A 72,089-nucleotide genomic window follows, 5' to 3' on the forward strand; every position below is an offset into this window, starting at 1 on the left:
TTTGCTTCTTATCGACAGACCACATGCAGAATAAAGCACTATGAACAAGCTTCCTCTTTAAACAGGGAAGTTGGTGTGTTTCATTCACATGTTTATCCTTTAGTTCCTGTAAAATGACATCACAAACTGTACAAGAAAAAACATTGACGAAAAAACTTTCTCTAGTTCCATTTCTTTTTCTTTATTTTCCCTTCCTTCTGCAGTTTATATTACTTCTTGTTCTATTCTTTCTTTTCCTTTTTCTCTTTCAGCCTACGTTGATCCTTACTGACTTGTCTTGGTGTCATAAATTTCTATTTCTTTTGATCTCCCTAATGCCTCAAATAATGGGGAACGTTCATCAAGATGGGGTGTTTTAAAACGAAGCCATGCCCATCCTAAAAGAAGATGACAAGAGTCCACGGGAGCAATATCACATAATACTTCTTTCACACATTGCCATGTACTGAATTTATTGCATGCTTGATCTAGATGAAAGGTTGCTGGTAACTGGAGTTTCTCCACCAATCTTTGGCTCACAACATTGTTTTCGCTTCCGTAATCGAATGCAACTAAACATGGATGGCCTTCGGTTAAACACTTTGTATAATAAACTTCCTTTCCTATTCCAAATCTAGATAGCCAGGCTTTGAATACCAAATGATGTGAATCCACAAGGTTCGATTCGTTTGACTGATCTACCATTGTTGGAATGCTAACAAGCAAGAAATTTTAAAACGAGAAAATGGAAACATAAAAGAAGATGGAACGGAAATTGATAGACATCACACTTCCAAGAATGGAAGATAAGCCTAAGAGTTGAAAAACACAAAGGGATAAAGGACCTTTGATTAAACTCATGGATTCTTGAATCACTCAAGAACTTAGGAGAATCACTCTCACTAAGATTGATGAGATAAAACTCGTTTATTTTCTGAATAAAACTCAGCTTGCCTTCATTGATGAAAATGGTTCAACTTATATAGGAGCTTTAACCATCAGAATTACAAAAGACACATAAATTTCAATATCATCCCGCTTAAAGCTATTAGATAATGATCCACTCAAGCTAATGACGATGCGCTACTTAATGGTTGATTGTAACTGAAATTAAGGCTACCAAAAGTCATCCAAATTGATATGTAACAATAAATAATTCCATGCATTGTGTTTGACCAATTTGCTTCTTATCGACAGACCAAATACATAATAAAGCACTATGAACAAGCTTCATTTTTAAACATGGAAGTTGGTGTGTTTTAATCACATGCTTATCCTTTAGTTCCTGTAAAATGACATCACAAACTGTAGAAGAAAAAACATTGATGAATAAACTTTCTCTAGTTCCATTTCTTTTTCTTTATTTTCCCTTCATTCTGCAGTTTATATTACTTTTTTTTCTTCTCTTTCTTTTTTTGTTTTCTCCTTCAGCCTACGTTGATCCTTACTGACTTGTCTTGGTGTCATAAATTTCTACTTCTTTTGATCTCTCTCATTCCTCAAATAAAGGGAACGTTCATCAAGATGGGGTGTTTTAAAACGAAGCCATGTCCATCCTAAAAGAAGATGACAGGAGTCCACGGGAGCAATATCACATAATACTTCTTTCACACATTGCCATGTACTGAATTTGATGCATGCTTGATCTAGATGAAAGGTTGCTGGTAACTGGAGTTTCTCCACCAATCTTTGGTTCACAACATTATTTTCGCTTCCGTAATCGAATGCAACTAAACATAGATGGCCTTCGGTTAAACACTTTGTATAATAAACTTCCTTTCCTATTCCAAATCTAGATAGCCAGGCTCTGAATACCAAATGATGTGAATCCACAAGGTTCGATTCGTTTGACTGATCTATCATTGTTGGAATGTTAACAAGCAAGAAATTTGAGAAATTATTTAAAACGAGAAAATGGAAACATAAAAGAAGATGGAACGGAAATTGATAGACATCACACTTCCAAGAATGGAAGATAAGCCTAAGAGTTGAAACACACAAAGGGATAAAGGACCTTTGATTAAACTCATGGATTCTTGAATCACTCAAGAACTTAGGAGAATCACTCTCACTAAGATTGATGAGATAAAACTCGTTTATTTTCTGAATAAAACTCAGCTTGCCTTCATTGATGAAAATGGTTCAACTTATATAGGAGCTTTAACCATCAGAATTACAAAAGACACATAAATTTCAATATCATCCCGCTTAAAGCTATTAGATAATGATCCACTCAAGCTAATGACGATGCGCTACTTAATGGTTGATTGTAACTGAAATTAAGGCTACGAAAAGGCATCCACCTTGATATGTAACAATAAATAATTCCATGCATTGTGTTTGATGAATTTGCTTCTTATCGACAGACCAAATACATAATAAAGCACTATGAACAAGCTTCCTTTTTAAACATGGAAGTTGGTGTGTTTTAATCACATGCTTATCCTTTAGTTCCTGTAAAATGACATCACAAACTGTAGAAGAAAAAACATTAACGAATAAACTTTCTCTAGTTCCATTTCTTTTTCTTTATTTTCCCTTCCTTCTGCAGTTTATATTACTTCTTGTTCTATTCTTTCTTTTCCTTTTTCTCCTTCAGCCTACGTTGATCCTTACTGACTTGTCTTGGTGTCATAAATTTCTACTTCTTTTGATCTCCCTCATGTCAAAAGTTGTAAGCGGGATAATATTGAAATTTATGTGTCTTTTTCCATTCTGATGGTTAAAGCTCCTATATAAGTTGAACCATTTTCATCAATGAAGGCAAGCTGAGTTTTATTCAGAAAATAAATGAGTTTTATCTCATCTATCTTAGTGAGAGTGATTCTCCTAAGTTCTTGAGTGATTCAAGAATCCATGAGCTTAATCAAAGGTCCTTTATCCCTTTGTGTGTTTCAACTCTTAGGTTTATCTTCCATTCTTGGAAGTGTGATGTTTATCAATTTCCGTTCTATCTTCTTTTATGTTTCCATTTTCTCATTTTAAATAATTTCTCAAATTTCTTACTTGTTAGCATTCCAATAATAATAGATCAATCAAACGAATCGAACCCTGTGGATTCACATCATTTGGTATTCAGAGCCTAGCTATCTAGATTTGCAATAGGAAAGGAAGTTTATTATACAAAGTGTTTAACCGAAGGCCATCCATGTTTAGTTGCATTCGATTACGGAAGCGAAAACAATGTTGTGAGCCAAAGATTGGTGGAGAAACTCCATATACCAGCAACCTTTCATCTGGATCAAGCATGGGTCAAATTCAGTACATGGCAATGTGTGAAAGAAGTATTATGTGATATTGCTCCCATGCACTCTTGTCATCTTCTTTTGAGATGGGCATGGCTTCGTTTTAAAACACTCCATCTTGATGAATGTTCCCTTTATTTGAGGCATGAGGGACATAAAAAGAAGTAGAAATTTATGACACCAAGACAAGTCAGTAAGGATCAACGTAGGCTGAAGGAGAAAAAGGAAAAGAAAGAATAGAACAAGAAGTAATATAAACTGCAGAAGGAAGGGAAAATAAAGAAAAAGAAATGGAACTAGAGAAAATTTATTTCGTCAATGTTTTTTCTTCTACAGTTTGTGATGTCATTTTACAGGAACTAAAGAATAAGCATGTGAATGAAACACACCAACTTCCATGTTTAAAAAGGAAGCTTGTTCATAGTGCTTTATTATGGATTTGGTTCGTCGATAAGAAGCAAATTCGTCAAACACAATGCATGGAATTATTTATTGTTACATATCAAGGTGGATGACTTTTGGTAGCCTTAATTTCAGTTACAATCAACCATTAAGTAGTGCATCGTCATTAGCTTGAGTGGATCGTTAATTAATAGCTTTAAGCGGGATGATATTGAAATTTATGTGTCTTTTGTAATTCTGATGGTTAAAGCTCCTATATAAGTTGAACCATTTTCATCAATGAAGGCAAGCTGAGTTTTATTCAGAAAATAAACGAGTTTTATCTCATCTATCTTAGTGAGAGTGATTCTCCTAAGTTCTTGAGTGATTCAAGAATCCATGAGTTTAATCAAAGGTCCTTTATCCCTTTGTGTGTTTCAACTCATAGGTTTATCTTCCATTCTTGGAAGTGTGATGTCTATCAATTTTCGTTCTATCTTTTTTTATGTTTCCATTTTCCCGTTTTAAATAATTTCTCAAATTTCTTACTTGTTAGCATTCCAATAATAATAGATCAATCAAACGAATCGAACCCTGTGGATTCACATCATTTGGTATTCAGAGCCTGGCTATCTAGATTTGCAATAGGAAAGGAAGTTTATTATACAAAGTGTTTAACCGAAGGCCATCCATGTTTAGTTGCATTCGATTACGGAAGCGAAAACAATGTTGTGAGCCAAAGATTGGTGGAGAAACTCCATATACCAGCAACCTTTCATCTGGATCAAGCATGGGTCAAATTCAGTACATGGCAATGTGTGAAAGAAGTATTATGTGATATTGCTCCCATGCACTCTTGTCATCTTCTTTTGAGATGGGCATGGCTTCGTTTTAAAACACTCCATCTTGATGAATGTTCCCTTTATTTGAGGCATGAGGGACATAAAAAGAAGTAGAAATTTATGACACCAAGACAAGTCAGTAAGGATCAACGTAGGCTGAAGGAGAAAAAGGAAAAGAAAGAATAGAACAAGAAGTAATATAAACTGCAGAAGGAAGGGAAAATAAAGAAAAAGGAATGGAACTAGAGAAAATTTATTTCGTCAATGTTTTTTCTTCTATAGTTTGTGATGTCATTTTACAGGAACTAAAGAATAAGCATGTGAATGAAACACACCAACTTACATGTTTAAAAAGGAAGCTTGTTCATAGTGCTTTATTATGGATTTGGTTCGTCGATAAGAAGCAAATTCGTCAAACACAATGCATGGAATTATTTATTGTTACATATCAAGGTGGGGTACTATTGCCAAGAAATGTTATCGACGGATTGCAACCATTGGAAAGTAACAAATATCAAGTTGAATTTGATCCTGGAAGAAGAGAATTAGTTTCAACTTGTGAAAAAATAAAAGTCCTTCACAAGATCATAATAAACTTACATTAAAACTGGTGTCTTAAGATTCGGGACAAATCTTCTCGAAGAAGGAGGGTATGATGTGAATTGCATGTGGGTCAAATGGAGGATGACTGATGCGCGGTGTTGATGCAGTTTCTTTTATTTAAATAAGGGCCCAATGCTATGTAAAATTGGCTGACCAAATTGTGTTTGTGCTTAACCAATTAATGGGCTTTAGTTTTGCTTTATCTTCATGTTGAAATAAGGGTCCATATGCCAACTTAAGAACCAACCTTTGGAAGATCAAGAGGACCTTTGCTCAAAGTTTGTGGATGACTTCTGGTGGCCTTAAATTCAGTTACAATCAACCATTAAGTAGCGGATCGTTATTAGCTTGAGTGGATCATTAATTAATAGCTTTAAGCGGGATGATATTGAAATTTATGTGTCTTTTGTAATTCTGATGGTTAAAGCTCCTATATAAGTTGAACCATTTTCATCAATGAAGGCAAGCTGAGTTTTATTCAGAAAATAAACGAGTTTTATTTCATCTATCTTAGTGAGAGTGATTCTCCTAAGTTCTTGAGTGATTCAAGAATCCCCGAGTTTAATCAAAGTTCCTTTATCCTTTTGTGTGTTTCAACTCTTAGGCTTATCTTCCATTCTTGGAAGTGTGATGTCTATCAATTTCCGTTCCATCTTCTTTTATGTTTCCATTTTCTCGTTTTAAATAATTTCTCAATTTTCTTGCTTGTTAGCATTCCAACAATGATAGATCAGTCAAACGAATCGAACCCTGTGGATTCACATCATTTGGTATTCAGAGCCTGGCTATCTGGATTTGGAATGAGAAATGAAGTTTATTATATAAAGTATTTAACCGAAGGCCATCCATGTTTAGTTGCATTCGATTACGGAAGCGAAAACAATGTTGTTAGGCAAAGATTAGTGGAGAAACTCCAGTTACCAACAACCGTCCATGTGGATCAAGCATGGATCAAATTCAGTACATGGCAATGTGTGAAAGAAGTATTATGTGATATTGCTCCCATGTACTCTTGTCATCTTCTTTTGGGATGGGCATGGCTTCATTTTATAACACTCCATCTTGATGAACGTTCCCTTTATTTGAGGCATGAGGGACATCAAAAGAAGTAGAAATTTATGACACCAAGACAAGATAGTAAGGATCAACATAGGCTGGAGGAGAAAACAGAAAAAGAAAGAATAGAAAAAGAAGTAATACAAACTGCAGAAGGGAAAATAAAGAAAAAGAAATGGAACTAGAGAAAGTTTATTCGTCAATGTTTTTTCTTCTACAGTTTGTGATGTCATTTTACAGGAACAAAAGGATAAGCATGTGAATGAAACACACCAACTTCCATGTTTAAAAAGGAAGCTTGTTCATAGTGCTTTATTATGCATTTGGTCCGTCGATAAGAAGCAAATTCGTCAAACACAATGCATGGAATTATTTATTGTTACATATCAAGGTGGTGTACTGTTGCCAAGAAATGTTATTGACGGATTGCGACCGTTGGAAAGTAACACATATGAAGTTGAATTTGATCCTGGAAGAAGAGAATTAGTTTCAACTTGTAAAAAAATAAAAGTCTTTCACAAGATCATAATAAACTTACATTAAAACTAGTGTCTTAAGATTCGGGACAAATCTTCTCGAAGGACGAGGGTATGTTGTGAATTGCATATGGGTCAAATGGAGGATGACTAATGCGCGGTGTTGATGCAGTTTCATTTATTTAAATAAGGGCCCAATGCTTTGTAAAATTGGCTGACCAAATTGTGTTTGTGCTTAACCAATTAATGGGCTTTAGTTTTGCTTTATCTTCAAGTTGAAATAAGGGTCCATATGCCAACTTAAGAACCAGCCTTTGGTCGATCAATAGGGTCTTTGCTCAAAGTTTGTGGATGACTTTTGGTAGCCTTAAATTCAGTTACAATCAACCATTAAGTAGCGGATCGTTATTAGCTTGAGTGGATAATTATTTAATAGCTTTAATAGGGATGATATTGAAATTTATGTGTCTTTTGTAATTCTGATGGTTAAAGCTCCTATATAAGTTGAACCATTTTCATCAATGAAGGCAAGTTGAGTTTTGTTCAAAAAGTAAACGAGTTTTATCTCATCTATCTTAGTGAGAGTGATTCTCCTAAGTTCTTGAGTGATTCAAGAATCCATGAGTTTAATCAAAGGTCCTTGATGCCTTTGTGTGTTTCAACTCTTAGGCTTATCTTCCATTCTTCGAAGTGTGATCTCTATCAATTTCCGTTCCATCTTCTTTTATATTTCCATTTTCTCGTTTTAAATAATTTCAAAATTTTCTTGCTTGTTAGCATTCCAACAATGATAGATCAGTCAAACGAATCGAACCCTGTGGATTCACATCATTTGGTATTCAGAGCCTGGCTATCTAGATTTAGAATAGGAAAGGAAGTTTATTATAGAAAGTGTTTAACCGAAGGCCAACCATGTTTAGTTGCATTCGATTACAGAAGCGAAAACAATGTTGTGAGCCAAAGATTGGTGGAGAAACTCCAGTTACCAGCAACCGTTCATCTGGATCAAGCATGCATCAAATTCAGTACATGGCAATGTGTGAAAGAAGTATTATGTGATATTGCTCCCATGGACTCTTGTCATCTTCTTTTGGGATGGGCATGGTTTCGTTTTAAAACATTCCATCTTGATGAACGTTCCCTTTATATGAGGCATGAGGGATATCAAAAGAAGTAGAAATTTATGACACCAAGACAAGTCAGTAAGGATCAACGTAGGCTGAAGGAGAAAACAGAAAAAGAAAGAATAGAAAAAGAAGTAATATAAACTCCAGAAGGAAGGGAAAATAAAGAAAAAGAAATGGAACTAGAGAAACTTTATTCGTCAATGTTGTTCCTTCTACAGTTTGTGATGTCATTTTACAAGAATAAAAGGATAAGCATGTGAATGAAACACACCAACTTCCATGTTTAAAAAGGAAGCTTGTTCATAGTGCTTTATTATGCATTTGGTCCGTCGATAAGAATCAAGTTCGTCAAACACAATGCATGGAATTATTTATTGTTTCAAATCAAGGTGGGGTACTGTTGCCAAGAAATGTTATCGACGGATTGCAACCTTTGGAAAGTAACAATTATCAAGGTGCATTTGATCCTGGATGAAGAGAATTAGATTCAACATGTGAAAAAATAAAAGTCGTTCACAAGATCATAATAAACTTACACTAAAACTCGTGTCTTGAGAATCAGGAAAAATCTTCTCGAAGAAGGAGGGTATGATGTGAATTGCATATGGGTCAAATGGAGGATGACTAATGCGCCGTGTTGATGCAGTTTCTTTTATTTAAATAAGGGTCCAACGCTTTGTGAAATTGGCTGACCAAATAGTGTTTGTGCTTAACCAATTAATGGGTTTTAGTTTTGCTTTATCTTCAAGTTGAAATAAGGGTCCATATGCCAACTTAAGATCCAACCTTTGGACGATCAATAGGACATTTGCTCAAAGTTTGTGGATGACTTTTGGTAGCGTTAAATTCAGTTACAATCAACCATTACGTAGCGCATCGTCATTAGCTTGAGTGGATCATTAATTAATAGCTTTAAGCGGGATGATATTGAAATTTATGTGCCTTTTGTAATTCTGATGGTAAAGCTCCTATATAAGTTGAACCATTTTTATAAATGAAGGCAAGCTGAGTTTTATTCAGAAAATAAACGAGTTTTATCTCATCTATCTTAGTGAGAGTGATTCTCCTAAGTTCTTGAGTGATTCAAGAATTCATTAGTTTAATCAAAGGTCCTTTATCCCTTTGTGTGTTTCAACTCTTAGGCTTATCTTCCATTCTTGGAAATGTGATATGTATCAATTTCCGTTCCATCTTCTTTTATGTTTCCATTTTCTCATTTTAAATAATTTCTCAAATTTCTTGCTTGTTAGCATTCCAACAATGATAGATCAGTCAAACGAATCGAACCCTGTGGATTCACATCATTTGGTATTCATAGCCTGGCTATCTAGATTTGGAATAGGAAAGGAAGTTTATTATACAAAGTGTTTAACCGAAGGCCATCCATGTTTAGTTGCATTCGATTACGGAAGCGAAAACAATGTTGTGAGCCAAAGATTGGTGGAGAAACTCCAGTTACCAGCAACCTTTCATCTGGATCAAGCATGGATCAAATTCAGTACATGGAAATGTGTGAAAGAAGTATTATGTGATATTGCTCCCATGGACTCTTGTCATCTTCTTTTGGGATGGGCATGTCTTCGTTTTAAAACACTCCATCTTGATGAACGTTTCCTTTATTTGAGGCATGAGGGACATCAAAAGAAGTAGAAATTTATGACACCAAGAAAAGTCAGTAATTATCCACGTAGGCTGAAGGAGAAAACAGAAAAAGAAAGAATAGAAAAAGAAGTAATATAAACTGCAGAAGGAAGGGAAAATAAAGAAAAAGAAATGGAACTAGAGAAAGTTTATTCGTCAATGTTTGTTCTTCTACAGTTTGTGATGTCATTTTACAGGAACAAAAGGATAAGCATGTGAATGAAACACACCAACTTCCATGTTTAAAAAGGAAGCTTGTTCATAGTGCTTTATTACGCATTTCGTCCGTCGATAAGAATCAAATTTGTCAAAAACAATGCATGGAATTATTTATTGTTTCAAATCAAGGTGGGGTACTGTTGCCAAGAAATGTTATCGACGGATTGCAACCTTTGGAAAGTAACAATTATCAAGGTGCATTTGATCCTGGATGAAGAGAATTAGATTCAACATGTGAAAAAATAAAAGTCGTTCACAAGATCATAATAAACTTACACTAAAACTCGTGTCTTGAGAATCAGGAAAAATCTTCTCGAAGAAGGAGGGTATGATGTGAATTGCATATGGGTCAAATGGAGGATGACTAATGCGCCGTGTTGATGCAGTTTCTTTTATTTAAATAAGGGTCCAACGCTTTGTGAAATTGGCTGACCAAATAGTGTTTGTGCTTAACCAATTAATGGGTTTTAGTTTTGCTTTATCTTCAAGTTGAAATAAGGGTCCATATGCCAACTTAAGAACCAACCTTTGGAAGATCAAGAGGACCTTTGCTCAAAGTTTGTGGATGACTTTTGGTGGCCTTAAATTCAGTTACAATCAACCATTAAGTAGCGCATCGTCATTAGGTTGAGTAGATCATTAATTAATAGCTTTATGCGGGATGATATTGAAATTTATGTGTCTTTTGTAATTCTGATGGTTAAAGCTCCTATATAAGTTGAACCATTTTCACCAATGAAGGCAAGCTGAGTTTTATTCAGAAAATAAATGAGTTTTATCTCATCTATCTTAATGAGAGTGATTCTCCTAAGTTCTTGAGTGATTCAAGAATCCATGAGTTTAATCAAAGGTCCTTTATCCCTTTGTGTGTTTCAACTCTTAGGCTTATCTTCCATTCTTGGAAGTGTGATGTCTATCAATTTCCGTTCCATCTTCTTTTATGTTTCCATTTTCTCTTTTTAAATAATTTGTCAAATTTCTTGCTTGTTAGCATTCCAACAATAATAGATCAGTCAAACAAATCTAACCCTGTGGATTAACATCGTTTGGTATTCATAGCCTGGCTATCTAGATTTGGAATAGGAAAGGAAGTTTATTATAGAAAGTGTTTAACCGAAGGCCATCCATGTTTAGTTGCATTCGATTACGAAAGCGAAAACAATGTTGTGAGCCAAAGATTGGTGGAGAAACTCCAGTTACCAACAACCTTTTATCTGGATCAAGCATGCACCAAATTCAGTACATGACAATGTGTGAAAGAAGTATTATGTGATATTGCTCCTATGGACTCTTGTCATCTTCTTTTGGGATGGACATGGCTTCGTTTTAAAACACCCCATCTTGATGAACGCTCACTTTATTTGAAGCATGTGGGACATCAAAAGAAGTCGAAATTTATGACACCAAGAAAAGTTAGTAATTATCAACGTAGGCTGAAGTAGAAAACAGAAGAAGAAAGAATAGAAAAAGAAGTAATATAAACTGCAGAAGGAAGGGAAAATAAGGAAAAAGAAATGGAACTAGAGAAAGTTTATTCGTCAATGTTTTTTCTTCCACAGTTTGTGATGTCATTTTACAGGAACAAAAGGATAAGCATGTGAATGAAACACACCAACTTCCATGTTTAAAAAGGAAGCTTGTTCACAGTGCTTTATTATGCATTTAGTCCGTCGATAAGAAGCAAATTTCCCAAACACAATGCATGGAATTATTTATTGTTACATATCAAGGTGGGTTACTGTTGCCAAGAAATGTTATCGACGGATTGCAACCATTGGAAAGTAACAAGGCGCCAACTAGGGCAAGTTCCCAAAGAACTTGATCCTTCTCAAAGACAAAACCTTTTTCATGGAGGGTGCCTTATCAATGACAAGATATGTCACTTCATCATAGATAGTGGAAGTTGTGTAAATATGGCTAGTCCAAGGGTGGTGGACAAGTTTGGCTTGAAAACAATTCCTCATGTCAAACCCTACAACCTATCATGGCTTAAGGAAGAAGAAATAAAAGTAACTAAACAAGTCCTCATTAACTTTTCAATTGGTAATTTTAAGGATGAGGTATTATGTGGCATTGTGCCTATGGAAGCCAACCATATTTTGCTAGGTAGGCCATGGCAATTTGATAGAAAAGTTGTTTATGATGGCCATGCAAACACTTATGTTTTCTCCTCCGTAGGAAAGAAGTTCACAATCCTACCTCTCCCACCTCCACAAGAAAATGAGGACAAAAATAAAATAAAAGATGAAAAAGAAAAAGAAAAGGGGCAAGCTTTCACCAAGGAGTTACTTGCCTACAAAAAGAGTTTTTCAAAGCAAGAGGTGCAACACCACTCTTCATTCTCTTCCCAAACAAAGAGAGATGAACAAAAACGCAAGCAAGAAAAGGAGAGTGGCATTAAAAAGAAAGAGGGCATCTCCAAGACTAGGGATCAAATCATTAAAGATGAAGAAAGTTCTCATCAACTCAAGTCAAGCTCCATCAACAAAGACTTCAAGAATTTGAGGTCAAATTCTCTCCAACAAGGGGAGAATGATAAAGGATTGATCCCTACCAAGGATGATGGCCCATGGCACATGCTTAGAAGAAAGGGAGTTCCTTGATCCCTTCCTTTACTTTTATTTTCTTTAGTTTAAAATTCCTGTAAGTTGGCTTGGTTGACTATTTTTGAGTTGACTTGTTGACCTTGACTTTGGGTTGACTTGTTGACTTAAAAGATTAGCTTAACCTTAAACCAACATGCTAATAAATTCCTTAATTTGCTTTTGTAGGAATAAGAATGGAAGAGGGCCACATAGGAGACACTTGGCGACCTAAGGAAGAGAGAAAAGGAATAAGACTTTCTAGAAGCATCTAGAAAGAGGAGGCCCACATGCCTTGGACACCACGTCTTCTAGAATGTTCTAGAACCTTCCTTTGGGAGCCTAGGCCATGAAGACTTGCCACCTAGATGGCTTGGACGAAAATTCACCCATGTGCACCCTAGGATGACCTACTATCTAGAACATGCTAGGTTTCTTTTGTAATCCTTTAACTTAGTTGTTTTGCTAAGAGGCCCTTAGACTTGTCTATTTAAGGGGACCTCTAACACTTGTACAAGGGTTGAATATTTTGAAGTAAAAACACTCTTGTGTCTCAACCATTTGTGAGAGTTTCCTCCCTTGGGAGTGAATACTTTTAAGCCTTATCTTGCATAGCAATTGGCGGCACACATCCACTCATCTTCAAGGTTGCCATGGCTTCTAGCCTAGGCTTGTAGTGGCGTGCTTCTCACATTTTTACCATTTCTTTGCTTTCCATTTTATGTTTTCTTCTTCCTTTAATTGTTCTTTGTTTTCTATGGTTTATTTGCTTTCCATTTCCTTTTTGTTTTGAATCAATCCATCATATTCTTCTCTTGAGCTTTGTGAAAAGAACCTTCACATCTAGATAACTTGCTATCTTAATGTCCAGTGGGGATTTCACTTAGCTTTCTTAATCAACTCACACCATATTCAATATTCTTCAAAAAGAACAAGATAATCCTTCATCAAAGGTGCATTTGATCCTGGAAGAAAAGAATTAGTTTCAACATGTGAAAAAATAAAAGTCCTTCACAAGATCATAATAAACTTACACTAAAACTCGTGTCTTAAGAATCAGGACAAATCTTCTCGAAGAAGGAGGGTATGATGTGAATTGCATATGGGTCAAATGGAGGATGACTAATGCGCCGTGTTGATGCAGTTTCTTTTATTTAAATAAGGGCCCAATGCTTTGTAAAATTGGCTGACCAAATTGTGTTTGTGCTTAACCAATTAATGGGCTTTCGTTTTGCTTTATCTTCAAATTGAAATAAGGGTCCATATGCCAACTTAAGAACCAACCTTTGGAAGATCAAGAGGACCTTTGCTCAAAGTTTGTGGATGACTTTTGGTAGCATTAAATTCAGTAACAATCAACATTAAGTAGCGCATCCTCATTAGCTTGAGTGGATCATTAATTAATAGCTTTAAGCGGGATGATATTGAAATTTATGTGTCTTTTGTAATTCTGATGGTTAAAGCTCCTATATAAGTTCAACCATTTTCACCAATGAAGGCAAGCTGAGTTTTATTCAGAAAATAAACGAGTTTTATCTCATCTATCTTAGTGAGAGTGATTCTCCTAAGTTCTTGAGTGATTCAAGAATCCATGAGTTTAATCAAAGGTCCTTTATCCCTTTGTGTGTTTCAACTCTTAGGCTTATCTTCCATTCTCGGAAGTGTGATGTCTATCACTTTCCGTTCCATCTTCTTTTATGTTTCCATTTTCTCGTTTTAAATAATTTCTCAAATTTCTTGCTTGTTAGCATTCCAACAATGATAGATCAGTTAAACGAATCGAACCCTATGGATTCACATCATTTGGTATTCAGAGCCTGGCTATCTAGATTTGGAATAGGAAAGGAAGTTTATTATACAAAGTGTTTAACCGAAGGCCATCCATGTTTAGTTGCATTCGATCACGGAAGCGAAAACAATGTTGTGAGCCAAAGATTGGTGGAGAAACTCCAGTTACCAGCAACCTTTCATCTGGATCAAGCATGGATCGAATTCAGTACATGGCAATGTGTGAAAGAAGTATTATGTGATATTGCTCCTATGGACTCTTGTCATCTTCTTTTGGGATGGGCATGGCTTCGTTTTAAAACACCCCATCTTGATGAACGCTCACTTTATTTGAGGCATGAGGGACATCAAAAGAAGTAGAAATTTATGACACCAAGAAAAGTCAGTAATTATCAACGTAGGCTGAAGTAGAAAACAGAAGAAGAAAGAATAGAAAAAGAAGTAATATAAACTGCAAAAGGAAAGGAAAATAAAGAAAAAGAAATGGAACTAGAGAAAGTTTATTCGTCAATGTTTTTTCTTCTACAGTTTGTGATGTCATTTTACAGGAACAAAAGGATAAGCATGTGAATGAAACACACCAACTTCCATGTTTAAAAAGGAAGCTTGTTCACAGTGCTTTATTACGCATTTGGTCCGTCGATAAGAAGAAAATTCGCCAAACACAATGCATGGAATTATTTATTGTTACATATCAAGGTGGGGTACTGTTGCCAAGAAATGTTATCGACGGATTGCAACCATTGGAAAGTAACCAATATCAGGGTGCATTTGATTCTGGAAGAAGAGAATTAGTTTCAACATGTGAAAAAATAAAAGTCCTTCACAAGATCATAATAAACTTACAGTAAAACTCGTGTCTTGAGAATCAGGACAAATCTTCTCGAAGAAGGAGGGTATGATGTGAATGGCATATGGGTCAAATGGAGGATGACTAATGCGCCGTGTTGATGCAGTTTCTTTTATTTAAATAAGGGTCCAATGCTTTGTAAAATTGGCTGACCAAATTGTGTTTGTGCTTAACCAATTAATGGGCCTTAGTTTTGCTTTATCTTCAAGTTGAAATAAGGGTCCATATGCCAACTTAAGAACCAACCTTTGGAAGATCAAGAGGATGTTTGCTCAAAGTTTGTGGATGACTTTTGGTAGCCTTAATTTCAGTTACAATCAACCATTAAGTAGCGCATCGTCATTAGCTTGAGTGGATCATTAATTAATAGCTTTAATCGGGTTGTAATTGAAATTTATGTGTCTTTTGTAATTTTGATGGTTAAAGCTCCTATATAAGTAGAACCATTTTCATCAATGAAGGCAAGCTGAGTTTTATTCAGAAAATAAACGAGTTTTATCTCATCTATCTTAGTGAGAGTGATTCTCCTAAGTTCTTGAGTGATTCAAGAATCCATGAGTTTAATCAAAGGTCCTTTATCCCTTTATGTGTTTCAACTCTTTGGCTTATCTTCTATTCTTGGAAGTGTGATGTCTATCAATTTTCGTTCCATCTTCTTTTTTTATGTTTCCATTTTCTCGTTTTAAATAATTTCTCAAATTTCTTGCTTCTTAGCATTCCAACAACGATAGATCAGTCAAACGAATCGAACCCTGTGGATTCACATCATTTGGTATTCATGGCCTGGCTATCTAGATTTGGAATAGGAAAGGAAGTTTATTATACAAAGTTTTTAACCGAAGGCCATCCATGTTTAGTTGCTTTCGATTACGGAAGCGAAAACAATGTTGTGAGCCAAAGATTGGTGGAGAAACTCCAGTTACCAGCAACCTTTCATCTGGATCAAGCATGCATCAAATTCAGTACATGGCAATGTGTGAAAGAAGTATTATGTGATATTGCTCCCATGGACTCTTGTCATCTTCTTTTGGGATGGGCATGGCTTCGTTTTAAAACACTTCATCTTGATGAACGTTCCCTTTATTTGAGGAATGAGGGACATCAAAAGAAGTAGAAATTTATGACACCAAGACAAGTCAGTAAGGATCAACGAAGGCTGAAGGAGAAAACAGAAAAAGAAAGAATAGAAAAAAAAGTAATATAAACTGCAGAAGGAAGGGAAAATAAAGAAAAAGAAATGGAACTAGAGAAAGTTTATTCGTCAATGTTTTTTCTTCTACAGTTTGTGATGTCATTTTACAGGAACAAAAGGATAAGCATGTGAATGAAACACACCAACTTCCATGTTTAAAAAGGAAGCTTGTTCATAGTGCTTTATTATGCATTGGGTCCGTCGATGAGAAGCAAATTCGTCAAACAAAATGCATGGAATTATTTATTGTTACATATCAAGGTGGATGACTTTTGGTAGCCTTAATTTCAGTTACAATCAACCATTTAGTAGCGCATCGTCATTAGCTTGAGTGGATCATTAATTAATAGCTTTAATCGGGTTGTAATTGAAATTTATGTGTCTTTTGTAATTTTGATGGTTAAAGCTCCTATATAAGTAGAACCATTTTCATCAATGAAGGCAAGCTGAGTTTTATTCAGAAAATAAACGAGTTTTATCTCATCTATCTTAGTGAGAGTGATTCTCCTAAGTTCTTGAGTGATTCAAGAATCCATGAGTTTAATCAAAGGTCCTTTATCCCTTTATGTGTTTCAACTCTTTGGCTTATCTTCCATTCTTGGAAGTGTGATGTCTATCAATTTCCGTTCCATCTTCTTTTATGTTTCCATTTTCTCGTTTTAAATAATTTCTCAAATTTCTTGCTTGTTAGCATTCCAACAATGATAGATCAGTCAAATGAATCGAACCCTGTGGATTCACATCATTTGGTATTCAGAGCCTGGCTATCTAGGTTTGGAATAGGAAAGGAAGTTTATTATACAAAGTGTTTAACCGAAAGCCATTCATGTTTAGTTACATTCGATTAAGGAAGCGAAAACAATGTTGTGAGCCAAAGATTGGTGGAGAAAGTCCAGTTACCAGCAACCTTTTATCTGGATCAAGCATGGATCAAATTCAGTACATGGAAATGTGTGAAAGAAGTATTATGTGATATTGCTCCCATAGACTCTTGTCATCTTCTTTTGGGATGGGCATGACTTCGTTTTAAAACACTCCATCTTGATGAACGGACCCTTTATTTGAGGCATGAGGGACATCAAAGAAGTAGAAATTTATGACACCAAGACAAGTCAGTAAGGATCAACGTAGGCTGAAGGAGAAAACAAAAAAAGAAAGAATAGAAAAAGAAGTAATATGAACTGCAGAAGGAAGGGAAAATAAAGAAAAAGAAATTGAACTAGAGAAAGTTTATTCGTCAATGTTTTTTCTTCTACAGTTTGTGATGTCATTTTACAAGAACAAAAGGATACGCATGTGAATGAAACACTCCAACTACCATGTTTAAAAAGCAAGCTTGTTCATAGTGCTTTATTATGGATTTGGTCCGTCGATAAGAAGCAAATTCGTCAAACACAATGCATGGAATTATTATTGTTACATATCAAGGTGGGGTACTGTTGCCAAGAAATGTTATCGACGGATTGCAACCATTGGAAAGTAACAAATATCAAGTTGAATTTGATCCTGCAAGAAGAGAATTATTTTCAACCTGTGAAAAATAAAAAGTCCTTCACAAGATCATAATAAACTTACATTAAAACTAGTGTCTTAAGATTCGGGACAAATCTTCTCGAAGAAGGAGGGTATGATGTGAATTGCATATGGGTCAAATGGAGGATGACTGATGCGCCGTGTTGATGCAATTTCTTTTACTCAAATAAGGGACCAATGCTTTGTAAAATTGGCTGACCAAATTGTGTTTGTGCTTAACCAATTAATGGGCTTAAGTTCTGCTTTATCTTCAAGTTGAAATAAGGGTCCATATGCCAACTTAAGAACCAACCTTTGGAAGATCAAGAGGACCTTTGCTCAAAGTTTGTGGATGTCTTTTGGTAGCCTTAAGTTCAGTTACAATCAACCATTAAGTAGCGGATCGTCAGTAGCTTGAGTGGATCATTAATTAATAGCTTTAAGCGGGATGATATTGAAATTTTTGTGTCTTTTGTAATTCTGATGGTTAAAGCTCCTATATAAGTTGAACCATTTTCATCAATGAAGGCAAGCTGTGTTTTATTCAGAAAATAAACGAGTTTTATCTCATCTATCTTAGTGAGAGTGATAGTGCAAAGTTCTTGAGTGATTCAAGAATCTATCAGTTTAATCAAAGGTCCTTTATCCCTTTGTGTGTTTCAATTCTTAGGCTTATCTTCCATTCTTGGAAGTGTGATGTCTATCAATTTCCGTTCCATCTTCTTTTATGTTTCCATTTTATCGTTTTAAATAATTTCTCAAATTTCTTGCTTGTTAGCATTCCAACAATGATAGATTAGTCAAACGAATCGAACCTAGTGGATTCACATCATTTGGTATTCAGAGCCTCGCTATCTAGATTTGTAATAGGAAAGGAAGTTTATTATACAACGTGTTTAACCGAAGGCCATCCATGTTTAGTTGCATTCGATTATGGAAGCGAAAACAATGTTGTGAGCCAAAGATTGGTGGAAAAACTCCAGTTACCAGCAACCTTTCATCTGGATCAAGCATGGATCAAATTCAGTACATGACAATGTGTGAAAGAAGTATTATGTGATATTGCTCCCATGGACTCTTGTCATCTTCTTTTGGGATGGGGCATGGCTTCGTTTTTAAACACTCCATCTTGGTGAACGTTCCCTTTATTTGAGGAATGAGGGACATCAAATAAAGTAGAAATTTATGACACCAAGACAAGTCAATAAGGATCAACGAAGGCTGAAGGAGAAAACAGAAAAAGAAAGAATAGAACAAGAAGTAATATAAACTGCAGGAGAAAGGGAAAATAAAGAAAAAGAAATGGAACCAGAGAAAGTTTATTCGTCAATGTTTTTTCTTCTACAGTTTGTGATGTCATTTTACAGGAACAAAAGGATAAGCATGTGAATGAAACACACCAACTTCCATGAGTGCTTGTTCAAAAAGGAAGCTTGTTCATAGTGCTTTATTATGCATTTGGTCCGTCGATAAGAAGCAAATTCGTCAAACAAAATGCATGGAATTATTTATTGTTACATATCAAGGTGGATGTCTTTTGGTAGCCTTAATTTCAGTTACAATCAACCATTAAGTAGCGCATCGTCATTAGCTTGAGTGGATCATTAATTAATAGCTTTAATCGGGTTGTAATTGAAATTTTTGTGTCTTTTGTAATTCTGATGGTTAAAGCTCCTATATAAGTTGAACCATTTTCATCAATGAAGGCAAGCTGTGTTTTATTCAGAAAATAAACGAGTTTTATCTCATCTATCTTAGTGAGAGTGATAGTGCAAAGTTCTTGAGTGATTCAAGAATCTATCAGTTTAATCAAAGGTCCTTTATCCCTTTGTGTGTTTCAATTCTTAGGCTTATCTTCCATTCTTGGAAGTGTGATGTCTATCAATTTCCGTTCCATCTTCTTTTATGTTTCCATTTTATCGTTTTAAATAATTTCTCAAATTTCTTGCTTGTTAGCATTCCAACAATGATAGATCAGTCAAACGAATCGAACCTAGTGGATTCACATCATTTGGTATTCAGAGCCTCGCTATCTAGATTTGTAATAGGAAAGGAAGTTTATTATACAACGTGTTTAACCGAAGGCCATCCATGTTTAGTTGCATTCGATTACGGAAGCGAAAACAATGTTGTGAGCCAAAGATTGGTGGAGAAACTCCAGTTACCAGCAACCTTTCATCTGGATCAAGCATGGATCAAATTCAGTACATGGCAATGTGTGAAAGAAGTATTATGTGATATTGCTCCCATGGACTCTTGTCATCTTCTTTTGGGATGGGGCATGGCTTCGTTTTTAAACACTCCATCTTGGTGAACGTTCCCTTTATTTGAGGAATGAGGGACATCAAATAAAGTAGAAATTTATGACACCAAGACAAGTCAATAAGGATCAACGAAGGCTGAAGGAGAAAACAGAAAAAGAAAGAATAGAACAAGAAGTAATATAAACTGCAGGAGAAAGGGAAAATAAAGAAAAAGAAATGGAACCAGAGAAAGTTTATTCGTCAATGTTTTTTCTTCTACAGTTTGTGATGTCATTTTACAGGAACAAAAGGATAAGCATGTGAATGAAACACACCAACTTCCATGAGTGCTTGTTCAAAAAGGAAGCTTGTTCATAGTGTTTTATTATGCATTTGGTCCGTCGATAAGAAGCAAATTCGTCAAACAAAATGCATGGAATTATTTATTGTTACATATCAAGGTGGATGTCTTTTGGTAGCCTTAATTTCAGTTACAATCAACCATTAAGTAGCGCATCGTCATTAGCTTGAGTGGATCATTAATTAATAGCTTTAATCGGATTGTAATTGAAATTTATGTGTCTTTTGTAATTCTGATGGTTAAAGCTCCTATATAAGTTGAACCATTTTCATCAATGAAGGCAAGCTGAGTTTTATTCAGAAAATAAACGAGTTTTATCTCATCTATCTTAGTGAGAGTGATTCTCCTAAGTTCTTGAGTGATTCAAGAATCCATGAGTTTAATCAAAGGTCCTTTATCCCTTTGTGTGTTTCAACTCTTCGGCTTATCTTCCATTCTTGGAAGTGTGATGTCTATCAATTTTCGTTCCATCTTCTTTTATGTTTCCATTTTCTCGTTTTAAATAATTTCTCAAATTTCTTGCTTGTTAGCATTCCAACAATGATAGATCAGTCAAACGAATCGAACCTAGTGGATTCACATCATTTGGTATTTAGAGCCTCGCTATCTAGATTTGTAATAGGAAAGGAAGTTTATTATACAACGTGTTTAACCGAAGGCCATCCATGTTTAGTTGCATTCGATTACGGAAGCGAAAACAATGTTGTGAGCCAAAGATTGGTGGAGAAAGTCCAGTTACCAGCAACCTTTCATCTGGATCAAGCATGGATCAAATTCAGTACATGGCAATGTGTGAAAGAAGTATTATGTGATATTGCTCCCATAGACTCTTGTCATCTTCTTTTGGGATGGGCATGACTTCGTTTTAAAACACTCCATCTTGATGAACGGACCCTTTATTTGAGGCATGAGGGACATCAAATAAAGTAGAAATTTATGACACCAAGACAAGTCAGTAAGGATCAACGTAGGCTGAAGGAGAAAACAGAAAAAGAAAGAATAGAAAAAGAAGTAATATGAACTGCAGAAGGAAGGGAAAATAAAGAAAAAGAAATTGAACTAGAGAAAGTTTATTCGTCAATGTTTTTTCTTCTACAGTTTGTGATGTCATTTTACAAGAACAAAAGGATACGCATGTGAATGAAACACACCAACTACCATGTTTAAAAAGCAAGCTTGTTCATAGTGCTTTATTATGGATTTGGTCCGTCGATAAGAAGCAAATTCGTCAAACACAATGCATGGAATTATTTATTGTTACATATCAAGGTGGGGTACTGTTGCCAAGAAATGTTATCGACAGATTGCAACCATTGGAAAGTAACAAATATCAAGTTGAATTTGATCCTGCAAGAAGAGAATTATTTTCAACTTGTGAAAAATAAAAAGTCCTTCACAAGATCATAATAAACTTACATTAAAACTAGTGTCTTAAGATTCAGGACAAATCTTCTCGAAGAAGGAGGGTATGATGTGAATTGCATATGGGTCAAATGGAGGATGACTGATGCGCCGTGTTGATGCAATTTCTTTTACTCAAATAAGGGACCAATGCTTTGTAAAATTGGCTGACCAAATTGTGTTTGTGCTTAACCAATTAATGGGCTTAAGTTCTGCTTTATCTTCAAGTTGAAATAAGGGTCCATATGCCAACTTAAGAACCAACCTTTGGAAGATCAAGAGGACCTTTGCTCAAAGTTTGTGGATGTCTTTTGGTAGCCTTAAGTTCAGTTACAATCAACCATTAAGTAGCGGATCGTCAGTAGCTTGAGTGGATCATTAATTAATAGCTTTAAGCGGGATGATATTGAAATTTTTGTGTCTTTTGTAATTCTGATGGTTAAAGCTCCTATATAAGTTGAACCATTTTCATCAATGAAGGCAAGCTGTGTTTTATTCAGAAAATAAACGAGTTTTATCTCATCTATCTTAGTGAGAGTGATAGTGCAAAGTTCTTGAGTGATTCAAGAATCTATCAGTTTAATCAAAGGTCCTTTATCCCTTTGTGTGTTTCAATTCTTAGGCTTATCTTCCATTCTTGGAAGTGTGATGTCTATCAATTTCCGTTCCATCTTCTTTTATGTTTCCATTTTATCGTTTTAAATAATTTCTCAAATTTCTTGCTTGTTAGCATTCCATCAATGATAGATCAGTCAAACGAATCGAACCTAGTGGATTCACATCATTTGGTATTCAGAGCCTCGCTATCTAGATTTGTAATAGAAAAGGAAGTTTATTATACAACGTGTTTAACCGAAGGCCATCCATGTTTAGTTGCATTCGATTACGGAAGCGAAAACAATGTTGTGAGCCAAAGATTGGTGGAGAAACTCCAGTTACCAGCAACCTTTCATCTGGATCAAGCATGGATCAAATTCAGTACATGGCAATGTGTGAAAGAAGTATTATGTGATATTGCTCCCATGGACTCTTGTCATCTTCTTTTGGGATGGGGCATGGCTTCGTTTTTAAACACTCCATCTTGGTGAACGTTCCCTTTATTTGAGGAATGAGGGACATCAAATAAAGTAGAAATTTATGACACCAAGACAAGTCAATAAGGATCAACGAAGGCTGAAGGAGAAAACAGAAAAAGAAAGAATAGAACAAGAAGTAATATAAACTGCAGGAGAAAGGGAAAATAAAGAAAAAGAAATGGAACCAGAGAAAGTTTATTCGTCAATGTTTTTTCTTCTACAGTTTGTGATGTCATTTTACAGGAACAAAAGGATAAGCATGTGAATGAAACACACCAACTTCCATGAGTGCTTGTTCAAAAAGGAAGCTTGTTCATAGTGTTTTATTATGCATTTGGTCCGTCGATAAGAAGCAAATTCGTCAAACAAAATGCATGGAATTATTTATTGTTACATATCAAGGTGGATGTCTTTTGGTAGCCTTAATTTCAGTTACAATCAACCATTAAGTAGCGCATCGTCATTAGCTTGAGTGGATCATTAATTAATAGCTTTAATCGGGTTGTAATTGAAATTTATGTGTCTTTTGTAATTCTGATGGTTAAAGCTCCTATATAAGTTGAACCATTTTCATCAATGAAGGCAAGCTGAGTTTTATTCAGAAAATAAACGAGTTTTATCTCATCTATCTTAGTGAGAGTGATTCTCCTAAGTTCTTGAGTGATTCAAGAATCCATGAGTTTAATCAAAGGTCCTTTATCCCTTTGTGTGTTTCAACTCTTCGGCTTATCTTCCATTCTTGGAAGTGTGATGTCTATCAATTTTCGTTCCATCTTCTTTTATGTTTCCATTTTCTCGTTTTAAATAATTTCTCAAATTTCTTGCTTGTTAGCATTCCAACAATGATAGATCAGTCAAACGAATCGAACCTAGTGGATTCACATCATTTGGTATTTAGAGCCTCGCTATCTAGATTTGTAATAGGAAAGGAAGTTTATTATACAACGTGTTTAACCGAAGGCCATCCATGTTTAGTTGCATTCGATTACGGAAGCGAAAACAATGTTGTGAGCCAAAGATTGGTGGAGAAAGTCCAGTTACCAGCAACCTTTCATCTGGATCAAGCATGGATCAAATTCAGTACATGGCAATGTGTGAAAGAAGTATTATGTGATATTGCTCCCATAGACTCTTGTCATCTTCTTTTGGGATGGGCATGACTTCGTTTTAAAACACTCCATCTTGATGAACGGACCCTTTATTTGAGGCATGAGGGACATCAAAGAAGTAGAAATTTATGACACCAAGACAAGTCAGTAAGGATCAACGTAGGCTGAAGGAGAAAACAGAAAAAGAAAGAATAGAAAAAGAAGTAATATGAACTGCAGAAGGAAGGGAAAATAAAGAAAAAGAAATTGAACTAGAGAAAGTTTATTCGTCAATGTTTTTTCTTCTACAGTTTGTGATGTCATTTTACAAGAACAAAAGGATACGCATGTGAATGAAACACACCAACTACCATGTTTAAAAAGCAAGCTTGTTCATAGTGCTTTATTATGGATTTGGTCCGTCGATAATAAGCAAATTCGTCAAACACAATGCATGGAATTATTTATTGTTACATATCAAGGTGGGGTACTGTTGCCAAGAAATGTTATCGACAGATTGCAACCATTGGAAAGTAACAAATATCAAGTTGAATTTGATCCTGCAAGAAGAGAATTATTTTCAACTTGTGAAAAATAAAAAGTCCTTCACAAGATCATAATAAACTTACATTAAAACTAGTGTCTTAAGATTCAGGACAAATCTTCTCGAAGAAGGAGGGTATGATGTGAATTGCATATGGGTCAAATGGAGGATGACTGATGCGCCGTGTTGATGCAATTTCTTTTACTCAAATAAGGGACCAATGCTTTGTAAAATTGGCTGACCAAATTGTGTTTGTGCTTAACCAATTAATGGGCTTAAGTTCTGCTTTATCTTCAAGTTGAAATAAGGGTCCATATGCCAACTTAAGAACCAACCTTTGGAAGATCAAGAGGACCTTTGCTCAAAGTTTGTGGATGTCTTTTGGTAGCCTTAAGTTCAGTTACAATCAACCATTAAGTAGCGGATCGTCAGTAGCTTGAGTGGATCATTAATTAATAGCTTTAAGCGGGATGATATTGAAATTTTTGTGTCTTTTGTAATTCTGATGGTTAAAGCTCCTATATAAGTTGAACCATTTTTATCAATGAAGGCAAGCTGTGTTTTATTCAGAAAATAAACGAGTTTTATCTCATCTATCTTAGTGAGAGTGATAGTGCAAAGTTCTTGAGTGATTCAAGAATCTATGAGTTTAATCAAAGGTCCTTTATCCCTTTGTGTGTTTCAATTCTTAGGCTTATCTTCCATTCTTGGAAGTGTGATGTCTATCAATTTCCGTTCCATCTTCTTTTATGTTTCCACTTTATCGTTTTAAATAATTTCTCAAATTTCTTGCTTGTTAGCATTCCAACAATGATAGATCAGTCAAACGAATCGAACCTAGTGGATTCACATCATTTGGTATTCAGAGCCTCGCTATCTAGATTTGTAATAGGAAAGGAAGTTTATTATACAACGTGTTTAACCGAAGGCCATCCATGTTTAGTTGCATTCGATTACGGAAGCGAAAACAATGTTGTGAGCCAAAGATTGGTGGAGAAACTCCAGTTACCAGCAACCTTTCATCTGGATCAAGCATGGATCAAATTCAGTACATGGCAATGTGTGAAAGAAGTATTATGTGATATTGCTCCCATGGACTCTTGTCATCTTCTTTTGGGATGGGGCATGGCTTCGTTTTTAAACACTCCATCTTGGTGAACGTTCCCTTTATTTGAGGAATGAGGGACATCAAATAAAGTAGAAATTTATGACACCAAGACAAGTCAATAAGGATCAACGAAGGCTGAAGGAGAAAACAGAAAAAGAAAGAATAGAACAAGAAGTAATATAAACTGCAGGAGAAAGGGAAAATAAAGAAAAAGAAATGGAACCAGAGAAAGTTTATTCGTCAATGTTTTTTCTTCTACAGTTTGTGATGTCATTTTACAGGAACAAAAGGATAAGCATGTGAATGAAACACACCAACTTCCATGAGTGCTTGTTCAAAAAGGAAGCTTGTTCATAGTGTTTTATTATGCATTTGGTCCGTCGATAAGAAGCAAATTCGTCAAACAAAATGCATGGAATTATTTATTGTTACATATCAAGGTGGATGTCTTTTGGTAGCCTTAATTTCAGTTACAATCAACCATTAAGTAGCGCATCGTCATTAGCTTGAGTGGATCATTAATTAATAGCTTTAATCGGGTTGTAATTGAAATTTATGTGTCTTTTGTAATTCTGATGGTTAAAGCTCCTATATAAGTTGAACCATTTTCATCAATGAAGGCAAGCTGAGTTTTATTCAGAAAATAAACGAGTTTTATCTCATCTATCTTAGTGAGAGTGATTCTCCTAAGTTCTTGAGTGATTCAAGAATCCATGAGTTTAATCAAAGGTCCTTTATCCCTTTGTGTGTTTCAACTCTTCGGCTTATCTTCCATTCTTGGAAGTGTGATGTCTATCAATTTTCGTTCCATCTTCTTTTATGTTTCCATTTTCTCGTTTTAAATAATTTCTCAAATTTCTTGCTTGTTAGCATTCCAACAATGATAGATCAGTCAAACGAATCGAACCTAGTGGATTCACATCATTTGGTATTTAGAGCCTCGCTATCTAGATTTGTAATAGGAAAGGAAGTTTATTATACAACGTGTTTAACCGAAGGCCATCCATGTTTAGTTGCATTCGATTACGGAAGCGAAAACAATGTTGTGAGCCAAAGATTGGTGGAGAAAGTCCAGTTACCAGCAACCTTTCATCTGGATCAAGCATGGATCAAATTCAGTACATGGCAATGTGTGAAAGAAGTATTATGTGATATTGCTCCCATAGACTCTTGTCATCTTCTTTTGGGATGGGCATGACTTCGTTTTAAAACACTCCATCTTGATGAACGGACCCTTTATTTGAGGCATGAGGGACATCAAAGAAGTAGAAATTTATGACACCAAGACAAGTCAGTAAGGATCAACGTAGGCTGAAGGAGAAAACAGAAAAAGAAAGAATAGAAAAAGAAGTAATATGAACTGCAGAAGGAAGGGAAAATAAAGAAAAAGAAATTGAACTAGAGAAAGTTTATTCGTCAATGTTTTTTCTTCTACAGTTTGTGATGTCATTTTACAAGAACAAAAGGATACGCATGTGAATGAAACACACCAACTACCATGTTTAAAAAGCAAGCTTGTTCATAGTGCTTTATTATGGATTTGGTCCGTCGATAATAAGCAAATTCGTCAAACACAATGCATGGAATTATTTATTGTTACATATCAAGGTGGGGTACTGTTGCCAAGAAATGTTATCGACAGATTGCAACCATTGGAAAGTAACAAATATCAAGTTGAATTTGATCCTGCAAGAAGAGAATTATTTTCAACTTGTGAAAAATAAAAAGTCCTTCACAAGATCATAATAAACTTACATTAAAACTAGTGTCTTAAGATTCAGGACAAATCTTCTCGAAGAAGGAGGGTATGATGTGAATTGCATATGGGTCAAATGGAGGATGACTGATGCGCCGTGTTGATGCAATTTCTTTTACTCAAATAAGGGACCAATGCTTTGTAAAATTGGCTGACCAAATTGTGTTTGTGCTTAACCAATTAATGGGCTTAAGTTCTGCTTTATCTTCAAGTTGAAATAAGGGTCCATATGCCAACTTAAGAACCAACCTTTGGAAGATCAAGAGGACCTTTGCTCAAAGTTTGTGGATGTCTTTTGGTAGCCTTAAGTTCAGTTACAATCAACCATTAAGTAGCGGATCGTCAGTAGCTTGAGTGGATCATTAATTAATAGCTTTAAGCGGGATGATATTGAAATTTTTGTGTCTTTTGTAATTCTGATGGTTAAAGCTCCTATATAAGTTGAACCATTTTCATCAATGAAGGCAAGCTGTGTTTTATTCAGAAAATAAACGAGTTTTATCTCATCTATCTTAGTGAGAGTGATAGTGCAAAGTTCTTGAGTGATTCAAGAATCTATGAGTTTAATCAAAGGTCCTTTATCCCTTTGTGTGTTTCAATTCTTAGGCTTATCTTCCATTCTTGGAAGTGTGATGTCTATCAATTTCCGTTCCATCTTCTTTTATGTTTCCATTTTATCGTTTTAAATAATTTCTCAAATTTCTTGCTTGTTAGCATTCCATCAATGATAGATCAGTCAAACGAATCGAACCTAGTGGATTCACATCATTTGGTATTCAGAGCCTCGCTATCTAGATTTGTAATAGGAAAGGAAGTTTATTATACAACGTGTTTAACCGAAGGCCATCCATGTTTAGTTGCATTCGATTACGGAAGCGAAAACAATGTTGTGAGCCAAAGATTGGTGGAGAAAGTCCAGTTACCAGCAACCTTTCATCTGGATCAAGCATGGATCAAATTCAGTACATGGCAATGTGTGAAAGAAGTATTATGTGATATTGCTCCGATGGACTCTTGTCATCTTCTTTTGGGATGGGGCATGGCTTCGTTTTTAAACACTCCATCTTGGTGAACGTTCCCTTTATTTGAGGAATGAGGGACATCAAATAAAGTAGAAATTTATGACACCAAGACAAGTCAATAAGGATCAACGAAGGCTGAAGGAGAAAACAGAAAAAGAAAGAATAGAACAAGAAGTAATATAAACTGCAGGAGAAAGGGAAAATAAAGAAAAAGAAATGGAACCAGAGAAAGTTTATTCGTCAATGTTTTTTCTTCTACAGTTTGTGATGTCATTTTACAGGAACAAAAGGATAAGCATGTGAATGAAACACTCCAACTACCATGTTTAAAAAGCAAGCTTGTTCATAGTGCTTTATTATGGATTTGGTCCGTCGATAAGAAGCAAATTCGTCAAACACAATGCATGGAATTATTTATTGTTACATATCAAGGTGGGGTACTGTTGCCAAGAAATGTTATCGACAGATTGCAACCATTGGAAAGTAACAAATATCAAGTTGAATTTGATCCTGCAAGAAGAGAATTATTTTCAACTTGTGAAAAATAAAAAGTCCTTCACAAGATCATAATAAACTTACATTAAAACTAGTGTCTTAAGATTCGGGACAAATCTTCTCGAAGAAGGAGGGTATGATGTGAATTGCATATGGGTCAAATGGAGGATGACTGATGCGCCGTGTTGATGCAATTTCTTTTACTCAAATAAGGGACCAATGCTTTGTAAAATTGGCTGACCAAATTGTGTTTGTGCTTAACCAATTAATGGGCTTAAGTTCTGCTTTATCTTCAAGTTGAAATAAGGGTCCATATGCCAACTTAAGAACCAACCTTTGGAAGATCAAGAGGACCTTTGCTCAAAGTTTGTGGATGTCTTTTGGTAGCCTTAAGTTCAGTTACAATCAACCATTAAGTAGCGGATCGTCAGTAGCTTGAGTGGATCATTAATTAATAGCTTTAAGCGGGATGATATTGAAATTTTTGTGTCTTTTGTAATTCTGATGGTTAAAGCTCCTATATAAGTTGAACCATTTTCATCAATGAAGGCAAGCTGTGTTTTATTCAGAAAATAAACGAGTTTTATCTCATCTATCTTAGTGAGAGTGATAGTGCAAAGTTCTTGAGTGATTCAAGAATCTATGAGTTTAATCAAAGGTCCTTTATCCCTTTGTGTGTTTCAATTCTTAGGCTTATCTTCCATTCTTGGAAGTGTGATGTCTATCAATTTCCGTTCCATCTTCTTTTATGTTTCCATTTTATCGTTTTAAATAATTTCTCAAATTTCTTGCTTGTTAGCATTCCAACAATGATAGTTCAGTCAAACGAATCGAACCTAGTGGATTCACATCATTTGGTATTCAGAGCCTCGCTATCTAGATTTGTAATAGGAAAGGAAGTTTATTATACAACGTGTTTAACCGAAGGCCATCCATGTTTAGTTGCATTCGATTACGGAAGCGAAAACAATGTTGTGAGCCAAAGATTGGTGGAGAAACTCCAGTTACCAGCAACCTTTCATCTGGATCAAGCATGGATCAAATTCAGTACATGGCAATGTGTGAAAGAAGTATTATGTGATATTGCTCCCATAGACTCTTGTCATCTTCTTTTGGGATGGGGCATGGCTTCGTTTTTAAACACTCCATCTTGGTGAACGTTCCCTTTATTTGAGGAATGAGGGACATCAAATAAAGTAGAAATTTATGACACCAAGACAAGTCAATAAGGATCAACGAAGGCTGAAGGAGAAAACAGAAAAAGAAAGAATAGAACAAGAAGTAATATAAACTGCAGGAGAAAGGGAAAATAAAGAAAAAGAAATGGAACCAGAGAAAGTTTATTCGTCAATGTTTTTTCTTCTACAGTTTGTGATGTCATTTTACAGGAACAAAAGGATAAGCATGTGAATGAAACACACCAACTTCCATGAGTGCTTGTTCAAAAAGGAAGCTTGTTCATAGTGTTTTATTATGCATTTGGTCCGTCGATAAGAAGCAAATTCGTCAAACAAAATGCATGGAATTATTTATTGTTACATATCAAGGTGGATGTCTTTTGGTAGCCTTAATTTCAGTTACAATCAACCATTAAGTAGCGCATCGTCATTAGCTTGAGTGGATCATTAATTAATAGCTTTAATCGGGTTGTAATTGAAATTTATGTGTCTTTTGTAATTCTGATGGTTAAAGCTCCTATATAAGTTGAACCATTTTCATCAATGAAGGCAAGCTGAGTTTTATTCAGAAAATAAACGAGTTTTATCTCATCTATCTTAGTGAGAGTGATTCTCCTAAGTTCTTGAGTGATTCAAGAATCCATGAGTTTAATCAAAGGTCCTTTATCCCTTTGTGTGTTTCAACTCTTCGGCTTATCTTCCATTCTTGGAAGTGTGATGTCTATCAATTTTCGTTCCATCTTCTTTTATGTTTCCATTTTCTCGTTTTAAATAATTTCTCAAATTTCTTGCTTGTTAGCATTCCAACAATGATAGATCAGTCAAACGAATTGAACCCTGTGGATTCACATCATTTGGTACTCAAAGCCTGGCTGTCTAGATTTGGAATAGGAAAGGAAGTTTATTATACAAAGTGTTTAACCGAAGGCCATCCATGTTTAGTTACATTCGATTAAGGAAGCGAAAACAATGTTGTGAGCCAAAGATTGGTGGAGAAAGTCCAGTTACTAGCAACCTTTCATCTGGATCAAGCATGGATCAAATTCAGTACATGGCAATGTGTGAAAGAAGTATTATGTGATATTGCTCCCATAGACTCTTGTCATCTTCTTTTGGGATGGGCATGACTTCGTTTTAAAACACTCCATCTTGATGAACGGACCCTTTATTTGAGGCATGAGGGACATCAAAGAAGTAGAAATTTATGACACCAAGACAAGTCAGTAAGGATCAACGTAGGCTGAAGGAGAAAACAGAAAAAGAAAGAATAGAAAAAGAAGTAATATGAACTGCAGAAGAAAGGGAAAATAAAGAAAAAGAAATTGAACTAGAGAAAGTTTATTCGTCAATGTTTTTTCTTCTACAGTTTGTGATGTCATTTTACAAGAACAAAAGGATACGCATGTGAATGAAACACTCCAACTACCATGTTTAAAAAGCAAGCTTGTTCATAGTGCTTTATTATGGATTTGGTCCGTCGATAAGAAGCAAATTCGTCAAACACAATGCATGGAATTATTTATTGTTACATATCAAGGTGGGGTACTGTTGCCAAGAAATGTTATCGACGGATTGCAACCATTGGAAAGTAACAATCAAGTTGAATTTGATCCTGCAAGAAGAGAATTATTTTCAACTTGTGAAAAATAAAAAGTCCTTCACAAGATCATAATAAACTTACATTAAAACTAGTGTCTTAAGATTCGGGACAAATCTTCTCGAAGAAGGAGGGTATGATGTGAATTGCATATGGGTCAAATGGAGGATGACTGATGCGCCGTGTTGATGCAATTTCTTTTACTCAAATAAGGGACCAATGCTTTGTAAAATTGGCTGACCAAATTGTGTTTGTGCTTAACCAATTAATGGGCTTAAGTTCTGCTTTATCTTCAAGTTGAAATAAGGGTCCATATGCCAACTTAAGAACCAACCTTTGGAAGATCAAGAGGACCTTTGCTCAAAGTTTGTGGATGTCTTTTGGTAGCCTGAAGTTCAGTTACAATCAACCATTAAGTAGCGGATCGTCAGTAGCTTGAGTGGATCATTAATTAATAGCTTTAAGCGGGATGATATTGAAATTTTTGTGTCTTTTGTAATTCTGATGGTTAAAGCTCCTATATAAGTTGAACCATTTTCATCAATGAAGGCAAGCTGTGTTTTATTCAGAAAATAAACGAGTTTTATCTCATCTATCTTAGTGAGAGTGATAGTGCAAAGTTCTTGAGTGATTCAAGAATCTATGAGTTTAATCAAAGGTCCTTTATCCCTTTGTGTGTTTCAATTCTTAGGCTTATCTTCCATTCTTGGAAGTGTGATGTCTATCAATTTCCGTTCCATCTTCTTTTATGTTTCCATTTTATCGTTTTAAATAATTTCTCAAATTTCTTGCTTGTTAGCATTCCAACAATGATAGTTCAGTCAAACGAATCGAACCTAGTGGATTCACATCATTTGGTATTCAGAGCCTCGCTATCTAGATTTGTAATAGGAAAGGAAGTTTATTATACAACGTGTTTAACCGAAGGCCATCCATGTTTAGTTGCATTCGATTACGGAAGCGAAAACAATGTTGTGAGCCAAAGATTGGTGGAGAAACTCCAGTTACCAGCAACCTTTCATCTGGATCAAGCATGGATCAAATTCAGTACATGGCAATGTGTGAAAGAAGTATTATGTGATATTGCTCCCATAGACTCTTGTCATCTTCTTTTGGGATGGGGCATGGCTTCGTTTTTAAACACTCCATCTTGGTGAACGTTCCCTTTATTTGAGGAATGAGGGACATCAAATAAAGTAGAAATTTATGACACCAAGACAAGTCAATAAGGATCAACGAAGGCTGAAGGAGAAAACAGAAAAAGAAAGAATAGAACAAGAAGTAATATAAACTGCAGGAGAAAGGGAAAATAAAGAAAAAGAAATGGAACCAGAGAAAGTTTATTCGTCAATGTTTTTTCTTCTACAGTTTGTGATGTCATTTTACAGGAACAAAAGGATAAGCATGTGAATGAAACACACCAACTTCCATGAGTGCTTGTTCAAAAAGGAAGCTTGTTCATAGTGTTTTATTATGCATTTGGTCCGTCGATAAGAAGCAAATTCGTCAAACAAAATGCATGGAATTATTTATTGTTACATATCAAGGTGGATGTCTTTTGGTAGCCTTAATTTCAGTTACAATCAACCATTAAGTAGCGCATCGTCATTAGCTTGAGTGGATCATTAATTAATAGCTTTAATCGGGTTGTAATTGAAATTTATGTGTCTTTTGTAATTCTGATGGTTAAAGCTCCTATATAAGTTGAACCATTTTCATCAATGAAGGCAAGCTGAGTTTTATTCAGAAAATAAACGAGTTTTATCTCATCTATCTTAGTGAGAGTGATTCTCCTAAGTTCTTGAGTGATTCAAGAATCCATGAGTTTAATCAAAGGTCCTTTATCCCTTTGTGTGTTTCAACTCTTCGGCTTATCTTCCATTCTTGGAAGTGTGATGTCTATCAATTTTCGTTCCATCTTCTTTTATGTTTCCATTTTCTCGTTTTAAATAATTTCTCAAATTTCTTGCTTGTTAGCATTCCAACAATGATAGATCAGTCAAACGAATTGAACCCTGTGGATTCACATCATTTGGTATTCAGAGCCTGGCTGTCTAGATTTGGAATAGGAAAGGAAGTTTATTATACAAAGTGTTTAACCGAAGGCCATCCATGTTTAGTTACATTCGATTAAGGAAGCGAAAACAATGTTGTGAGCCAAAGATTGGTGGAGAAAGTCCAGTTACTAGCAACCTTTCATCTGGATCAAGCATGGATCAAATTCAGTACATGGCAATGTGTGAAAGAAGTATTATGTGATATTGCTCCCATAGACTCTTGTCATCTTCTTTTGGGATGGGCATGACTTCGTTTTAAAACACTCCATCTTGATGAACGGACCCTTTATTTGAGGCATGAGGGACATCAAAGAAGTAGAAATTTATGACACCAAGACAAGTCAGTAAGGATCAACGTAGGCTGAAGGAGAAAACAGAAAAAGAAAGAATAGAAAAAGAAGTAATATGAACTGCAGAAGGAAGGGAAAATAAAGAAAAAGAAATTGAACTAGAGAAAGTTTATTCGTCAATGTTTTTTCTTCTACAGTTTGTGATGTCATTTTACAAGAACAAAAGGATACGCATGTGAATGAAACACTCCAACTACCATGTTTAAAAAGCAAGCTTGTTCATAGTGCTTTATTATGGATTTGGTCCGTCGATAAGAAGCAAATTCGTCAAACACAATGCATGGAATTATTTATTGTTACATATCAAGGTGGGGTACTGTTGCCAAGAAATGTTATCGACAGATTGCAACCATTGGAAAGTAACAAATATCAAGTTGAATTTGGTCCTGCAAGAAGAGAATTATTTTCAACTTGTGAAAAATAAAAAGTCCTTCACAAGATCATAATAAACTTACATTAAAACTAGTGTCTTAAGATTCGGGACAAATCTTCTCGAAGAAGGAGGGTATGATGTGAATTGCATATGGGTCAAATGGAGGATGACTGATGTGCCGTGTTGATGCAATTTCTTTTACTCAAATAAGGGACCAATGCTTTGTAAAATTGGCTGACCAAATTGTGTTTGTGCTTAACCAATTAATGGGCTTAAGTTCTGCTTTATCTTCAAGTTGAAATAAGGGTCCATATGCCAACTTAAGAACCAACCTTTGGAAGATCAAGAGGACCTTTGCTCAAAGTTTGTGGATGTCTTTTGGTAGCCTTAAGTTCAGTTACAATCAACCATTAAGTAGCGGATCGTCAGTAGCTTGAGTGGATCATTAATTAATAGCTTTAAGCGGGATGATATTGAAATTTTTGTGTCTTTTGTAATTCTTGTGGTTAAAGCTCCTATATTAGTTGAACCATTTTCATCAATGAAGGCAAGCTGTGTTTTATTCAGAAAATAAACGAGTTTTATCTCATCTATCTTAGTGAGAGTGATAGTGCAAAGTTCTTGAGTGATTCAAGAATCTATGAGTTTAATCAAAGGTCCTTTATCCCTTTGTGTGTTTCAATTCTTAGGCTTATCTTCCATTCTTGGAAGTGTGATGTCTATCAATTTCCGTTCCATCTTCTTTTATGTTTCCATTTTATCGTTTTAAATAATTTCTCAAATTTCTTGCTTGTTAGCATTCCAACAATGATAGATCAGTCAAACGAATCGAACCTAGTGGATTCACATCATTTGGTATTCAGAGCCTCGCTATCTAGATTTGTAATAGGAAAGGAAGTTTATTATACAACGTGTTTAACCGAAGGCCATCCATGTTTAGTTGCATTCGATTACGGAAGCGAAAACAATGTTGTGAGCCAAAGATTGGTGGAGAAACTCCAGTTACCAGCAACCTTTCATCTGGATCAAGCATGGATCAAATTCAGTACATGGCAATGTGTGAAAGAAGTATTATGTGATATTGCTCCCATGGACTCTTGTCATCTTCTTTTGGGATGGGGCATGGCTTCGTTTTTAAACACTCCATCTTGGTGAACGTTCCCTTTATTTGAGGAATGAGGGACATCAAATAAAGTAGAAATTTATGACACCAAGACAAGTCAATAAGGATCAACGAAGGCTGAAGGAGAAAACAGAAAAAGAAAGAATAGAACAAGAAGTAATATAAACTGCAGGAGAAAGGGAAAATAAAGAAAAAGAAATGGAACCAGAGAAAGTTTATTCGTCAATGTTTTTTCTTCTACAGTTTGTGATGTCATTTTACAGGAACAAAAGGATAAGCATGTGAATGAAACACACCAACTTCCATGAGTGCTTGTTCAAAAAGGAAGCTTGTTCATAGTGTTTTATTATGCATTTGGTCCGTCGATAAGAAGCAAATTCGTCAAACAAAATGCATGGAATTATTTATTGTTACATATCAAGGTGGATGTCTTTTGGTAGCCTTAATTTCAGTTACAATCAACCATTAAGTAGCGCATCGTCATTAGCTTGAGTGGATCATTAATTAATAGCTTTAATCGGGTTGTAATTGAAATTTATGTGTCTTTTGTAATTCTGATGGTTAAAGCTCCTATATAAGTTGAACCATTTTCATCAATGAAGGCAAGCTGAGTTTTATTCAGAAAATAAACGAGTTTTATCTCATCTATCTTAGTGAGAGTGATTCTCCTAAGTTCTTGAGTGATTCAAGAATCCATGAGTTTAATCAAAGGTCCTTTATCCCTTTGTGTGTTTCAACTCTTCGGCTTATCTTCCATTCTTGGAAGTGTGATGTCTATCAATTTTCGTTCCATCTTCTTTTATGTTTCCATTTTCTCGTTTTAAATAATTTCTCAAATTTCTTGCTTGTTAGCATTCCAACAATGATAGATCAGTCAAACGAATTGAACCCTGTGGATTCACATCATTTGGTATTCAGAGCCTGGCTGTCTAGATTTGGAATAGGAAAGGAAGTTTATTATACAAAGTGTTTAACCGAAGGCCATCCATGTTTAGTTACATTCGATTAAGGAAGCGAAAACAATGTTGTGAGCCAAAGATTGGTGGAGAAAGTCCAGTTACTAGCAACCTTTCATCTGGATCAAGCATGGATCAAATTCAGTACATGGCAATGTGTGAAAGAAGTATTATGTGATATTGCTCCCATAGACTCTTGTCATCTTCTTTTGGGATGGGCATGACTTCGTTTTAAAACACTCCATCTTGATGAACGGACCCTTTATTTGAGGCATGAGGGACATCAAAGAAGTAGAAATTTATGACACCAAGACAAGTTAGTAAGGATCAACGTAGGCTGAAGGAGAAAACAGAAAAAGAAGTAATATGAACTGCAGAAGGAAGGGAAAATAAAGAAAAAGAAATTGAACTAGAGAAAGTTTGTTCGTCAATGTTTTTTCTTCTACAGTTTGTGATGTCATTTTACAAGAACAAAAGGATACGCATGTGAATGAAACACTCCAACTACCATGTTTAAAAAGCAAGCTTGTTCATAGTGCTTTATTATGGATTTGGTCCGTCGATAAGAAGCAAATTCGTCAAACACAATGCATGGAATTATTTATTGTTACATATCAAGGTGGGGTACTGTTGCCAAGAAATGTTATCGACAGATTGCAACCATTGGAAAGTAACAAATATCAAGTTGAATTTGATCCTGCAAGAAGAGAATTATTTTCAACTTGTGAAAAATAAAAAGTCCTTCACAAGATCATAATAAACTTACATTAAAACTAGTGTCTTAAGATTCGGGACAAATCTTCTCGAAGAAGGAGGGTATGATGTGAATTGCATATGGGTCAAATGGAGGATGACTGATGCGCCGTGTTGATGCAATTTCTTTTACTCAAATAAGGGACCAATGCTTTGTAAAATTGGCTGACCAAATTGTGTTTGTGCTTAACCAATTAATGGGCTTAAGTTCTGCTTTATCTTCAAGTTGAAATAAGGGTCCATATGCCAACTTAAGAACCAACCTTTGGAAGATCAAGAGGACCTTTGCTCAAAGTTTGTGGATGTCTTTTGGTAGCCTTAAGTTCAGTTACAATCAACCATTAAGTAGCGGATCGTCAGTAGCTTGAGTGGATCATTAATTAATAGCTTTAAGCGGGATGATATTGAAATTTTTGTGTCTTTTGTAATTCTGATGGTTAAAGCTCCTATATAAGTTGAACCATTTTCATCAATGAAGGCAAGCTGTGTTTTATTCAGAAAATAAACGAGTTTTATCTCATCTATCTTAGTGAGAGTGATAATGCAAAGTTCTTGAGTGATTCAAGAATCTATGAGTTTAATCAAAGGTCCTTTATCCCTTTGTGTGTTTCAATTCTTAGGCTTATCTTCCATTCTTGGAAGTGTGATGTCTATCAATTTTCGTTCCATCTTCTTTTATGTTTCCATTTTATCGTTTTAAATAATTTCTCAAATTTCTTGCTTGTTAGCATTCCAACAATGATAGATCAGTCAAACGAATCGAACCTAGTGGATTCACATCATTTGGTATTCAGAGCCTCGCTATCTAGATTTGTAATAGGAAAGGAAGTTTATTATACAACGTGTTTAACCGAAGGCCATCCATGTTTAGTTGCATTCGATTACGGAAGCGAAAACAATGTTGTGAGCCAAAGATTGGTGGAGAAACTCCAGTTACCAGCAACCTTTCATCTGGATCAAGCATGGATCAAATTCAGTACATGGCAATGTGTGAAAGAAGTATTATGTGATATTGCTCCCATGGACTCTTGTCATCTTCTTTTGGGATGGGGCATGGCTTCGTTTTTAAACACTCCATCTTGGTGAACGTTCCCTTTATTCGAGGCATGAGGGACATCAAAAGAAGTAGAAATTTATGACACCAAGACAAGTCAATAAGGATCAACGAAGGCTGAAGGAGAAAACAGAAAAAGAAAGAATAGAACAAGAAGTAATATAAACTGCAGGAGAAAGGGAAAATAAAGAAAAAGAAATGGAACCAGAGAAAGTTTATTCGTCAATGTTTTTTCTTCTACAGTTTGTGATGTCATTTTACAGGAACAAAAGGATAAGCATGTGAATGAAACACACCAACTTCCATGAGTGCTTGTTCAAAAAGGAAGCTTGTTCATAGTGTTTTATTATGCATTTGGTCCGTCGATAAGAAGCAAATTCGTCAAACAAAATGCATGGAATTATTTATTGTTACATATCAAGGTGGATGTCTTTTGGTAGCCTTAATTTCAGTTACAATCAACCATTAAGTAGCGCATCGTCATTAGCTTGAGTGGATCATTAATTAATAGCTTTAATCGGGTTGTAATTGAAATTTATGTGTCTTTTGTAATTCTGATGGTTAAAGCTCCTATATAAGTTGAACCATTTTCATCAATGAAGGCAAGCTGAGTTTTATTCAGAAAATAAACGAGTTTTATCTCATCTATCTTAGTGAGAGTGATTCTCCTAAGTTCTTGAGTGATTCAAGAATCCATGAGTTTAATCAAAGGTCCTTTATCCCTTTGTGTGTTTCAACTCTTCGGCTTATCTTCCATTCTTGGAAGTGTGATGTCTATCAATTTTCGTTCCATCTTCTTTTATGTTTCCATTTTCTCGTTTTAAATAATTTCTCAAATTTCTTGCTTGTTAGCATTCCAACAATGATAGATCAGTCAAACGAATTGAACCCTGTGGATTCACATCATTTGGTATTCAGAGCCTGGCTGTCTAGATTTGGAATAGGAAAGGAAGTTTATTATACAAAGTGTTTAACCGAAGGCCATCCATGTTTAGTTACATTCGATTAAGGAAGCGAAAACAATGTTGTGAGCCAAAGATTGGTGGAGAAAGTCCAGTTACTAGCAACCTTTCATCTGGATCAAGCATGGATCAAATTCAGTACATGGCAATGTGTGAAAGAAGTATTATGTGATATTGCTCCCATGGACTCTTGTCATCTTCTTTTGGGATGGGGCATGACTTCGTTTTAAAACACTCCATCTTGATGAACGGACCCTTTATTTGAGGCATGAGGGACATCAAAGAAGTAGAAATTTATGACACCAAGACAAGTCAGTAAGGATCAACGTAGGCTGAAGGAGAAAACAGAAAAAGAAGTAATATGAACTGCAGAAGGAAGGGAAAATAAAGAAAAAGAAATTGAACTAGAGAAATTTTATTCGTCAATGTTTTTTCTTCTACAGTTTGTGATGTCATTTTACAAGAACAAAAGGATACGCATGTGAATGAAACACTCCAACTACCATGTTTAAAAAGCAAGCTTGTTCATAGTGCTTTATTATGGATTTGGTCCGTCGATAAGAAGCAAATTCGTCAAACACAATGCATGGAATTATTTATTGTTACATATCAAGGTGGGGTACTGTTGCCAAGAAATGTTATCGACAGATTGCAACCATTGGAAAGTAACAAATATCAAGTTGAATTTGATCCTGCAAGAAGAGAATTATTTTCAACTTGTGAAAAATAAAAAGTCCTTCACAAGATCATAATAAACTTACATTAAAACTAGTGTCTTAAGATTCGGGACAAATCTTCTCGAAGAAGGAGGGTATGATGTGAATTGCATATGGGTCAAATGGAGGATGACTGATGCGCCGTGTTGATGCAATTTCTTTTACTCAAATAAGGGACCAATGCTTTGTAAAATTGGCTGACCAAATTGTGTTTGTGCTTAACCAATTAATGGGCTTAAGTTCTGCTTTATCTTCAAGTTGAAATAAGGGTCCATATGCCAACTTAAGAACCAACCTTTGGAAGATCAAGAGGACCTTTGCTCAAAGTTTGTGGATGTCTTTTGGTAGCCTTAAGTTCAGTTACAATCAACCATTAAGTAGCGGATCGTCAGTAGCTTGAGTGGATCATTAATTAATAGCTTTAAGCGGGATGATATTGAAATTTTTGTGTCTTTTGTAATTCTGATGGTTAAAGCTCCTATATAAGTTGAACCATTTTCATCAATGAAGGCAAGCTGTGTTTTATTCAGAAAATAAACGAGTTTTATCTCATCTATCTTAGTGAGAGTGATAATGCAAAGTTCTTGAGTGATTCAAGAATCTATGAGTTTAATCAAAGGTCCTTTATCCCTTTGTGTGTTTCAATTCTTAGGCTTATCTTCCATTCTTGGAAGTGTGATGTCTATCAATTTCCGTTCCATCTTCTTTTATGTTTCCATTTTATCGTTTTAAATAATTTCTCAAATTTCTTGCTTGTTAGCATTCCAACAATGATAGATCAGTCAAACGAATCGAACCTAGTGGATTCACATCATTTGGTATTCAGAGCCTCGCTATCTAGATTTGTAATAGGAAAGGAAGTTTATTATACAACGTGTTTAACCGAAGGCCATCCATGTTTAGTTGCATTCGATTACGGAAGCGAAAACAATGTTGTGAGCCAAAGATTGGTGGAGAAACTCCAGTTACCAGCAACCTTTCATCTGGATCAAGCATGGATCAAATTCAGTACATGGCAATGTGTGAAAGAAGTATTATGTGATATTGCTCCCATGGACTCTTGTCATCTTCTTTTGGGATGGGGCATGGCTTCGTTTTTAAACACTCCATCTTGGTGAACGTTCCCTTTATTCGAGGCATGAGGGACATCAAAAGAAGTAGAAATTTATGACACCAAGACAAGTCAGTAAGGATCAACATAGGCTGAAGGAGAAAACAGAAAAAGAAAGAATAGAAAAAGAAGTAATATAAACTGCAGAACGAAGGGAAAATAAAGAAAAAGAAATGAAACTAGAGAAAGTTTATTCGTGAACGTTTTTTCTTCTACAGTTTGGGATGTCATTTTACAGGAACAAAAGGATAAGCATGTGAATGAAACACACCAACTTCCATGAGTGCTTGTTCAAAAAGGAAGCTTGTTCATAGTGTTTTATTATGCATTTGGTCCGTCGATAAGAAGCAAATTCGTCAAACAAAATGCATGAAATTATTTATTGTTACATATCAAGGTGGATGTCTTTTGGTAGCCTTAATTTCAGTTACAATCAACCATTAAGTAGCGCATCGTCATTAGCTTGAGTGGATCATTAATTAATAGCTTTAATCGGGTTGTAATTGAAATTTATGTGTCTTTTGTAATTCTGATGGTTAAAGCTCCTATATAAGTTGAACCATTTTCATCAATGAAGGCAAGCTGAGTTTTATTCAGAAAATAAACGAGTTTTATCTCATCTATCTTAGTGAGAGTGATTCTCCTAAGTTCTTGAGTGATTCAAGAATCCATGAGTTTAATCAAAGGTCCTTTATCCCTTTGTGTGTTTCAACTCTTCGGCTTATCTTCCATTCTTGGAAGTGTGATGTCTATCAATTTTCGTTCCATCTTCTTTTATGTTTCCATTTTCTCGTTTTAAATAATTTCTCAAATTTCTTGCTTGTTAGCATTCCAACAATGATAGATCAGTCAAACGAATTGAACCCTGTGGATTCACATCATTTGGTATTCAGAGCCTGGCTGTCTAGATTTGGAATAGGAAAGGAAGTTTATTATACAAAGTGTTTAACCGAAGGCCATCCATGTTTAGTTACATTCGATTAAGGAAGCGAAAACAATGTTGTGAGCCAAAGATTGGTGGAGAAAGTCCAGTTACTAGCAACCTTTCATCTGGATCAAGCATGGATCAAATTCAGTACATGGCAATGTGTGAAAGAAGTATTATGTGATATTGCTCCCATGGACTCTTGTCATCTTCTTTTGGGATGGGGCATGACTTCGTTTTAAAACACTCCATCTTGATGAACGGACCCTTTATTTGAGGCATGAGGGACATCAAAGAAGTAGAAATTTATGACACCAAGACAAGTCAGTAAGGATCAACGTAGGCTGAAGGAGAAAACAGAAAAAGAAGTAATATGAACTACAGAAGGAAGGGAAAATAAAGAAAAAGAAATTGAACTAGAGAAAGTTTATTCGTCAATGTTTTTTCTTCTACAGTTTGTGATGTCATTTTACAAGAACAAAAGGATACGCATGTGAATGAAACACTCCAACTACCATGTTTAAAAAGCAAGCTTGTTCATAGTGCTTTATTATGGATTTGGTCCGTCGATAAGAAGCAAATTCGTCAAACACAATGCATGGAATTATTTATTGTTACATATCAAGGTGGGGTACTGTTGCCAAGAAATGTTATCGACAGATTGCAACCATTGGAAAGTAACAAATATCAAGTTGAATTTGATCCTGCAAGAAGAGAATTATTTTCAACTTGTGAAAAATAAAAAGTCCTTCACAAGATCATAATAAACTTACATTAAAACTATTGTCTTAAGATTCGGGACAAATCTTCTCGAAGAAGGAGGGTATGATGTGAATTGCATATGGGTCAAATGGAGGATGACTGATGCGCCGTGTTGATGCAATTTCTTTTACTCAAATAAGGGACCAATGCTTTGTAAAATTGGCTGACCAAATTGTGTTTGTGCTTAACCAATTAATGGGCTTAAGTTCTGCTTTATCTTCAAGTTGAAATAAGGGTCCATATGCCAACTTAAGAACCAACCTTTGGAAGATCAAGAGGACCTTTGCTCAAAGTTTGTGGATGTCTTTTGGTAGCCTTAAGTTCAGTTACAATCAACCATTAAGTAGCGGATCGTCAGTAGCTTGAGTGGATCATTAATTAATAGCTTTAAGCGGGATGATATTGAAATTTTTGTGTCTTTTGTAATTCTGATGGTTAAAGCTCCTATATAAGTTGAACCATTTTCATCAATGAAGGCAAGCTGTGTTTTATTCAGAAAATAAACGAGTTTTATCTCATCTATCTTAGTGAGAGTGATAATGCAAAGTTCTTGAGTGATTCAAGAATCTATGAGTTTAATCAAAGGTCCTTTATCCCTTTGTGTGTTTCAATTCTTAGGCTTATCTTCCATTCTTGGAAGTGTGATGTCTATCAATTTCCGTTCCATCTTCTTTTATGTTTCCATTTTATCGTTTTAAATAATTTCTCAAATTTCTTGCTTGTTAGCATTCCAACAATGATAGATCAGTCAAACGAATCGAACCTAGTGGATTCACATCATTTGGTATTCAGAGCCTCGCTATCTAGATTTGTAATAGGAAAGGAAGTTTATTATACAACGTGTTTAACCGAAGGCCATCCATGTTTAGTTGCATTCGATTACGGAAGCGAAAACAATGTTGTGAGCCAAAGATTGGTGGAGAAACTCCAGTTACCAGCAACCTTTCATCTGGATCAAGCATGGATCAAATTCAGTACATGGCAATGTGTGAAAGAAGTATTATGTGATATTGCTCCCATGGACTCTTGTCATCTTCTTTTGGGATGGGGCATGGCTTCGTTTTTAAACACTCCATCTTGGTGAACGTTCCCTTTATTCGAGGCATGAGGGACATCAAAAGAAGTAGAAATTTATGACACCAAGACAAGTCAGTAAGGATCAACATAGGCTGAAGGAGAAAACAGAAAAAGAAAGAATAGAAAAAGAAGTAATATAAACTGCAGAACGAAGGGAAAATAAAGAAAAAGAAATGAAACTAGAGAAAGTTTATTCGTGAACGTTTTTTCTTCTACAGTTTGGGATGTCATTTTACAGGAACAAAAGGATAAGCATGTGAATGAAACACACCAACTTCCATGAGTGCTTGTTCAAAAAGGAAGCTTGTTCATAGTGTTTTATTATGCATTTGGTCCGTCGATAAGAAGCAAATTCGTCAAACAAAATGCATGAAATTATTTATTGTTACATATCAAGGTGGATGTCTTTTGGTAGCCTTAATTTCAGTTACAATCAACCATTAAGTAGCGCATCGTCATTAGCTTGAGTGGATCATTAATTAATAGCTTTAATCGGGTTGTAATTGAAATTTATGTGTCTTTTGTAATTCTGATGGTTAAAGCTCCTATATAAGTTGAACCATTTTCATCAATGAAGGCAAGCTGAGTTTTATTCAGAAAATAAACGAGTTTTATCTCATCTATCTTAGTGAGAGTGATTCTCCTAAGTTCTTGAGTGATTCAAGAATCCATGAGTTTAATCAAAGGTCCTTTATCCCTTTGTGTGTTTCAACTCTTCGGCTTATCTTCCATTCTTGGAAGTGTGATGTCTATCAATTTTCGTTCCATCTTCTTTTATGTTTCCATTTTCTCGTTTTAAATAATTTCTCAAATTTCTTGCTTGTTAGCATTCCAACAATGATAGATCAGTCAAACGAATTGAACCCTGTGGATTCACATCATTTGGTATTCAGAGCCTGGCTGTCTAGATTTGGAATAGGAAAGGAAGTTTATTATACAAAGTGTTTAACCGAAGGCCATCCATGTTTAGTTACATTCGATTAAGGAAGCGAAAACAATGTTGTGAGCCAAAGATTGGTGGAGAAAGTCCAGTTACTAGCAACCTTTCATCTGGATCAAGCATGGATCAAATTCAGTACATGGCAATGTGTGAAAGAAGTATTATGTGATATTGCTCCCATGGACTCTTGTCATCTTCTTTTGGGATGGGGCATGACTTCGTTTTAAAACACTCCATCTTGATGAACGGACCCTTTATTTGAGGCATGAGGGACATCAAAGAAGTAGAAATTTATGACACCAAGACAAGTCAGTAAGGATCAACGTAGGCTGAAGGAGAAAACAGAAAAAGAAGTAATATGAACTACAGAAGGAAGGGAAAATAAAGAAAAAGAAATTGAACTAGAGAAAGTTTATTCGTCAATGTTTTTTCTTCTACAGTTTGTGATGTCATTTTACAAGAACAAAAGGATACGCATGTGAATGAAACACTCCAACTACCATGTTTAAAAAGCAAGCTTGTTCATAGTGCTTTATTATGGATTTGGTCCGTCGATAAGAAGCAAATTCGTCAAACACAATGCATGGAATTATTTATTGTTACATATCAAGGTGTGGTACTGTTGCCAAGAAATGTTATCGATAGATTGCAACCATTGGAAAGTAACAAATATCAAGTTGAATTTGATCCTGCAAGAAGAGAATTATTTTCAACTTGTGAAAAATAAAAAGTCCTTCACAAGATCATAATAAACTTACATTAAAACTAGTGTCTTAAGATTCGGGACAAATCTTCTCGAAGAAGGAGGGTATGATGTGAATTGCATATGGGTCAAATGGAGGATGACTGATGCGCCGTGTTGATGCAATTTCTTTTACTCAAATAAGGGACCAATGCTTTGTAAAATTGGGTGACCAAATTGTGTTTGTGCTTAACCAATTAATGGGCTTAAGTTCTGCTTTATCTTCAAGTTGAAATAAGGGTCCATATGGCAACTTAAGAACCAACCTTTGGAAGATCAAGAGGACCTTTGCTCAAAGTTTGTGGATGTCTTTTGGTAGCCTTAAGTTCAGTTACAATCAACCATTAAGTAGCGGATCGTCAGTAGCTTGAGTGGATCATTAATTAATAGCTTTAAGCGGGATGATATTGAAATTTTTGTGTCTTTTGTAATTCTGATGGTTAAAGCTCCTATATAAGTTGAACCATTTTCATCAATGAAGGCAAGCTGTGTTTTATTCAGAAAATAAACGAGTTTTATCTCATCTATCTTAGTGAGAGTGATAGTGCAAAGTTCTTGAGTGATTCAAGAATCTATGAGTTTAATCAAAGGTCCTTTATCCCTTTGTGTGTTTCAATTCTTAGGCTTATCTTCCATTCTTGGAAGTGTGATGTCTATCAATTTCCGTTCCATCTTCTTTTATGTTTCCATTTTATCGTTTTAAATAATTTCTCAAATTTCTTGCGTGTTAGCATTCCAACAATGATAGATCAGTCAAACGAATCGAACCTAGTGGATTCACATCATTTGGTATTCAGAGCCTCGCTATCTAGATTTGTAATAGGAAAGGAAGTTTATTATACAACGTGTTTAACCGAAGGCCATCCATGTTTAGTTGCATTCGATTACGGAAGCGAAAACAATGTTGTGAGCCAAAGATTGGTGGAGAAACTCCAGTTACCAGCAACCTTTCATCTGGATCAAGCATGGATCAAATTCAGTACATGGCAATGTGTGAAAGAAGTATTATGTGATATTGCTCCCATGGACTCTTGTCATCTTCTTTTGGGATGGGGCATGGCTTCGTTTTTAAACACTCCATCTTGGTGAACGTTCCCTTTATTTGAGGAATGAGGGACATCAAATAAAGTAGAAATTTATGACACCAAGACAAGTCAATAAGGATCAACGAAGGCTGAAGGAGAAAACAGAAAAAGAAAGAATAGAACAAGAAGTAATATAAACTGCAGGAGAAAGGGAAAATAAAGAAAAAGAAATGGAACCAGAGAAAGTTTATTCGTCAATGTTTTTTCTTCTACAGTTTGTGATGTCATTTTACAGGAACAAAAGGATAAGCATGTGAATGAAACACACCAACTTCCATGAGTGCTTGTTCAAAAAGGAAGCTTGTTCATAGTTCTTTATTATGCATTTGGTCCGTCGATAAGAAGCAAATTCGTCAAACAAAATGAATGGAATTATTTATTGTTACATATCAAGGTGGATGTCTTTTGGTAGCCTTAATTTCAGTTACAATCAACCATTAAGTAGCGCATCGTCATTAGCTTGAGTGGATCATTAATTAATAGCTTTAATCGGGTTGTAATTGAAATTTATGTGTCTTTTGTAATTCTGATGGTTAAAGCTCCTATATAAGTTGAACCATATTCATCAATGAAGGCAAGCTGAGTTTTATTCAGAAAATAAACGAGTTTTATCTCATCTATCTTAGTGAGAGTGATTCTCCTAAGTTCTTGAGTGATTCAAGAATCCATGAGTTTAATCAAAGGTCCTTTATCCCTTTGTGTGTTTCAACTCTTCGGCTTATCTTCCATTCTTGGAAGTGTGATGTCTATCAATTTTCGTTCCATCTTCTTTTATGTTTCCATTTTCTCGTTTTAAATAATTTCTCAAATTTCTTGCTTGTTAGCATTCCAACAATGATAGATCAGTCAAACGAATTGAACCCTGTGGATTCACATCATTTGGTATTCAGAGCCTGGCTGTCTAGATTTGGAATAGGAAAGGAAGTTTATTATACAAAGTGTTTAACCGAAGGCCATCCATGTTTAGTTACATTCGATTAAGGAAGCGAAAACAATGTTGTGAGCCAAAGATTGGTGGAGAAAGTCCAGTTACCAGCAACCTTTCATCTGGATCAAGCATGGATCAAATTCAGTACATGGCAATGTGTGAAAGAAGTATTATGTGATATTGCTCCCATAGACTCTTGTCATCTTCTTTTGGGATGGGCATGACTTCGTTTTAAAACACTCCATCTTGATGAACGGACCCTTTATTTGAGGCATGAGGGACATCAAAGAAGTAGAAATTTATTACACCAAGACAAGTCAGTAAGGATCAACGTAGGCTGAAGGAGAAAACAGAAAAAGAAAGAATAGAAAAAGAAGTAATATAAACTGCAGAAGGAAGGGAAAATAAAGAAAAAGAAATGGAACTAGAGAAAGTTTATTCGTCAATGTTTTTTCTTCTACAGTTTGGGATGTCATTTTACAGGAACAAAAGGATAAGCATGTGAATGAAACACACCAACTTCCATGTTTAAAAAGGAAGCTTGTTCATAGTGCTTTATTATGCAATTGGTCCGTCGATGAGAAGGAAATTCGTCAAACAAAATGCATGGAATTATTTATTGTTACATATCAAGGTGGATGACTTTTGGTAGCCTTAATTTCAGTTACAATCAACCATTAAGTAGCGCATCGTCATTAGCTTGAGTGGATCATTAATTAATAGCTTTAATCAGGTTGTAATTGAAATTTATGTGTCTTTTGTAATTTTGATGGTTAAAGCTCCTATATAAGTAGAACCATTTTCATCAATGAAGGCAAGCTGAGTTTTATTCAGAAAATAAACGAGTTTTATCTCATCTATCTTAGTGAGAGTGATTCTCCTAAGTTCTTGAGTGATTCAAGAATCCATGAGTTTAATCAAAGGTCCTTTATCCCTTTATGTGTTTCAACTCTTTGGCTTATCTTCTATTCTTGGAAGTGTGATGTCTATCAATTTTCGTTCTATCTTCTTTTATGTTTCCATTTTCTCGTTTTAAATAATTTCTCAAATTTCTTGCTTGTTAACATTCCAACAAGGATAGATCAGTCAAACAAATCGAACCCTGTGGATTCACATCATTTGGTATTCATAGCCTGGCTATCTAGATTTGGAATAGGAAAGGAAGTTTATTAAACAAAGTGTTTAACCGAAGGCCATCCATGTGTAGTGGCATTCGATTACGGATGCGAAAACAATGTTGTGAGCCATCGGTTGGTGGAGAAACTCCAGTTACCAGCAACCTTTCATCTGGATCAAGCATGGATCAAATTCAGTACATGGCAATGTGTGAAAGAAGTATTATGTGATATTGCTCCCATGGACTCTTGTCATCTTCTTTTGGGATGGGGCATGGCTTCGTTTTTAAACACTCCATCTTGGTGAACGTTCCCTTTATTTGAGGAATGAGGGACATCAAATAAAGTAGAAATTTATGACACCAAGACAAGTCAATAAGGATCAACGAAGGCTGAAGGAGAAAACAGAAAAAGAAAGAATAGAACAAGAAGTAATATAAACTGCAGGAGAAAGGGAAAATAAAGAAAAAGAAATGGAACCAGAGAAAGTTTATTCGTCAATGTTTTTTCTTCTACAGTTTGTGATGTCATTTTACAGGAACAAAAGGATAAGCATGTGAATGAAACACACCAACTTCCATGAGTGATTGTTCAAAAAGGAAGCTTGTTCATAGTGCTTTATTATGCATTTGGTCCGTCGATAAGAAGCAAATTCGTCAAACAAAATGCATGGAATTATTTATTGTTACATATCAAGGTGGATGTCTTTTGGTAGCCTTAATTTCAGTTACAATCAACCATTAAGTAGCGCATCGTCATTAGCTTGAGTGGATCATTAATTAATAGCTTTAATCGGGTTGTAATTGAAATTTATGTGTCTTTTGTAATTCTGATGGTTAAAGCTCCTATATAAGTTGAACCATTTTCATCAATGAAGGCAAGCTGAGTTTTATTCAGAAAATAAACGAGTTTTATCTCATCTATCTTAGTGAGAGTGATTCTCCTAAGTTCTTGAGTGATTCAAGAATCCATGAGTTTAATCAAAGGTCCTTTATCCCTTTGTGTGTTTCAACTCTTCGGCTTATCTTCCATTCTTGGAAGTGTGATGTCTATCAATTTTCGTTCCATCTTCTTTTATGTTTCCATTTTCTCGTTTTAAATAATTTCTCAAATTTCTTGCTTGTTAGCATTCCAACAATGATAGATCAGTCAAACGAATTGAACCCTGTGGATTCACATCATTTGGTATTCAGAGCCTGGCTGTCTAGATTTGGAATAGGAAAGGAAGTTTATTATACAAAGTGTTTAACCGAAGGCCATCCATGTTTAGTTACATTCGATTAAGGAAGCGAAAACAATGTTGTGAGCCAAAGATTGGTGGAGAAAGTCCAGTTACCAGCAACCTTTCATCTGGATCAAGCATGGATCAAATTCAGTACATGGCAATGTGTGAAAGAAGTATTATGTGATATTGCTCCCATAGACTCTTGTCATCTTCTTTTGGGATGGGCATGACTTCGTTTTAAAACACTCCATCTTGATGAACGGACCCTTTATTTGAGGCATGAGGGACATCAAAGAAGTAGAAATTTATGACACCAAGACAAGTCAGTAAGGATCAACGTAGGCTGAAGGAGAAAACAGAAAAAGAAAGAATAGAAAAAGAAGTAATATGAACTGCAGAAGGAAGGGAAAATAAAGAAAAAGAAATTGAACTAGAGAAAGTTTATTCGTCAATGTTTTTTCTTCTACAGTTTGTGATGTCATTTTACAAGAACAAAAGGATACGCATGTGAATGAAACACTCCAACTACCATGTTTAAAAAGCAAGCTTGTTCATAGTGCTTTATTATGGATTTGGTCCGTCGATAAGAAGCAAATTCGTCAAACACAATGCATGGAATTATTTATTGTTACATATCAAGGTGGGGTACTGTTGCCAAGAAATGTTATCGACAGATTGCAACCATTGGAAAGTAACAAATATCAAGTTGAATTTGATCCTGCAAGAAGAGAATTATTTTCAACTTGTGAAAAATAAAAAGTCCTTCACAAGATCATAATAAACTTACATTAAAACTAGTGTCTTAACATTCGGGACAAATCTTCTCGAAGAAGGAGGGTATGATGTGAATTGCATATGGGTCAAATGGAGGATGACTGATGCGCCGTGTTGATGCAATTTCTTTTACTCAAATAAGGGACCAATGCTTTGTAAAATTGGCTGACCAAATTGTGTTTGTGCTTAACCAATTAATGGGCTTAAGTTCTGCTTTATCTTCAAGTTGAAATAAGGGTCCATATGCCAACTTAAGAACCAACCTTTGGAAGATCAAGAGGACCTTTGCTCAAAGTTTGTGGATGTCTTTTGGTAGCCTTAAGTTCAGTTACAATCAACCATTAAGTAGCGGATCGTCAGTAGCTTGAGTGGATCATTAATTAATAGCTTTAAGCGGGATGATATTGAAATTTTTGTGTCTTTTGTAATTCTGATGGTTAAAGCTCCTATATAAGTTGAACCATTTTCATCAATGAAGGCAAGCTGAGTTTTATTCAGAAAATAAACGAGTTTTATCTCATCTATCTTAGTGAGAGTGATTCTCCTAAGTTCTTGAGTGATTCAAGAATCCATGAGTTTAATCAAAGGTCCTTTATCCCTTTGTGTGTTTCAACTCTTCGGCTTATCTTCCATTCTTGGAAGTGTGATGTCTATCAATTTTCGTTCCATCTTCTTTTATGTTTCCATTTTCTCGTTTTAAATAATTTCTCAAATTTCTTGCTTGTTAGCATTCCAACAATGATAGATCAGTCAAACGAATCGAACCTAGTGGATTCACATCATTTGGTATTCAGAGCCTGGCTATCTAGATTTGGAATAGGAAAGGAAGTTTATTATACAAAGTGTTTAACTGAAGGCCATCCATGTTTAGTTACATTCGATTAAGGAAGCGAAAACAGTGTTGTGAGCCAAAGATTGGTGGAGAAACTCCAGTTACCAGCAACCTTTCATCTGGATCAAGCATGGATCAAATTCAATACATGGCAATGTGTGAAAGAAGTATTATGTGTTATTGCTCCCATGGACTCTTGTCATCTTCTTTTGGGATGGGGCATGGCTTCGTTTTTAAACACTCCATCTTGATGAACGTTCCCTTTATTTGAGGCATGAGGGACATCAAAGAAGTAGAAATTTATGACACCAAGACAAGTCAGTAAGGATCAACGTAGGCTGAAGGAGAAAACAGAAAAATAAAGAATAGAAAAAGAAGTAATATGAACTGCAGAAGGAAGGGAAAATAAAGAAAAAGAAATGGAACCAGAGAAAGTTTATTCGTCAATGTTTTTTCTTCTACAGTTTGTGATGTCATTTTACAGGAACAAAAGGATAAGCATGTGAATGAAACACACCAACCTCCATGAGTGCTTGTTCAAAAAGGAAGCTTGTTCATAGTGCTTTATTATGCATTTGGTCCGTCGATAAGAAGCAAATTCGTCAAACAAAATGCATGGAATTATTTATTGTTACATATCAAGGTGGATGTCTTTTGGTAGCCTTAATTTCAGTTACAATCAACCATTAAGTAGCGCATCGTCATTAGCTTGAGTGAATCATTAATTAATAGCTTTAATCGGGTTGTAATTGAAATTTATGTGTCTTTTGTAATTCTGATGGTTAAAGCTCCTATATAAGTTGAACCATTTTCATCAATGAAGGCAAGCTGAGTTTTATTCAGAAAATAAACGAGTTTTATCTCATCTATCTTAGTGAGAGTGATTCTCCTAAGTTCTTGAGTGATTCAAGAATCCATGAGTTTAATCAAAGGTCCTTTATCCCTTTGTGTGTTTCAACTCTTCGGCTTATCTTCCATTCTTGGAAGTGTGATGTCTATCAATTTTCGTTCCATCTTCTTTTATGTTTCCATTTTCTCGTTTTAAATAATTTCTCAAATTTCTTGCTTGTTAGCATTCCAACAATGATAGATCAGTCAAACGAATCGAACCTAGTGGATTCACATCATTTGGTATTCAGAGCCTGGCTATCTAGATTTGGAATAGGAAAGGAAGTTTATTATACAAAGTGTTTAACTGAAGGCCATCCATGTTTAGTTACATTCGATTAAGGAAGCGAAAACAGTGTTGTGAGCCAAAGATTGGTGGAGAAACTCCAGTTACCAGCAACCTTTCATCTGGATCAAGCATGGATCAAATTCAATACATGGCAATGTGTGAAAGAAGTATTATGTGTTATTGCTCCCATGGACTCTTGTCATCTTCTTTTGGGATGGGGCATGGCTTCGTTTTTAAACACTCCATCTTGATGAACGTTCCCTTTATTTGAGGCATGAGGGACATCAAAGAAGTAGAAATTTATGACACCAAGACAAGTCAGTAAGGATCAACGTAGGCTGAAGGAGAAAACAGAAAAAGAAAGAATAGAAAAAGAAGTAATATGAACTGCAGAAGGAAGGGAAAATAAAGAAAAAGAAATGGAACCAGAGAAAGTTTATTCGTCAATGTTTTTTCTTCTACAGTTTGTGATGTCATTTTACAGGAACAAAAGGATAAGCATGTGAATGAAACACACCAACTTCCATGAGTGCTTGTTCAAAAAGGAAGCTTGTTCATAGTGCTTTATTATGCATTTGGTCCGTCGATAAGAAGCAAATTCGTCAAACAAAATGCATGGAATTATTTATTGTTACATATCAAGGTGGATGTCTTTTGGTAGCCTTAATTTCAGTTACAATCAACCATTAAGTAGCGCATCGTCATTAGCTTGAGTGGATCATTAATTAATAGCTTTAATCGGGTTGTAATTGAAATTTATGTGTCTTTTGTAATTCTGATGGTTAAAGCTCCTATATAAGTTGAACCATTTTCATCAATGAAGGCAAGCTGAGTTTTATTCAGAAAATAAACGAGTTTTATCTCATCTATCTTAGTGAGAGTGATTCTCCTAAGTTCTTGAGTGATTCAAGAATCCATGAGTTTAATCAAAGGTCCTTTATCCCTTTGTGTGTTTCAACTCTTCGGCTTATCTTCCATTCTTGGAAGTGTGATGTCTATCAATTTTCGTTCCATCTTCTTTTATGTTTCCATTTTCTCGTTTTAAATAATTTCTCAAATTTCTTGCTTGTTAGCATTCCAACAATGATAGATCAGTCAAACGAATTGAACCCTGTGGATTCACATCATTTGGTATTCAGAGCCTGGCTGTCTAGATTTGGAATAGGAAAGGAAGTTTATTATACAAAGTGTTTAACCGAAGGCCATCCATGTTTAGTTACATTCGATTAAGGAAGCGAAAACAATGTTGTGAGCCAAAGATTGGTGGAGAAAGTCCAGTTACCAGCAACCTTTCATCTGGATCAAGCATGGATCAAATTCAGTACATGGCAATGTGTGAAAGAAGTATTATGTGATATTGCTCCCATAGACTCTTGTCATCTTCTTTTGGGATGGGCATGACTTCGTCTTAAAACACTCCATCTTGATGAACGGACCCTTTATTTGAGGCATGAGGGACATCAAAGAAGTAGAAATTTATGACACCAAGACAAGTCAGTAAGGATCAACGTAGGCTGAAGGAGAAAACAGAAAAAGAAAGAATAGAAAAAGAAGTAATATGAACTGCAGAAGGAAGGGAAAATAAAGAAAAAGAAATTGAACTAGAGAAAGTTTATTCGTCAATGTTTTTTCTTCTACAGTTTGTGATGTCATTTTACAAGAACAAAAGGATACGCATGTGAATGAAACACTCCAACTACCATGTTTAAAAAGCAAGCTTGTTCATAGTGCTTTATTATGGATTTGGTCCGTCGATAAGAAGCAAATTCGTCAAACACAATGCATGGAATTATTTATTGTTACATATCAAGGTGGGGTACTGTTGCCAAGAAATGTTATCGACAGATTGCAACCATTGGAAAGTAACAAATATCAAGTTGAATTTGATATTGCAAGAAGAGAATTATTTTCAACTTGTGAAAAATAAAAAGTCCTTCACAAGATCATAATAAACTTACATTAAAACTAGTGTCTTAAGATTCGGGACAAATCTTCTCGAAGAAGGAGGGTATGATGTGAATTGCATATGGGTCAAATGGAGGATGACTGATGCGCCGTGTTGATGCAATTTCTTTTACTCAAATAAGGGACCAATGCTTTGTAAAATTGGCTGACTAAATTGTGTTTGTGCTTAACCAATTAATGGGCTTAAGTTCTGCTTTATCTTCAAGTTGAAATAAGGGTCCATATGCCAACTTAAGAACCAACCTTTGGAAGATCAAGAGGACCTTTGCTCAAAGTTTGTGGATGTCTTTTGGTAGCCTTAATTTCAGTTACAATCAACCATTAAGTAGCGCATCGTCATTAGCTTGAGTGGATCATTAATTAATAGCTTTAATCGGGTTGTAATTGAAATTTATGTGTCTTTTGTAATTCTGATGGTTAAAGCTCCTATATAAGTTGAACCATTTTCATCAATGAAGGCAAGCTGAGTTTTATTCAGAAAATAAACGAGTTTTATCTCATCTATCTTAGTGAGAGTGATTCTCCTAAGTTCTTGAGTGATTCAAGAATCCATGAGTTTAATCAAAGGTCCTTTATCCCTTGTGTGTTTCAACTCTTCGGCTTATCTTCCATTCTTGGAAGTGTGATGTCTATCAATTTTCGTTCCATCTTCTTTTATGTTTCCATTTTCTCGTTTTAAATAATTTCTCAAATTTCTTGCTTGTTAGCATTCCAACAATGATAGATCAGTCAAACGAATCGAACCCTGTGGATTCACATCATTTGGTATTCAGAGCCTGGCTATCTAGATTTGGAATAGGAAAGGAAGTTTATTATACAAAGTGTTTAACTGAAGGCCATCCATGTTTAGTTACATTCGATTAAGGAAGCGAAAACAGTGTTGTGAGCCAAAGATTGGTGGAGAAACTCCAGTTACCAGCAACCTTTCATCTGGATCAAGCATGGATCAAATTCAATACATAGCAATGTGTGAAAGAAGTATTATGTGTTATTGCTCCCATGGACTCTTGTCATCTTCTTTTGGGATGGGGCATGGCTTCGTTTTTAAACACTCCATCTTGATGAACGTTCCCTTTATTTGAGGCATGAGGGACATCAAAGAAGTAGAAATTTATGACACCAAGACAAGTCAGTAAGGATCAACGTAGGCTGAAGGAGAAAACAGAAAAAGAAAGAATAGAAAAAGAAGTAATATGAACTGCAGAAGGAAGGGAAAATAAAGAAAAAGAAATTGAACTAGAGAAAGTTTATTCGTCAATGTTTTTTCTTCTACAGTTTGTGATGTCATTTTACAAGAACAAAAGGATACGCATGTGAATGAAACACTCCAACTACCATGTTTAAAAAGCAAGCTTGTTCATAGTGCTTTATTATGGATTTGGTCCGTCGATAAAAAGCAAATTGGTCAAACACAATGCATGAAATTATTTATTGTTACATATCAAGGTGGGGTACTGTTGCCAAGAAATGTTATCGACAGATTGCAACCATTGGAAAGTAACAAATATCAAGTTGAATTTGATATTGCAAGAAGAGAATTATTTTCAACTTGTGAAAAATAAAAAGTCCTTCACAAGATCATAATAAACTTACATTAAAACTAGTGTCTTAAGATTCGGGACAAATCTTCTCGAAGAAGGAGGGTATGATGTGAATTGCATATGGGTCAAATGGAGGATGATTGATGCGCCGTGTTTATGCAATTTCTTTTACTCAAATAAGGGACCAATGCTTTGTAAAATTGGCTGACTAAATTGTGTTTGTGCTTAACCAATTAATGGGCTTAAGTTCTGCTTTATCTTCAAGTTGAAATAAGGGTCCATATGCCAACTTAAGAACCAACCTTTGGAAGATCAAGAGGACCTTTGCTCAAAGTTTGTGGATGTCTTTTGGTAGCCTTAATTTCAGTTACAATCAACCATTAAGTAGCGCATCGTCATTAGCTTGAGTGGATCATTAATTAATAGCTTTAATCGGGTTGTAATTGAAATTTATGTGTCTTTTGTAATTCTGATGGTTAAAGCTCCTATATAAGTTGAACCATTTTCATCAATGAAGGCAAGCTGAGTTTTATTCAGAAAATAAACGAGTTTTATCTCATCTATCTTAGTGAGAGTGATTCTCCTAAGTTCTTGATTGATTCAAGAATCCATGAGTTTAATCAAAGGTCCTTTATCCCTTGTGTGTTTCAACTCTTCGGCTTATCTTCCATTCTTGGAAGTCAGAGATGTCTATCAATTTTCGTTCCATCTTCTTTTATGTTTCCATTTTCTCGTTTTAAATAATTTCTCAAATTTCTTGCTTGTTAGCATTCCAACAATGATAGATCAGTCAAACGAATCGAACCCAGTGGATTCACATCATTTGGTATTCAGAGCCTGGCTATCTAGATTTGGAATAGGAAAGGAAGTTTATTATACAAAGTGTTTAACTGAAGGCCATCCATGTTTAGTTACATTCGATTAAGGAAGCGAAAACAGTGTTGTGAGCCAAAGATTGGTGGAGAAACTCCAGTTACCAGCAACCTTTCATCTGGATCAAGCATGGATCAAATTCAATACATGGCAATGTGTGAAAGAAGTATTATGTGTTATTGCTCCCATGGACTCTTGTCATCTTCTTTTGGGATGGGGCATGGCTTCGTTTTTAAACACTCCATCTTGATGAACGTTCCCTTTATTTGAGGCATGAGGGACATCAAAGAAGTAGAAATTTATGACACCAAGACAAGTCAGTAAGGATCAACGTAGGCTGAAGGAGAAAACAGAAAAAGAAAGAATAGAAAAAGAAGTAATATGAACTGCAGAAGGAAGGGAAAATAAAGAAAAAGAAATGGAACCAGAGAAAGTTTATTCGTCAATGTTTTTTCTTCTACAGTTTGTGATGTCATTTTACAGGAACAAAAGGATAAGCATGTGAATGAAACACACCAACTTCCATGAGTGCTTGTTCAAAAAGGAAGCTTGTTCATAGTGCTTTATTATGCATTTGGTCCGTCGATAAGAAGCAAATTCGTCAAACAAAATGCATGGAATTATTTATTGTTACATATCAAGGTGGATGTCTTTTGGTGGCCTTAATTTCAGTTACAATCAACCATTAAGTAGCGCATCGTCATTAGCTTGAGTGGATCATTAATTAATAGCTTTAATCGGGTTGTAATTGAAATTTATGTGTCTTTTGTAATTCTGATGGTTAAAGCTCCTATATAAGTTGAACCATTTTCAGCAATGAAGGCAAGCTGGGTTTTATTCAGAAAATAAACGAGTTTTATCTCATCTATCTTAGTGAGAGTGATTCTCCTAAGTTCTTGAGTGATTCAAGAATCCATGAGTTTAATCAAAGGTCCTTTATCCCTTTGTGTGTTTCAACTCTTCGGCTTATCTTCCATTCTTGGAAGTGTGATGTCTATCAATTTTCGTTCCATCTTCTTTTATGTTTCCATTTTCTCGTTTTAAATAATTTCTCAAATTTCTTGCTTGTTAGCATTCCAACAATGATAGATCAGTCAAACGAATCGAACCCAGTGGATTCACATCATTTGGTATTCAGAGCCTGGCTATCTAGATTTGGAATAGGAAAGGAAGTTTATTATACAAAGTGTTTAACTGAAGGCCATCCATGTTTAGTTACATTCGATTAAGGAAGCGAAAACAGTGTTGTGAGCCAAAGATTGGTGGAGAAACTCCAGTTACCAGCAACCTTTCATCTGGATCAAGCATGGATCAAATTCAATACATGGCAATGTGTGAAAGAAGTATTATGTGTTATTGCTCCCATGGACTCTTGTCATCTTCTTTTGGGATGGGGCATGGCTTCGTTTTTAAACACTCCATCTTGATGAACGTTCCCTTTATTTGAGGCATGAGGGACATCAAAGAAGTAGAAATTTATGACACCAAGACAAGTCAGTAAGGATCAACGTAGGCTGAAGGAGAAAACAGAAAAAGAAAGAATAGAAAAAGAAGTAATATGAACTGCAGAAGGAAGGGAAAATAAAGAAAAAGAAATGGAACCAGAGAAAGTTTATTCGTCAATGTTTTTTCTTCTACAGTTTGTGATGTCATTTTACAGGAACAAAAGGATAAGCATGTGAATGAAACACACCAACTTCCATGAGTGCTTGTTCAAAAAGGAAGCTTGTTCATAGTGCTTTATTATGCATTTGGTCCGTCGATAAGAAGCAAATTCGTCAAACAAAATGCATGAAATTATTTATTGTTACATATAAAGGTGGATGTCTTTTGGTAGCCTTAATTTCAGTTACAATCAACCATTAAGTAGCGCATCGTCATTAGCTTGAGTGGATCATTAATTAATAGTTTTAGTCGGGTTGTAATTGAAATTTATGTGTCTTTTGTAATTCTGATGGTTAAAGCTCCTATATAAGTTGAACCATTTTCATCAATGAAGGCAAGCTGAGTTTTATTCAGAAAATAAACGAGTTTTATCTCATCTATCTTAGTGAGAGTGATTCTCCTAAGTTCTTGAGTGATTCAAGAATCCATGAGTTTAATCAAAGGTCCTTTATCCCTTTGTGTGTTTCAACTCTTCGGCTTATCTTCCATTCTTGGAAGTGTGATGTCTATCAATTTTCGTTCCATCTTCTTTTATGTTTCCATTTTCTCGTTTTAAATAATTTCTCAAATTTCTTGCTTGTTAGCATTCCAACAATGATAGATCAGTCAAACGAATCGAACCAGTGGATTCACATCATTTGGTATTCAGAGCCTGGCTATCTAGATTTGGAATAGGAAAGGAAGTTTATTATACAAAGTGTTTAACTGAAGGCCATCCATGTTTAGTTACATTCGATTAAGGAAGCGAAAACAGTGTTGTGAGCCAAAGATTGGTGGAGAAACTCCAGTTACCAGCAACCTTTCATCTGGATCAAGCATGGATCAAATTCAATACATGGCAATGTGTGAAAGAAGTATTATGTGTTATTGCTCCCATGGACTCTTGTCATCTTCTTTTGGGATGGGGCATGGCTTCGTTTTTAAACACTCCATCTTGATGAACGTTCCCTTTATTTGAGGCATGAGGGACATCAAAGAAGTAGAAATTTATGACACCAAGACAAGTCAGTAAGGATCAACGTAGGCTGAAGGAGAAAACAGAAAAAGAAAGAATAGAAAAAGAAGTAATATGAACTGCAGAAGGAAGGGAAAATAAAGAAAAAGAAATGGAACCAGAGAAAGTTTATTCGTCAATGTTTTTTCTTCTACAGTTTGTGATGTCATTTTACAGGAACAAAAGGATAAGCATGTGAATGAAACACACCAACTTCCATGAGTGCTTGTTCAAAAAGGAAGCTTGTTCATAGTGCTTTATTATGCATTTGGTCCGTCGATAAGAAGCAAATTCGTCAAACAAAATGCATGGAATTATTTATTGTTACATATAAAGGTGGATGTCTTTTGGTAGCCTTAATTTCAGTTACAATCAACCATTAAGTAGCGCATCGTCATTAGCTTGAGTGGATCATTAATTAATAGTTTTAATCGGGTTGTAATTGAAATTTATGTGTCTTTTGTAATTCTGATGGTTAAAGCTCCTATATAAGTTGAACCATTTCCATCAATAAAGGCAAGCTGAGTTTTATTCAGAAAATAAACGAGTTTTATCTCATCTATCTTAGTGAGAGTGATTCTCCTAAGTTCTTGAGTGATTCAAGAATCCATGAGTTTAATCAAAGGTCCTTTATCCCTTTGTGTGTTTCAACTCTTCGGCTTATCTTCCATTCTTGGAAGTGTGATGTCTATCAATTTTCGTTCCATCTTCTTTTATGTTTCCATTTTCTCGTTTTAAATAATTTCTCAAATTTCTTGCTTGTTAGCATTCCAACAATGATAGATCAGTCAAACGAATCGAACCCAGTGGATTCACATCATTTGGTATTCAGAGCCTGGCTATCTAGATTTGGAATAGGAAAGGAAGTTTATTATACAAAGTGTTTAACTGAAGGCCATCCAAGTTTAGTTACATTCGATTAAGGAAGCGAAAACAGTGTTGTGAGCCAAAGATTGGTGGAGAAACTCCAGTTACCAGCAACCTTTCATCTGGATCAAGCATGGATCAAATTCAATACATGGCAATGTGTGAAAGAAGTATTATGTGTTATTGCTCCCATGGACTCTTGTCATCTTCTTTTGGGATGGGGCATGGCTTCGTTTTTAAACACTCCATCTTGATGAACGTTCCCTTTATTTGAGGCATGAGGGACATCAAAGAAGTAGAAATTTATGACACCAAGACAAGTCAGTAAGGATCAACGTAGGCTGAAGGAGAAAACAGAAAAAGAAAGAATAGAAAAAGAAGTAATATGAACTGCAGAAGGAAGGGAAAATAAAGAAAAAGAAATGGAACCAGAGAAAGTTTATTCGTCAATGTTTTTTCTTCTACAGTTTGTGATGTCATTTTACAGGAACAAAAGGATAAGCATGTGAATGAAACACACCAACTTCCATGAGTGCTTGTTCAAAAAGGAAGCTTGTTCATAGTGCTTTATTATGCATTTGGTCCGTCGATAAGAAGCAAATTCGTCAAACAAAATGCATGGAATTATTTATTGTTACATATAAAGGTGGATGTCTTTTGGTAGCCTTAATTTCAGTTACAATCAACCATTAAGTAGCGCATCGTCATTAGCTTGAGTGGATCATTAATTAATAGTTTTAATCGGGTTGTAATTGAAATTTATGTGTCTTTTGTAATTCTGATGGTTAAAGCTCCTATATAAGTTGAACCATTTCCATCAATAAAGGCAAGCTGAGTTTTATTCAGAAAATAAACGAGTTTTATCTCATCTATCTTAGTGAGAGTGATTCTCCTAAGTTCTTGAGTGATTCAAGAATCCATGAGTTTAATCAAAGGTCCTTTATCCCTTTGTGTGTTTCAACTCTTCGGCTTATCTTCCATTCTTGGAAGTGTGATGTCTATCAATTTTCGTTCCATCTTCTTTTATGTTTCCATTTTCTCGTTTTAAATAATTTCTCAAATTTCTTGCTTGTTAGCATTCCAACAATGATAGATCAGTCAAACGAATCGAACCCAGTGGATTCACATCATTTGGTATTCAGAGCCTGGCTATCTAGATTTGGAATAGGAAAGGAAGTTTATTATACAAAGTGTTTAACTGAAGGCCATCCAAGTTTAGTTACATTCGATTAAGGAAGCGAAAACAGTGTTGTGAGCCAAAGATTGGTGGAGAAACTCCAGTTACCAGCAACCTTTCATCTGGATCAAGCATGGATCAAATTCAATACATGGCAATGTGTGAAAGAAGTATTATGTGTTATTGCTCCCATGGACTCTTGTCATCTTCTTTTGGGATGGGGCATGGCTTCGTTTTTAAACACTCCATCTTGATGAACGTTCCCTTTATTTGAGGCATGAGGGACATCAAAGAAGTAGAAATTTATGACACCAAGACAAGTCAGTAAGGATCAACGTAGGCTGAAGGAGAAAACAGAAAAAGAAAGAATAGAAAAAGAAGTAATATGAACTGCAGAAGGAAGGGAAAATAAAGAAAAAGAAATGGAACCAGAGAAAGTTTATTCGTCAATGTTTTTTCTTCTACAGTTTGTGATGTCATTTTACAGGAACAAAAGGATAAGCATGTGAATGAAACACACCAACTTCCATGAGTGCTTGTTCAAAAAGGAAGCTTGTTCATAGTGCTTTATTATGCATTTGGTCCGTCGATAAGAAGCAAATTCGTCAAACAAAATGCATGGAATTATTTATTGTTACATATAAAGGTGGATGTCTTTTGGTAGCCTTAATTTCAGTTACAATCAACCATTAAGTAGCGCATCGTCATTAGCTTGAGTGGATCATTAATTAATAGTTTTAATCGGGTTGTAATTGAAATTTATGTGTCTTTTGTAATTCTGATGGTTAAAGCTCCTATATAAGTTGAACCATTTCCATCAATAAAGGCAAGCTGAGTTTTATTCAGAAAATAAACGAGTTTTATCTCATCTATCTTAGTGAGAGTGATTCTCCTAAGTTCTTGAGTGATTCAAGAATCCATGAGTTTAATCAAAGGTCCTTTATCCCTTTGTGTGTTTCAACTCTTCGGCTTATCTTCCATTCTTGGAAGTGTGATGTCTATCAATTTTCGTTCCATCTTCTTTTATGTTTCCATTTTCTCGTTTTAAATAATTTCTCAAATTTCTTGCTTGTTAGCATTCCAACAATGATAGATCAGTCAAACGAATCGAACCCAGTGGATTCACATCATTTGGTATTCAGAGCCTGGCTATCTAGATTTGGAATAGGAAAGGAAGTTTATTATACAAAGTGTTTAACTGAAGGCCATCCAAGTTTAGTTACATTCGATTAAGGAAGCGAAAACAGTGTTGTGAGCCAAAGATTGGTGGAGAAACTCCAGTTACCAGCAACCTTTCATCTGGATCAAGCATGGATCAAATTCAATACATGGCAATGTGTGAAAGAAGTATTATGTGTTATTGCTCCCATGGACTCTTGTCATCTTCTTTTGGGATGGGGCATGGCTTCGTTTTTAAACACTCCATCTTGATGAACGTTCCCTTTATTTGAGGCATGAGGGACATCAAAGAAGTAGAAATTTATGACACCAAGACAAGTCAGTAAGGATCAACGTAGGCTGAAGGAGAAAACAGAAAAAGAAAGAATAGAAAAAGAAGTAATATGAACTGCAGAAGGAAGGGAAAATAAAGAAAAAGAAATGGAACCAGAGAAAGTTTATTCGTCAATGTTTTTTCTTCTACAGTTTGTGATGTCATTTTACAGGAACAAAAGGATAAGCATGTGAATGAAACACACCAACTTCCATGAGTGCTTGTTCAAAAAGGAAGCTTGTTCATAGTGCTTTATTATGCATTTGGTCCGTCGATAAGAAGCAAATTCGTCAAACAAAATGCATGGAATTATTTATTGTTACATATCAAGGTGGATGTCTTTTGGTAGCCTTAATTTCAGTTACAATCAACCATTAAGTAGCGCATCGTCATTAGCTTGAGTGGATCATTAATTAATAGCTTTAATCGGGTTGTAATTGAAATTTATGTGTCTTTTGTAATTCTGATGGTTAAAGCTCCTATATAAGTTGAACCATTTTCATCAATGAAGGCAAGCTGAGTTTTATTCAGAAAATAAACGAGTTTTATCTCATCTATCTTAGTGAGAGTGATTCTCCTAAGTTCTTGAGTGATTCAAGAATCCATGAGTTTAATCAAAGGTCCTTTATCCCTTTGTGTGTTTCAACTCTTAGGCTTATCTTCCATTCTTGGAAGTGTGATGTCTATCAATTTTCGTTCCATCTTCTTTTATGTTTCCATTTTCTCGTTTTAAATAATTTCTCAAGTTTCTTGCTTGTTAGCATTCCAACAATGATAGATCAGTCAAACGAATCGAACCTAGTGGATTCACATCATTTGGTATTCAGAGCCTGGCTATCTAGATTTGGAATAGGAAAGGAAGTTTATTATACAAAGTGTTTAACTGAAGGCCATCCATGTTTAGTTACATTCGATTAAGGAAGCGAAAACAGTGTTGTGAGCCAAAGATTGGTGGAGAAACTCCAGTTACCAGCAACCTTTCATCTGGATCAAGCATGGATCAAATTCAATACATGGCAATGTGTGAAAGAAGTATTATGTGTTATTGCTCCCATGGACTCTTGTCATCTTCTTTTGGGATGGGGCATGGCTTCGTTTTTAAACACTCCATCTTGATGAACGTTCCCTTTATTTGAGGCATGAGGGACATCAAAGAAGTAGAAATTTATGACACCAAGACAAGTCAGTAAGGATCAACGTAGGCTGAAGGAGAAAACAGAAAAAGAAAGAATAGAAAAAGAAGTAATATGAACTGCAGAAGGAAGGGAAAATAAAGAAAAAGAAATGGAACCAGAGAAAGTTTATTCGTCAATGTTTTTTCTTCTACAGTTTGTGATGTCATTTTACAGGAACAAAAGGATAAGCATGTGAATGAAACACACCAACTTCCATGAGTGCTTGTTCAAAAAGGAAGCTTGTTCATAGTGCTTTATTATGCATTTGGTCCGTCGATAAGAAGCAAATTCGTCAAACAAAATGCATGGAATTATTTATTGTTACATATCAAGGTGGATGTCTTTTGGTAGCCTTAATTTCAGTTACAATCAACCATTAAGTAGCGCATCGTCATTAGCTTGAGTGGATCATTAATTAATAGCTTTAATCGGGTTGTAATTGAAATTTATGTGTCTTTTGTAATTCTGATGGTTAAAGCTCCTATATAAGTTGAACCATTTTCATCAATGAAGGCAAGCTGAGTTTTATTCAGAAAATAAACGAGTTTTATCTCATCTATCTTAGTGAGAGTGATTCTCCTAAGTTCTTGAGTGATTCAAGAATCCATGAGTTTAATCAAAGGTCCTTTATCCCTTTGTGTGTTTCAACTCTTCGGCTTATCTTCCATTCTTGGAAGTGTGATGTCTATCAATTTTCGTTCCATCTTCTTTTATGTTTCCATTTTCTCGTTTTAAATAATTTCTCAAATTTCTTGCTTGTTAGCATTCCAACAATGATAGATCAGTCAAACGAATCGAACCTAGTGGATTCACATCATTTGGTATTCAGAGCCTGGCTATCTAGATTTGGAATAGGAAAGGAAGTTTATTATACAAAGTGTTTAACTGAAGGCCATCCATGTTTAGTTACATTCGATTAAGGAAGCGAAAACAGTGTTGTGAGCCAAAGATTGGTGGAGAAAGTCCAGTTACCAGCAACCTTTCATCTGAATCAAGCATGGATCAAATTCAATACATGGCAATGTGTGAAAGAAGTATTATGTGTTATTGCTCCCATGGACTCTTGTCATCTTCTTTTGGGATGGGGCATGGCTTCGTTTTTAAACACTCCATCTTGATGAACGTTCCCTTTATTTGAGGCATGAGGGACATCAAAGAAGTAGAAATTTATGACACCAAGACAAGTCAGTAAGGATCAACGTAGGCTGAAGGAGAAAACAGAAAAAGAAAGAATAGAAAAAGAAGTAATATGAACTGCAGAAGGAAGGGAAAATAAAGAAAAAGAAATGGAACCAGAGAAAGTTTATTCGTCAATGTTTTTTCTTCTACAGTTTGTGATGTCATTTTACAGGAACAAAAGGATAAGCATGTGAATGAAACACACCAACTTCCATGAGTGCTTGTTCAAAAAGGAAGCTTGTTCATAGTGCTTTATTATGCATTTGGTCCGTCGATAAGAAGCAAATTCGTCAAACAAAATGCATGGAATTATTTATTGTTACATATCAAGGTGGATGTCTTTTGGTAGCCTTAATTTCAGTTACAATCAACCATTAAGTAGCGCATCGTCATTAGCTTGAGTGGATCATTAATTAATAGCTTTAATCGGGTTGTAATTGAAATTTATGTGTCTTTTGTAATTCTGATGGTTAAAGCTCCTATATAAGTTGAACCATTTTCATCAATGAAGGCAAGCTGAGTTTTATTCAGAAAATAAACGAGTTTTATCTCATCTATCTTAGTGAGAGTGATTCTCCTAAGTTCTTGAGTGATTCAAGAATCCATGAGTTTAATCAAAGGTCCTTTATCCCTTTGTGTGTTTCAACTCTTAGGCTTATCTTCCATTCTTGGAAGTGTGATGTCTATCAATTTTCGTTCCATCTTCTTTTATGTTTCCATTTTCTCGTTTTAAATAATTTCTCAAGTTTCTTGCTTGTTAGCATTCCAACAATGATAGATCAGTCAAACGAATCGAACCTAGTGGATTCACATCATTTGGTATTCAGAGCCTGGCTATCTAGATTTGGAATAGGAAAGGAAGTTTATTATACAAAGTGTTTAACTGAAGGCCATCCATGTTTAGTTGCATTCGATTACGGAAGCGAAAACAATGTTGTGAGCCAAAGATTGGTGGAGAAACTCCAGTTACCAGCAACCTTTCATCTGCATCAAGCATGCATCAAATTCAGTACATGACAATCTGTGAAAGAAGTATTATGTGATATTGCTCCCATGGACTCTTGTCATCTTGTTTTTGGATGGGCATGGCTTCGTTTTAAAACACTCCATCTTGATGAACGTTCTCTTTTTTGAGGCATGAGGTACATCAAAGGAAGTAGAAATTTATGACACCGAGACAAGTCAGTAAAGATCAACGTAGGCTGAAGGAGAAAACAGAAAAAGAAAGAATAGAACAAGAAGTAATATGAACTGCAGAAGGAAGAGAAAATAAAGAAAAAGAAATGGAACCAGAGAAAGTTTATTCGTCAATGTTTTTTCTTCTACAGTTTGTGATGTCATTTTACAGGAACAAAAGGATAAACATGTGAATGAAACACACCAACTTCCATGTTTAAAAAGGAAGCTTGTTCAAAGTGCTTTATTATGCATTTGGTTTGTCGATAAGAAGCAAATTCGTCAAAGACAATGCATGTTTATTGTTACATATCAAGGTGGATGACTTTTGGTCGCCTTAATTTCAGTTAAAATCAACCATTAAGTAGCGCATCGTCATTAGCTTGACTCGATCATTAATTAATAGCTTTAAGCGGGATGATATTGAAATTTATGTGTCTTTTGTAATTCTGATGGTTAAAGCTCCTATATAAGTTGAACCATTTTCATCACTGAAGGCAAGCTGAGATTTATTCAGAAAATAAACAAGTTTTATCTCATCTATCTTAGTGAAAGTGATTCTCCTAAGTTCTTCAATGATTGAAGAATCCATGAGTACAATCAAAGGTCCTTTATCCCTTTGTGTGTTTCAACTCTTAGGCTTATCTTCCATTCTTGGAACTGTGATGTCCATCAATTTTCGTTCCATCTTCTTTTATGTTTGCATTTTCTCGTTTTAAATAATTTCTCAAGTTTCTTGCTTGTTAGCATTCCAACAATGATAGATCAGTCAAACGAATGGAACCCTATGGATTCACATCATTTGGTATTCAGAGCCTGGCTATCTAGATTTGGAATAGGAAAGGAAGTTTATTAAACAAAGTGTTTAACCGAAGGACATCCATGTTTAGTTGCATTCGATTACGGAAGCGAAAATAATGTTGTGAGCCAAAGATTGGTGGAGAAACTCCCGTTACCAGCAACCTTTCATCTAGATCAAGCATGCATAAAATTTAGTACATGGCAATGTGTGAAAGAAGTATTATGTGATATTGCTCCCATGGACTCTTTTGATCTTCTTTTGGGATGGGCATGGCTTCGTTTTAAAACACTCCATCTTGATGAACGTTCCCTTTATTTGAGGCATGAGGGACATCAAAAGAAGTAGAATTTTATGACACCGAGAGAAGTCAGTAAGGATCAATGTAGGCTGAAGGAGAACACAGAAAAAGAAAGAGTAGAAAAAGAAGTAATATAAACTGCAGAAGGAAGGGAAAATAAAGAAAAAGAAATTGAACTAGAGAAAGTTTATTCGTCAATGTTTTTTCTTCTACAGTTTGTGATGTCATTTTACAAGAACTAAAGGATAAGCATGTGAATGAAACACACCAACTTCCATGTTTAAAAAGGAAGCTTGTTCATAGTCCTTTATTATGCATTTGGTCCGTCGATAAGAAGCAAATTCCTCAAACACAATGCATGGAATTATTTATTGTTACATATCAAGGTGCATGACTTTTGGTAGCCTTAATTTCAGTTACAATCAACCATTAAGTAGCGCATCGTCATTAGCTTGAGTGGATCATTATCTAATAGCTTTAAGCGGGATGATATTGAAATTTATGTGTCTTTTGTAATTCTGATGGTTAAAGCTCCTATATAAGTTGAACCATTTTCATCAATGAAGGCAAGCTGAGTTTTATTCAGAAAATAAACGAGTTTTATCTCATCAATCTTAGTTAGAGTGATTCTCCTAAGTTCTTGAGTGATTCAAGAATCCATGAGTTTAATCAAAGGTCCTTTATCCCTTTGTCTGTTTCAACTCTTAGGCTTATCTTCCATTCTTGGAAGTGTGATGTCTATCAATTTCCGTTCCATCTTCTTTTATGTTTCCATTTTCTCGTTTTAAATAATTTCTCAAATTTTTTGTTTTTTAGCATTCCAACAATGATAGATCAGTCAAACGAATCGAACCATGTGGATTTACATCATTTGGTATTCAGAGCCTGGCTATCTAGATTTGGAATAGGAAAGGAAGTTTATTATACAAAGTGTTTAACCGAAGGCCATGCATGTTTAGTTGCATTCGATTACGGAAGCGAAAACAATGTTGTGAGCCAAAGATTGGTGGAGAAACTCCAGTTACCAGCAACCTTTCATCTAGATCAAGCATGCATCAAATTCAGTACATGGCAATGTGTGAAAGAAGTATTATGTGATATTGCTCCCGTGGACTCTTGTCATCTTCTTTTAGGATGGGCATGGCTTCGTTTTAAAACACCCCATCTTGATGAACGTTCCTCATTATTTGAGGCATGAGGGAGATCAAAAGAAGTAGAAATTTATGACACCAAGACAAGTCAGTAAGGATCAACGTAGGCTGAAGGAGAAAAAGGAAAAGAAAGAATAGAAGAAGAATAAACTACAGAAGGAAGGGAAAATAAAGAAAAAGAAATGGAACTAGAGAAAGTTTATTCGTCAATGTTTTTTCTTCTACAGTTTGTGATGTCATTTTACAGGAACTAAAGGATAAGCATGTGAATGAAACACACCAACTTCCATGTTTAAAAAGGAAGCTTGTTCATAGTGCTTTATTCTGCATTTGGTCCATCGATAAGAAGCAAATTCGTCAAACACAATGCATGGAATTATTTATTGTTACATATCAAGGTGGATGACTTTTGGTAGCCTTAATTTCAGTTACAATCAACCCTTAAGTAGCGCATCGTCATTAGCTTGAGTGGATCATTAACTAATAGCTTTAAGCGGGATGATATTGAAATTTATGTGTCTTTTGTAATTCTGATGCTTAAAGCTCCTATATAAGTTGAACCATTTTCATCAATGAAGGCAAGCTGAGTTTTATTCAGAAAATAAACGAGTTTTATCTCATCTATCTTAGTGAGAGTGATTCTCCTAAGTTCTTGAGTGATTCAAGAATCCATGAGTACAATCAAAGGTCCTTTATCCCTTTGTGTTTTTCAACTCTTAGGCTTATCTTCCATTCTTGGAAGTGTGATGGCTATCAATTTCCGTTCCATCTTCTTTTATGTTTCCATTTTCTCGTTTTAAATAATTTCTCAAATTTCTTCCTTGTTAGCATTCCAACAATGATCGATCAGTCAAAGGAATCGAACTCTGTGGATTCACATCATTTGTTATTCAGAGCTGGCTATCCATATTTGGAATAGGAAAGGAAGTTTATTATCGAAAGTGTTTAACCGAACGTCATCCATGTTTAGTTGCATTCGATTACGGAAGCGAAAACAATGTTGTGAGCCCAAGATTGGTGGAGACACTCCAGTTACCAGCAACCGTTCATCTGGATCAAGCGTGCATCAAATTCAGTACATGGCAATGTGTGAAAGAAGTATTATGTGATATTGCTCCCATGGACTCTTGTCATCTTTTGGGATGGGCATGGCTTCGTTTTAAAACATTCCATCTTGATGAACGTTCCCTTTATTTGAGGCATGAGGGACATCAAAAGAAGTAGAAATTTATGACACCAAGACAAGTCAGTAAGGATCAACGTAAGCTGAAGGAGAAAATAGAAAAAGAAAGAATAGAAAAGGAAGTAATATAAACTGCAGAAGGAAGGGAAAATAAAGAAAAAGAAATGGATCAAGGATCAATGTTTTTTCTTCTACAGTTTGTGATGTCATTTTACAGGAACAAAAGGATAAGCATGTGAATGAAACACACCAACTTCCATGTTTAAAAAGGAAGCTTGTTCATAGTGCTTTATTATGCTTTTGGTCCGTCGATAAGAATCAAATTCGTCAAACACAATGCATGGAATTATTTATTGTTACATATCAAGGTGGGGTAATGTTTCCAAGAAATGTTATCAACGGATTGCAACCGTTTGAAAGTAAGAAATATGAAGTTGAATTTGATCCTGGAAGAAGAGAATTAGTTTCAACTTGTGAAAAAATAAAAGTCCTTCACAAGATCATAATAAACTTACATTTAAACTAGTGTCTTAAGATTCGGGACAAATCTTCTCGAAGAAGGAGGGTATGATGTGAATTGCATATGGGTCAAATGGAGGATGACTAATGCGCCGTGTTGATGCAGTTTCTTTTATTTAAATAAGGGCCCAATGCTTTGTAAAATTGGCTGACCAAATTGTGTTTGTGCTTAACCAATTAATGGGCTTTAGTTTTGCTTTGTCTTCAAGTTGAAATAAGGATCCATATGCCAACTTAAGAACCAAACTTTGGAAGATCAAGAGGACCTTTGCTCAAAGTTTGTGGATGACTTTTGGTAGCCTTAAATTCAGTTACAATCAACCATTAAGTAGCGGATCGTTATAAGTTTGAGTGGATCATTAATTAATAGCTTTAAGCGGGATGATATTGAAATTTATGTGTCTTTTGTAATTCTGATGGTGAAAGCTCGTATATAAGTTGAACCATTTTCATCAATGAAGGCAAGCTGAGTTTTATTCAGAAAATAAACGAGTTTTATCTCATCTATCTTAGTGAGAGTGATTCTCCTAAGTTCTTGAGTGATTCAAGAATCGATGAGTTTAATCAAAGGTCCTTTATCCCTTTGTTTGTCTCAACTTTTGGGCTTATCTTCCATTTTTGGAAGTGTGACGTCTGTCAATTTCCGTTCCATCTTCTTTTATGTTTCCATTTTCTCGTTTTAAATAATTTCTCAAATTTCTTCCTTGTTAGCATTCCAACAATGATAGATCAGTCAAAGGAATCGAACCCTGTGGATTCACATCAATTGTTATTCAGAGCCTGGCTATCTAGATTTGGAATAGGAAAGGAAGTTTATTTTCGAAAGTGTTTAAGTGAAGGTCATCCATGTTTAGTTGCATTCGATTACGGAAGCGAAAACAATGTTGTGAGCCAAAGATTGGTGGAGACACTCCAGTTACCAGCAACCGTTCATCTGGATCAAGCGTGCATCAAATTCAGTACATGGCAATGTGTGAAAGAAGTATTATGTACTATTGCTCCCATGGACTCTTGCCATCTTCTTTTGGGTTGGGCATGGCTTCCTTTTAAACCACTCCTTCTTGATGAACGTTCCCTTTATTTGAGGCATGAGGGACATCAAAGGAAGTAGAAATTGATGACACCAAGACAAGTCAGTAGGTATCAACGTACGCTGAAGGAGAAAATAGGAGAAGAAAGAATAGAACAAGAAGTAATATAAATTGCAGAAGGAAGGGAAAATAAAGAAAAAGAAATGGAACTAGAGAAAGTTTATTCGTCAATGTTTGTTCTTCTACAGTTTTTGATGTCATTTTACAGGAACAAAAGGCTAAGCATGTGAATGAAACACACGAACTTCCATGTTTAAAAAGGTAGCTTGTTCATAGTGGTTTATTATGCATTTGGTCCGTCAATAAGAAGCAAATTCGTCGAACACAATGCATGGAATTATTTATTGTTACATATCAAGGTGGGGTACTGTTGCCAAGAAATGTTATCGACAGATTGCAACCATTGGAAAGTAACAAATATCAAGTTGAATTTGATCCTGCAAGAAGAGAATTATTTTCAACTTGTGAAAAATAAAAAGTCCTTCACAAGATCATAATAAACTTACATTAAAACTAGTGTCTTAAGATTCGGGACAAATCTT

Source organism: Vigna unguiculata, chromosome 3 (genome assembly GCF_037176805.1).
Source record: "Vigna unguiculata cultivar grain cowpea cultivar isolate G323 ecotype 2 chromosome 3, ASM3717680v1, whole genome shotgun sequence".
In the NCBI taxonomy this organism is placed as follows: domain Eukaryota; kingdom Viridiplantae; phylum Streptophyta; class Magnoliopsida; order Fabales; family Fabaceae; genus Vigna; species Vigna unguiculata.